At 41.7% G+C, this 62,512-nt stretch overlaps 2 protein-coding genes and 2 pseudogenes across 2 annotated transcripts; 2 read left to right on the top strand and 2 right to left on the bottom strand.

Annotated features, from left to right (window-relative positions):
- The first annotated feature begins 12,745 nt into the window (after positions 1-12,745).
- On the top strand, positions 12,746-13,693 carry LOC144219599 (putative olfactory receptor 3A4). The gene has a single exon (XM_077749621.1). It carries the CDS (start codon positions 12,746-12,748, stop codon positions 13,691-13,693), a length of 948 nt encoding a protein of 315 aa, XP_077605747.1.
- Positions 13,694-22,393: 8,700 nt separating this feature from the next.
- LOC144219732 (protein SET-like) lies at positions 22,394-23,271 on the bottom strand (annotated as a pseudogene).
- A 15,126-nt stretch (positions 23,272-38,397) lies between these two features.
- LOC144219600 (olfactory receptor 3A10) lies at positions 38,398-39,354 on the top strand. Its single transcript, XM_077749622.1, has one exon. The coding sequence runs from the start codon at positions 38,407-38,409 to the stop codon at positions 39,352-39,354; it is 948 nt and encodes a 315-aa protein (XP_077605748.1). The 5' UTR covers positions 38,398-38,406.
- A 15,345-nt stretch (positions 39,355-54,699) lies between these two features.
- Positions 54,700-57,937, bottom strand: LOC144219731 (olfactory receptor 1P1-like; annotated as a pseudogene).
- Positions 57,938-62,512: the final 4,575 nt, after the last annotated feature.

The raw sequence follows: 62,512 nt of genomic DNA, 5'->3' as shown, positions 1-62,512 counted from the left end.
TTTTTAAAAATGTGCCTATTGCTGGTGCACCAGGGTGGCAAAGTCAGGTGAGTGTCTGACTTCGGATCAGGTCAGGATCTCACGGTTTGTGAACTCAAGCCCCACACCAGGCTCAGTGCTGTCAACTCAGAGCCTGCCTCAGATCCTGTGTCCCTCTCTCTCTCTGCCTCTCCCTCACTTCTGCTCCCTTAAAAACACACAAAACATTAAAAAAATGTTTAATGTACCTATTGCTGGGCCAGCCCATTGCATACTTGCCACCCCAAATTACTCTGAGGATATCAGAGAAAGGATATGTATGAGGACACCAGAAATTTGTCCACTGATTTGAGCAACCCAAATTGGCTGCTTCCAGCCAAGCCCCAAGGGGCATTTTCTGTCACTTCACTGAGGGTTGAAAGATCCTATGTCCTCTGCAATTCTCTTTAGGCCTGCTCTGGGCATACTCTTCTGAGAAACCTATTCGCTAGATGAGGGGGGCATGCATCGCGGACCTCATGCTTTTAAGCTCACACACCTGTGGTAGATAGCTTGCCAACAAGCAGGCTCTTGGTCATGGTGACAGTCGGCATCTGCCTCACTTCGTTCTGCTTTCTACCAACCACAGAGTTCATTCTGGAGCTTTCTTCCCTCACTTATCCTGAGAGAACCTTTTCTCTGATATGTCTGCCTGATTCAGGTTTTCTAAATCTGTCACCAACTGTAGCAGAACCTCAGGTCTCTCATGAGCACAGGTCTGTGAGGACAGTTCTCAGGCACTGACAGTCTGCCTCCCAGTCCTCAGCTTTTTATTTACCCAAAGATATCCCATGTTGCCAAAGGGAACCAGCCTGCTTTCCACGCCTCTTCAATGCTGTATCTCATGGTCTTCCTCTGGCTGACGGCAGGCTACAGTGCCCCCCAATGACAAACTCCCCTCCACCATCATAATCATTACCCTTTGTTCCCATTCTCTCAAAAATAAGAACTTGATTCCTTCTCATGTTAAGAGTTTATCTGATAATTATAGGGGCGCCTGGGTGGCTTAGTCGGTTAAGCGTCCGACTTTCACTTCGGTCATGATCTCGCGGTTCGTGGGTCTGAGCCTCGCGTCAGGCTCTGTGCTGACTGCCAGCTCAGAGCCTGGAGCCTATTTCAGTGTCTGTGACTCCCTCTCTCTGACCCTCCCCTGCTCATGCTGTCTCTCTCTCTCTCCTAGAAATAAATAAAATATTAAAAAAAAAGTTTATCTGATAATTATAGATAGTGCATAAAAACAATAACAAATATAGGAAAATTACAGAAGTTTAGAACATCTTGCAACATCCTTGTCTCTGAACAGTCTGTGGAAACCACCCTAATGGTGTCTTGCTCTCTTTTTCCATTGCACGTTCCCTTGGCCAGAAACTGAATCCTTTAGACTCTGTAGACATCTTGTTTTCTATACACGTGTTGTTTTATATGTGCAATTAAGGCAGACCAGCAGCTACAGACATGCAAGGATAGTTGGTGAAAACCTCAATGCCAGACTCCAAATTAAGCCCTTATATTGTGGTGGCTGTCAGTTTCAGAGGGTGCTGCTTAGAAGATTCCATGAGGGTGAGAAGTTTGATGCAGTGTCTCCCAAGGTCTTTTGTTAGTCAGAAATCCATGGCTCCTGTGGAGTCACCCTATTGGTCTAATTATAGACCTATGCTCGCTCAGTCACTAGATACTGTGTGATTTGATATCAATTAAGAGCAAAACAGCTCTCCACACATATTACATAATTAAAGAATAATTAAACTGCCTCCCAAATACCCTCTTGAATCTACCTGAACTTCTGTTATAAGAGTTCATGCTCTTTGATTTCACACTTCCCTATCTTTGCTCAAGCTGTTTACTTTATCTGAAATGTCATCTCGATAACTCCAAGTATTCAAATCCTTGAAGACTCAACTAAATTGTTTCTCTTCTGTAAAAGTGTTCCTGCTCCTTCCCCATCTCAAGCTCCTCTTGCAAAACTCCTGTAACATCCTAACTGCATACTTCAAGGCAGTTCTTTCTGCTACTCTCTCACATGGTCTTTTTTCTCTAGCGACTCCACTACTCCTCTGCCCACTTTAAGTGGCTTCAGGGTATATGATAATTGACTCAGCTTTGCATTCTCAATGCCTATCATCACGTTTTTCATGCAGTATGTGCTCAATATTTCTGAAATAAATGGATGAATGAACTTGGCAACTCTGAACATAAGATCAAAAAGTTTTTGGTGAGGGCGCCTGGGTGGCTTAGTCGGTTAAGCGTCCGACTTTCGCTTAGGTCATGATCTCGCGGTTCGTGGGTTCGAGCCCCCCGTCGGGCTCTGTGCTGGCTGCCAGCTCAGAGCCTGGAGCCTGTTTCAGTCTGTGACTCCCTCTCTCTCTGACCCTCCCCTGCTCACGCTGTCTCTCTCTCTCTCTCTCCTAGAAATAAATAAAAACATTTTAAAAAATTTAAAAAAAGTTTTTGGTGAAAGGAGGCATCAGATTGGGTTGCAATAAGCTGGGAAAGGCTTTCTGAATGAGATGGAATTTATACAAGACCAGGAACAATTAATAGACTCTGAAGGAAGTGTAAGTTTGAGTAAAAAGCACAGAGCTACTGCTGTAAGAACATCTGCTACCTTTATCCTGATGGGGCATTGGGAACAGTTGAGACAGTAGGTAAAACCATCTCTTCACTGACATAGTGTCTTTTCTTGAAAACAGCTCCAAAGTATTTGGCATTTAGGAGGGGGTAGACCTTATGAATAAATAAGTCTAGGCAGAAGACTACACGTCACAGAGATGCCAGGTAACCCTCACTCTGCAGAGGTGAGATTTACTACCACCAAGACTTTACAAATGTAACAGTACTCTTGCTGGTCTTAAGTGTTAATTTGCTCCCAGAAAACGTACTCCTTACTCTCTGAACAAAGGCCCTTGATCTGTAACAACTAATTTACTTTCTAAGACATTTGCTCATCACTGGCCTTGAGGAGTGAAGGACCAGAAGTTTCCCAGGCCACAGAAGCCAGTAAGTCTGTTTGAAGCCTTCTTAGCTTTCTGATTAGCCTAACACTTTTTTTAAAGTTTATTTATTTTTGAGAGAGTAAGCAGGGGAGGAGTAGAGAGAGGAAGACACAGAATCCGAAGCAGGCTCCAGGCTCCAAGCCATGGGCACAGAGCCTGATGTGGGGCTCGAACTCGTGAGCTGCAAGATCACGACCTGAGCCAAAGTTGGATGCTTAACCAACTGAGCCACCCAGGTGCTCCAGAAGTCCATCTTAAACAGGATCACCATGGTCACCTCGACTAAAGAGGTCGTCCTAGATTATCATTCTTGGGTGAGCTCCAAGCTATCCTTGCTGAGTGTTCACTGCTCCCCACTCTGATATTCCAACTAAAAACTTTATCCACCTGATGATGAAGACACTCAGCCCACCTGATATAGGGGCCTGGCCCATGGTTACTTCCTAAGGAATGGGTCCAGCAGGGTACTAGATTATATAAATGCCCTCATACTCATTCCAGTTAAAAACAGAAGGCAAGCTTTGTCCAAGAATGACAGCTGTTGGCAAAGTGCTTTGGCACAGGAGGGTGGCAACCCTTTCCCTCACTTGATCTGTTACACTGGGCAAGACTCTCTTTACTAAATTCTCTGTGAAATAGGAGGTTTGACTTGCTTTGTAACAACTCAAGCTGTCTTACTTATTATTAGGGAGCAGAAGGAGGACCCTGGAGAACACTCACCTTGCTACAGGTACAGAGCCACACAGGTTTCTGATGAAGAGAATGAAGAGGGTGCGGTATCATGCAGACCCTGGCCCTGGAGAGCCCTGAAGGGGCCATATATAAGAAAGTGAGTGAAAGAGAGATGAGATCATCTCTGTTGTGGGACTCTATCCACTGCAGTGCCATCCCCTGCAGACCTCAAAAATTAGCCCTCCCAGGAAGCAGTGGGGCTTTGGGGAGCCACAGAATGATAAACAACCCAAGGCTTTAATGAATCCAATAATGATGCTTCACAACTTTGTGATGCTTTTGATTTTCTCAAAAAGGCCTCACATTGAACTCCTTACTCCACCTTTCATATTGTTCTGTGGGGGTATTGGTAATCCCATTTATCACCCAAAGACAGTGAAGTTCAGAAAGTTTATCTTTCTTTTCAAAGAAGTTTTAGGGTGCCTGGGTGGCTCAGTTGGTTAAGCGTCCAACTTCGGCTCAGGTCATGATCTCATGGTTTGTGGGTTCTAGCCCCGTGTTGGGCTCTGTGCTGCCAGCTAGCTCAGAGCCTGGAGCCTGCCTCAGATTCTGTGTCTCCCTCTCTCTCTGCCCTTCCCCCACCCACACTCTCCCTTTCTCTCTCAAAAATTAATAAACTTTAAAATATTTTTTAATTTTTATTAAAAAACTTTAAATGCTTTATTTCTGAGAGAGAGAGAGAGAGAGAGAGAGAGACAGTATGAGTAGGGGAGGGTCAGAGAGAGAGGGAGATACAAAATCTGAAACAGGCTCCAGGCCCTGAGTTAGCTGTCAGCACAGAGCCCGAGGTGGGACTCGAACCCACGAACTGTGAAATCATGACCTGAGCTGAAGTCGGACGTGTAACCGACTGAGCCACCCAGGTGCCCCTAAAAAAATTTTAATGTAAAACCTTAACAATAGTCTATGGGATATCTTCATGATCCTCTAAGAGTTCAGTCATTCTTAAAGAAGACCAAAAAGCATTAATTAGATTTAAAAAAGACTCAGAGATTTGCCTATATTAAAATTTAAAACTTCTGCTCATCATCGGACAACAATTTTTAACTGAAAAGACAGCTACAAATTAGAAGAGATTTGCAGCACTTAGAGCTACTCTGGAGAATCCAAGACATATCAAAAACTTCTACAACTAATACAAAAAATAAAAGGGATAAAATAGATGATGGGCAAAAATGTGGGATTTCACAGGAAACAGAAATGGCCAGTGAAATCAGGAGAGGAAGCTCAGCCTTATTTGTAATCTAGCAAATGCAAATGAGAATCATGCTGGAGACACCATTTTTTTCTCTCTCTTTCTTTTTCTTTTTTTCCAGAGGGTGAGAGAGAGAGAGAGAGAGCAAGCATGTGCACGTACAAGCAGGGGAGGGGCAGAGGGAGAGAGAATCCTAAGCAGGCTCCATGCCCAGCAGATAACCCAAAGTGGGGCTTGATCTCATCACTGTGAGATCATGACCTGAGCGGAAATTAAGACTCAGTCGCTTGACCCACTGAACCACCTAGGTGTCCCTGGAGACACCATTTCATACTCACTACATTGGTCCAAATGAAGAAATGAGATAATAGCCAGTTTTGATGACAATATAGAACAACAAAAATTCTTATGCACTGCTGGTAAGACTGTAAAATGGTATAAGCATTTTGGAAAACAAAACCTTTTAAATCCTTTAAACCTGAAGATAAATAATTTCGATTCCTAATTAGACACCAAAGAGACATTCTTGGGTGTGTGCACCAGGAGATGTGTACAAGAGCCTTCACAGAAACAAAACACCTTGACACAGACAACGAATGAATTGTGGTACAGCCGTGCAACGCTATGCTATCCCACCATAGACAGCAAATAAGGAACAGTTGTAGGCACTCATTCTATTGCCTACAAACCACACAAACATTATATTGAGTGTAATAAACAAGTCAAAGAAAGAATAACTACTAAATGATCTCATTTATACACAGGCCAAATATATGCAAAACTGAATATTTTGCTTAGAGAATCACGTATATGTAATGTAAGGATTTTAGAGGGATTTTTTTTTTCAGAATAGTATTACCTGGGTGAAGAGATAGAAGATTAGGATTAAGGAGAGACTCACAGGAGTTTTCAAAGACAATGGAATGTTTTATTTCACAAATTGTATTGTAGGTAGGATATTTGCTTCATTGCTTTATTATTCTTTTTTTATAGTCATTTTTGTTGAGGTATAATTTACAAACAGTAAAACTCACCCTTTATAGATGTCTATGAGTTTTGACCAATGTATACAGTCGTATATACCAGCACCATCAAGAGGCAGAACATTGCTATCACTCCAAAATTCCCCTCAGGTCCCTTTGTAGTCAATCTCATTTGCCCTTTCCATCCCCTAGAAACCACTGATGTGTCTTCATTGCCATGATTGTCTTTTTTAGAATGTCATATAAAGGTAATCGTACAACCTTTTGTGTCTTTTTTGCATAAAAAGGAGCTAAAAACAAACTGAACTCAGGTTAATGCTATGCATACAGAATAACTTAGGGAGAGGTAGGTAGACTGATGGTTACAATTTTATTTGAAATGCATCAAAGAGTAAGATGGAATGATAGATGGATAGAGGGAAGGACAGATGGATAAATATGTGATAAAGCAAGGACAATAAAATTATAATAGTAAAATTGAGATAATGGGTACGTGGGTGCTCACTGTATAACTATCTGAATTTTATGTTTGAAAACTCCTAGGGGAAAACAGTCTAATTGAAGACAGGACTTGACAAAATACCTTACTACCAAACATACCAGTCTTCATCACCTTTGAAACCACTTCTGGGAATCTGTCCTGAATGCAATAGAGCCATGTGCATAATGGGGAATTTTAAATACAATAACCTAAATACCTACCAATAAAGGAAAAATCAAGAAAACTTTATTTTTCCTACCTCTTTATTGGAATTCTCTCTTCCTTGGATCCGGTGTGAGTCTGGAGGTGGGACAAGCCAGGAATGGCATCAGAGGATGACCTTACTTCTGATATCCAACCCCTTGGCCTTGGCCTTGGGCATAGCAACTCTCTCTATCCTCTTCCAGGAGACCCTGCTATCTCCTATGTAAGCTGACCTCAGTGGGCCTCTCACCTTAATTCTTTTTATTTAATTTAAAAAATTTTAATGTTTATTTATTTTTGAGAGGGAAAGGCAGAGTGTGAGCGGGAAGGGGCAGAGAGAGGGAGATGCAAAATCCAAAGCAGGATCCCGGCTCTGAGCTGTCAGAACAGCTGACATGGGGCTCAAACACACGAACCATGAGATCATGATCTGAGCTGAAGTCGGATGCTAAAGTGGACTGAGCCACCCAGGCACCTCATCGTCACCTTAATTCTAAGGTGAAATAACTTTCATTCTCAAGTTGAGAACACCACTGTATATACAATACAAATTGTTGTTTCATTTATGGAACACATTTAAAAGAAAACAAATAGGCAAAGTATTATTGATCAAATAAAAAAATTAAAAAGAGATTTTGTAGACTTTTCCAGCCGCATTGCAAAATGAAGTCTGGATAGTGTAGCAAGGTTATCCTGTTGAGTAAATTCTGTTTCACTATCATCTTAAGTAAAAATCATGGCAGCCATCATCACCAGCTGCTGCAGCCTCCTCATAAGTCCCAACACTAATTAAATGGTCTAAAAACTCAAGCAAATCTGCTTCCTTCCCACTAGGTGATCATTATTACATGAGGGCTCTGAATTGCCACATGTTTACATAATTAATCTTTTTTCTTTTCTTTCATAGTTAACTGAATTGAAAAATCTATGTTAACAAATAAGTCAACAGGCCTTGAAGCCAGTTAAAACTCTCAAAACAAAGATATGGGCAAGAAATATGAACAAGATACATGGGGGATGTGAAGAATACATGTTTCCCCATCCCTTATATAAAATAAAGTAGTTAAGTAATGTATGCTTTTTTCATAAGGTAAGAAGGAATCTAGTCTTGAGAATGTAGACTATCAATGGAAAAGATAAGTTCTTTGCACAAATTAGGGGTTAAACTATTCAGAACATAGGATAAATATCAGAGATGCAGAGACTTGGTTCTATTATTTATAATAGTGAAAAACAGGGAACTAAATATCCAGTGGTAAGGCAAATTTTGGTGAATGCAAATAATAGAATCTTAGAAAGTCATTCATTATACAGATTTAAAGACTGGGTGGCTCAGTCGTTTGAGCATCCGACCTCTGATTTTGGCACAGGTCGCGATCTCATGGTTCGTGGGTTCGAACCCTGCCTCGGGCTCCGTGCTGGTGGCACAGAGCCTGCTTGGGATTCTGTCTCTCTCCCTCTCTCTCTGCCCCTCCTCTCACTCTTGTGTGCTCTCTCTCTCTTTTTCAAAATAAATAAACTTTTAAAAAATTTGAAGAGTAGTACAATAAATGAAGCTCAGAATATAAAGATAATTTTTTTTGTTTTATTTATTTTTGAGACAGAGAGAGACAGAGCACAAGTGGGGTGGGGACAGAGAGAGAGGGAGACACAGAATCTGAAATAGGGTCCAGGTTCTGAGGTGTCAACACAGAACCTGATGTGGGGCTCAAACCCACAAACTGTGAGATCATGACCTGAGCCAAGGTTGGACGCCTAACCGACTGAGCCGCCCAGGCGCCCCATAAAAATAATTTTTTTAAAAGCTGAAAAAATTTCATTCAGTATCATGCCCCTTTTGGTAAACACAATAAATGATACTGTGTGCATGCGGTGGAAGGTGTGGCTGTGTGAATGTATATGCATGGTGAGTAAGAGATAACTATTGGTTAAGGCTTGCGTTTTTCACATGAGCAGGGACCATGTATCTTGCTCACCTCTTGTCTCGCATATTGCCTGGCAATATTCTCCTCCCTTTCAGTAGCTTAGCAAGAAGTAGGCTCAGCAGTTCAGTGGCAAAACCAGAGCTCAGCTCCACCGGAGACATCCCCATCTAACAAACCCACTTCTCCATCTAGGAGGCTCCAGCTGCTGGGAAGCTGCCTGGATGCTTCCTTCTCATTTCCAATTCCCATAAATATATAGAATGTCTGCAGGGACTGGAGTCCCTCTCTACTGAAAAGCTGACCTAGTCTGTCCACTCTAGTGATGTTCACCCTTTACTACCGTCCATGGGGAATCGGGAGAGTTGAGGAGATCATTGTGCTCTGCTACTTCTTTGCGTGTGACCTTTCCACAAAAAGCCATGTGGCTCTAGGGTTCTAGGTTTGTGTGTGTGTGTGTGTGTGTGTGTGTGTGTGCGCGTGCACGCGCGCGTGAGTGTGTGTCTTTTCATGTGTTCCTTTTGTACAATAGGGGTAAACGTGATGCATTTGGTTTTGTATGTGTAGAGTTTGAGGTTCCTGTGGAATGTTCATGTAGAAATATCCAGTACACAGGTAGGTATTAGGATCATCAGCATAGCATCTGGGATGGAAATAAGAATTGAGGATCATCAGCTTGTCTTGCTTTAGACTGCCAGGGAGTATAGAGGAAGGGCACCCAGCCCTAGGGGTGGTGGATGGTTTCCTGGAGGAGAGAAGACCTGTGCCGAGTCTTCAAGGATGGAGTGTCTTTGATTAATAGGGTGTAAGAAAAGACTTTCCAGGGAGAGAACATAACATTTGTCATGTCAGGAGCAGAATGTGCAAAATTGGTTTCCCTTTGGGCTCTGTAACTTGCAGTTCCCTTCCATGGACAACTGTCAACAGAAATCCCAATTTATCCTAATTCCCTTCCAGCTCCTCCATGGCCTACAACAGCTTTGAGCCACTATGACACTCCTCAATTGATCCTGCAAACAAAGAGTTTCTTCCAAACATGCTAATAAATGCAATGGGAAAACTTTCTGATTTAACAAAGAATTGTTAAAAGTTGTACTTGATGCCTAAAGCCACTTTCAGGAGTTAGCAAAAGTAGGGTAGTCGAAGTCTAAAATATACTCCAAATCTTTCTCTTTGTTTATGATGTTGGGGGCCTTGAAGCTTGGAAAACATTTAGGATCAGGATGCTACAGAGTCTTGATAGTAAAAGTGGAAGCAGAAAAATGGCAAAGCATCTGCTTGAAGCTAGAAGAGACGCCAAGTTTGAGGATGGTTAATGTGAGCTGTGTTGGAAGATGTGATGTGACCTTGTGAGATGATGGAAGTCTGGGGATGGTGCTCCAGGACTGAGATGGGACCAAATCCTGCCCAGGCTCCGCCCTCCTCTCGGCCCCAGGCTGCAGGTGAAGGTGGGCAACTTACAAGACACTGCTCTTCCCCACCAAGCCAATGGGCTGAGCTAAACCAGAAACCCAAAGTCCCAACTCCACCTCCGAAACTGTATGACCTTTACCGTACTTTAAGACTTTCTGAAATTCATTTTAATTCTATGAAATGCCAATAACAGTGCAGGTACACAGTGTGAAAGTTAATAAAGGGAAACATCACTAAAATGGAGTGTGGAAGCCAGGAGGGGGAGCTCTCACTCTGTGCCACTGCACCTTGGGTCTCAGAAGAACTGCCAAATTACAGACCCCAATAAAAGAATGCTCAGGGGACAGGAGTCATCGATTTCAGTCCCCAACAGAAAAAGATGTACATTTCCCCTCTGACAAGTAATAGATGACCCCAGCAACTCAGCCAATAAGAAACCATCATCACTCTTAACTCTTGCTTTTCTCAAAAGGACAAGAACTCCTCTCAACTTCCTCCTTCTTAAAAAATAACATTCCTCTCTCTCTCTCTCTCTCTCTCTCTTTTTTTTTTTTTTTTTTGTGGGTCTCACCTATGGTTTTTGCCATAGCTTGCTTGTTACAAATTGTAGTTCTCTAATATTCTGGAACAAACCCATATTTGCTGGTAAAATAACTGATTTTTATTTGTAAGATCGATAATTGTAGGTGGTGAAGAACATTTTTGTTAAATAACTGAATGAATTTTTCCATATCCATGAAGGTCATACTTGGAAACGTGTTGAGAAAGTCCAAAACATTTCAAAGGTTCTAGAGATCATTACGTCTATGGCAAACACACATGTTTACCTGGTTCTGGCTCCCCCTGGAAGGTGCTAATTTCTGGGGCCTCAAGGGGTAACAGTGGAGTGGAGAAAAATCCCAATGTGAAAATGATGTCATATCAGCTATTTGTCTCTCTCTTTCTTTTATAAGCTATTGCCTCTGTGAGGGCCTCTGGGCTAGCATGACTGTCCCTCCACTTCGGTTAAGAAGTGTCCATCCTCTTGTCTGGGTGAGTGCCATCCCAAGACCCCTCACTGGACTCTTGACTTGGTTTACATGCCAAGGGAATGGGCTCTGGAATGGCTCCTCTCTCCTCCTAAAATATAAAGTGGGACTTGGGCGCTTGAATATGAGAGGTCAGAGAGAAGGCAGTGGTGACTAAGGTTGCCTGACGGCAGGGTTGTTACCAAAACAGTTAAGTCAAGAGCAGATTGAGAAAGAAGACTAATGCAGGTCTGGAGGGATTGACTTGGAGGTGATAGTCTGAACATGTCCATGTAGAAGAGGCTAGACCATTAGTTGGCATTTGACCCATTGTGGTCTTGACATTATTCTCAGAAGTAATCATCAGGAAATGTCTTCCTCTGCTTATGCCTTTTTCACTTGGGGAGATCCAGCTCCAGCCTTTTCCTGTTCAAGGAGACTTAAACAGCCATCCTTCAACCAGAAGTTGAGACAGATCACTGTGCATTTTATTAGTGTGACCATTTTGGGGAAAGGCAAGTATTGTCCAACTGATCATATGGGGTCAGTCACGGCACCATCACAGACTCTGTCCCTATCTGGTCATCAGGTCCATGATAGTGTGTGTGCTGGATGATGTGTAACTAGGGCGATGAGACAGAGGAGCAAGAAGCTAAGTGATGGTGGAATTGGAAGCAGAAGGGAATTCAGGCGCTGGGTATCTGCTTGTTTAGCTCTGTGAGAGAGCTTAACTGGGTATCCACGGATCCCACCTGGGAACCTAAGCCTGCAAATTCTCATCCTACTCAAAAACTTTTTTTTTACATTAAAAAAATTTTTTTTAATGTTTTATTCACTTCTAGGAGAGAGAGAGAGAGACAGCGTGAGCAGGGGAGGGTCAGAGAGAGAGGGAGTCACAGACTGAAACAGGCTCCAGGCTCTGAGCTGGCAGTCAGCACAGAGCCCGATGCGGGGCTCGAACCCACGAACTGCGAGATCATGACCCAAGCGAAAGTTGGACGCTTAACCGACTAAGCCATCCAGGCACCCCTACATTTTTCTTAATCAGCAAAAGGTCAGTACTTTGGATTCCAAATTTCCCCAATTCTATATGGAGAAATGCAATATCATCTTGCTGTTTAGAAAATCTACAAGGCTGGCATTCTCCAGCTGTGGAGCTGGTGATGTTCTCAATGCTATCTTCTCATTTCATGTCACTGTTTCCATTTCATTTCATTTCATTTCATTTCATTTCATTTCACTTTTTCTGAAAAGTCCAGACTAGTGCTCAGCTTTGCAAGTTAATCTCTTAATAGTCTGGGCAACAGCAAGCATCTCACTACCACCGTCATATATGATGGCATGTTATGTGGAGAAGGTGAAGACAGGTCGTGGGAACGTGCCTTCCCACCCCGTTTCCCTGAAGCCTCCAGTTCACGCCCTGGGATCCCGTGTACCCAAATTATGGCCATGCCCCCATCTGCAGGCTTGGAGTTTTCTTCTTGGAACTTTGATCTCAGGAAAATCATCTTTCCCTTTAACTTTCAAATATTACATTTGTTCCCATTTTATGTCCATTCACTCAGTTCTGTTTGAGTCTCTCCAATGCTACTGTTCTTACCCATTAAGTGTCAGATTTAGCAAGTCTTTTCTTATTATGTCACAGTCTTTCACTCTGTTACGTTTTATGTGTTCCTGCATTCGGGCCTCTCCGGGACATTGCTACACTTGGTGGCTGCTATCAGGATCTCATTCTTCTTTCACCACCATCGGCGCCTCCTAGCTTTTGCCCAGTTCTGCTGCTGGTGGAAGAAGGCCATGGATCTGGGAGCCTCAGGAAATGGTTCCGTTGTCACTGAGTTTGTCCTGCTGGGTCTGTCAGAGACTCCAGCTCTGCAGCCCATCCTCTTCATCATCTTCCTTCTCGCTTATGTAGCTACTCTCGGGGGCAACCTCAGCATCCTGGCCGCCATCTTCGTGGAGCCCAAACTCCACACCCCCATGTACTTCTTCCTGGGGAACTTGTCCTTGCTGGATGTCGGGTGCATCAGCGTCACTGTCCCTGCCATGCTGAGGCGCTTCGGGTCCAATAACAGAAACGTTCCCTACAGGGCCTGCCTCTCACAGCTCTTCTGTTTCCACCTCCTGGCAGGGGCTGACTGCTTCCTGCTGACAGTCATGGCCTATGACCGCTACCTGGCCATCTGTCAGCCCCTCACCTACAGCACCCGCATGAGCTGGGGAGCTCAGCAAGCTCTAGTGGGCATGTCGTGTGTCTTTTCCTTCACCAACGCATTGACCCAAACTGTTGCCGTATCTACTCTTAACTTCTGTGGCCCCCGTGTGATCAATCACTTCTACTGTGACCTCCCACAGCTCTTCCAGCTCTCCTGCTCCAGTATTCAGCTCAACGAGCTGCTGCTCTTTGTGGCAGCAGCCTTCATGGGTGTGGCCCCCTTGGTCCTCATCACTGTGTCCTATGCACACGTGGCAGCTGCAGTCCTGCGGATCCGCTCCGCTGAGGGCAGGAAGAAAGCCTTCTCCACATGTGGCTCCCACCTCACGGTCGTCAGCATATTCTACGGGACAGGTGTCTTCAGCTACATGAGGCTGGGCTCCGTGGAGGCTTCGGACAAAGACAAAGGGATTGGCATCCTCAACACTGTCATCAGCCCCATGCTGAACCCACTCATCTACAGCCTTCGGAACCCTGATGTGCAGGGCGCCCTGCAGCGGGTGTTCATGGGGAGACGGCCCCCAGAGTGACATCCCTTCCTCTAGTCTTAACGAATGTCAAGCTGCTTACAGCTTCCAAAAGGTATTGTGTTTGTGCAAATGGGAAGGGAGTATGCTGAAATGGGGTTGGAGACTGGCCTAGGAAGGAAAATACAATAAAAATGATAATAGCTATCACGTATTTTTTGATACATGACAGGCCCTCTTCTTGGTGACTGACGTCTACTAACTCATTTAATCCTCATAATAAGGTAGGTATATAGTTTCAATTTAGGAAATTGAATTTTAGAGAGGTTAAGTAACTTGCCCAAAGTCACACAACTAATGAACACCAGAGCTGGGATTTGAAGCCAGGCAGGTACATCTTTAACTACTGCATCTCATTTCAATGAGGAAGGATATCTCTAAGGTGTGCGGGGGGGGGCAACAAAAAACAATGAAAAGAAAAGGAAAATCAATGTTACAGGGAAAATGTTATGAAATAAGAAATTTTTGTTGCTTTGACAAATTGATACTTTGTTCCAGAGCAGCTGGGAGAGGTTAAAGGGATTGCTGGAGGCCAAGTTCAACAAATAAATCAACAAAAAGGAAACAAGTGTTAAAACGAAGCCTGAGGGAATAGGCCCTGATTAGAAATATCACAGAGGTGAGGTAGAGTATTTTCATATTCATTTCAAAAACACAAAAATTATGTGTAATAAGGTTAGTTAGAGAAAGAGGTTTGGCTCATTGTGAAAAATCTTCCTGACAGAATGGAGATCTTCACCATCTCTGATATAAATTTGAAACCACCCCTCTCCTTCTGCATTGCTGTAGGGAGAAAGCACTTTACTTATTCAACTTATAAACTTTAAACAGCTTTTTCTACAATGTAGTAAAAATGCATGAGTACTAAATTAGAAAGTTCAAAAAGAATAGGGGCTCCTGGGTGGCTCAGTCAGTGGGTGCGGGCTCTTAATTTCAGCGTGAGTAATGATCTCATGGTCGTGGGATGGAGTCCTGCGTTGGGCTTTGAGCTGAGCATGGAGCCTGCTCGGGATTCTCTCTCTCCCTCTCCCTGCCCCTTCCTTGCTCGTGTTCTCTGTCTTACTCTCCAAATAAATAAACATTTTTTTAAAAAAAACAAAGTTCAAAAATAATAATTAAATTGACTTGTAAGTTTGCCATTCAGGGATAATCATTATGGACATTAAGCATATAATAGTTGGGGGCACCTGGGTGGCTTAGTCGGTTAAGCGTCCGACTTTCGCTTAGGTCATGATCTCGCGGTTCGTGGGTTCGAGCCCCGCGTCGGGCTCTGTGCTGACTGCCAGCTCAGAGCCTGGAGCCTGTTTCAGTCTGTGACTCCCTCTCTCTCTGACCCTTCCCTGCCCACTCTCTCTCTCTCTCTCCTAGAAATAAATAAAACATTTTAAAAAAAGCATATAATAGTTAAAAAATTTTCATACTTCATATTTATTTGCCAAAATAAACTAATTCTATACCTAAATCTCTACAATCTGCTTTTTTTCAGTTAATAATGTAAGGGACATCTATCCATGATAATAAATATAGATCTTCCTCATTTTTTTCTATGGTTACGTAGTATTCTTTGAATGGATGGAACAAAGTGAATTTCACAACTACCTATTAGTGAACTTGTGTTGGTTCAAGTAATATTGTATGACATGGTGCAGTGGGCGTCTTCTACGTTCACCTGTGCACATTTTTCTAAATATTTGCTGAGGGTAAATTCCTACTAGTGGAATTCCTGGGTCAAAGGGTATGTAAATTTTCAAGGCACTTGAAAACAAATTGCCAAATTGCCATTCAAGAATGACTGGATACATTGATACTTCCATATCACCCGTAGCTTGTATCTCTGCTGATGTACCAGGCCACATGTTATAACTCAGTGCTCTTCTAATTATAAATTCATCACTAGTAAAGTTAACTATATGTGTGTGTGTGTTTCTAAGATCTTTTTCTTATAAATTTGGAAGTACTCTTAGTTGGTTAATGATATTAATTCTTCATCTCATAAATATAGCAAATATGATACTTTCTTTGGTCATACAGAGGTTTTAAATTTATACATGATAAAAAGACTCAACCTTCTCAGTTACAGAGTTGTAGCATCTGGTTTTGACATGCTGTCTAGAGAAACCTTTTTTATTTTTGATACTTTTGCCATTTTCTAAATATCCTTACAGTTTAGGGTTTGTTGTAGGACTCCTTTTCTAGCTGTACACTTGTTAATTACCGTGGTATTACAGTACACACTACTATGTAGTTCTTAAGATCTTTCTTGTTACTCTTCTTTCCCTACCATGGGTGTTCCAACCTTGCCAATTCCTGCAGCTGCCTAGTCCCATCTATCATCCTTCTAGATTAATTTTTATAATATGCTTTTAAAATTCTAACACAAACTGTATCAACGAAAGATTTAGGAAGAATGGACAACATTGAGTTGTTAATTTTCCCATTTTGGAACAAGGTATATCTCTTCAGTTCATCAAGTCATCTTTTAGAGTGTAAGAGATTTTTTAAAGTTTTTATTTTAATTCCAGTTAGTGCACAGACAGTGTTGTATTAGTTTCAGGTGTACAATATAGTGATTCAGCAACTCCATACAATACCTGGTGCTCATCACCACAAGTGTGCTCCTTAATGCCCATAACTATTTAAGCCATTCCTCCACCCATCTCTCCTCTGGTAACCATTAATTTGTTCTCTATAGTTAAGCCTGTTTCTTGGCTTGCCTCTCTCACTCTCTTTTTTCATTTTGGTCATTTGTGTTGTTTCTTAAATTCCACATACGAGTGAAATCATATGGTATTTGCCTTTCTCTGACTTATTTCACTTAGCACTATGCTTTCTAGCTCCATCCATGTCATTGCAATTGGCAAGACTTCATTCTTTTTATGGCTGAATAATATTCCAGTGTGTGTGTGTGTGTGTGTGTGTGTGTGTGTGTGTGTGTGTGTAATTGCTGGATTGTAGGATGGTTCTATTCTATCTTTTTGAGGAGTCTCCATGATATTTTCCAGAATGGCTGCCCCAGTTTGCATTCCCAACAACAGTGCAAAAGGGTTCCCCTTTCTCCATATTCTCACCAGCATCTGTTATTTCTTGTGTTGTTGATTTTAGCCATTCTGACGGGGTGAGGCAATACCCATGTGGTTTTGATTTGTATTTCACTGATGGTAAGTGAAGATAAACATTTTTCATGTGATTGCTGGTCATCTGAATGTTTTCTTTGGAGAAATATCTGTTCGTGTCTTCTACATATTTTTACATTGAGTTATTTATTTTGAGGGGTGTTGAGTTTTATACATTCTTTATATATTTTGGATATTAACCCTTTACCAGATATGTCATTTGCAATCATCTTCTCCCATTCCATAGTTTGCTTTTAGTTTTGTTGGTGGTTTCCTTCTATGTGCAGAAGCTTTTTATTTTGATGTAGTCCCAATAGGTTATTTTTTATTTTGCTTTCTTTGCCTCAAGAGACATATCTAGTTAAAAATCGGTACAGCCAGTGTCAGAGAGGTTACTGCTTATTTTCTCTTCTAGTATTTTTATGCTTTCAGGTCTCAAATTTAGGTCTTTCATCCATTTTGAATTTATTTTTGTGTATTGTAAGAAAGTGGTCTAGTTTCATTCTTTTACAGGTTTCTGTCCAATTTTCCCAACACCATTTGTTAAGGAGACTGACTTTTTTCCATTGGATACTCTTTCCTGCTTTGCCAAAGATTAGTTGATCATATAGTTGTGCGTTTATTTATGAGTTTTCTATTCTGTTCCATTGGTCTATGTGTCTCTTTTTGTGCCAGCACATACTTTCTTGATTACTACAGCTGTGTAATATAACTCTAAAACTCTAAGTCTGGAATTGTGATGCCTTCAGCTTTGTTTTTTTGTTTGTTTGTTTGTTTTCAGGGTTGCTTTTGCTCTTTGGGGTCTTTTGTGGTTCCATGTAAATTTTAGAATTGTTTGTTCTAGCTCTTTGTTCTTCCAACCCATAAGCATGGAATGTCTTTCCATTTCTTTGTGTATTCTTCAACTTCTTTCATCAGTGTCTTATAGTTTTCAGAGTACAAGGTTTTCACTCCTTTGGTTAGGTTTATTACTAGGTATTTTATTATTTGTACAATTATGATTGGGATTGCTTTCCTTTTTAATATATATATGTATAAATATATATATTTTAATTTGAGAGAGAGCACTAGTGGGGGAGAGGGGCAGAGGGAGAAAGCAAGAGAGAGAGAGAGAGAGAGAGACAGAGAGACAGAGAGAGCATCTTAAACAGGTTCACACTCATTGTAGAGCACAACGTGGGGCTCAATCCCACAACCCTGGGATCATGACCTAAGCCTAAATCAAGAGTTGGGCACTCAACTGACTGAGCCACTCAGGCACCCCTGTAATTGGGATTATTTTTAAATTGCTCTTTCTTCTGCTTCATTATTGGTGTATAGAACTTACACACACTTCTGTATGTTGATTTCGTATCCTGCAACTTTACTGAATTTGGATCAGTTCTAGCAATTTTTGGTGGAGTCTTTTGAGTTCTCTATACAGAGTATCATGGATCTGTGAATAGTGAAGGTTTTACCTCTTCCTTACTGATGTGGATTCCTTTTCTTTTTGTTGTTTGGTTGCTGTGACTATGACTTCCAGTATCATGTGGGATAAAAGTCTTGAGAGTGGACCTCCTTGTCTTGTTCCTGACCTTAAGGGAAAAGCTTTCAGTTTTTACCCATTGAAGATGATGGGTAGACCTTTGGGTTTCTCATACATGGCCTTTATTATGTTGAGGTGTGTTCCCTGTAAACCTACTCTGTTGGGAGTTTTCACCATAAATGGATGTTGTGCTTTGTTAAATCTTTTTCTGTGTCTATTGACATGATCATATGCCTCTTATCCTTTCTCTTATTGATGTGATGGCTCATGTTGACTGATTGCAAATATTGAGCCACCCTTGCTACCCAGGAATAAATCTGACTTTACAATTGTGAATCATTTTTAAAAATGTATTGTTGGATTCTGTTTGCTGGTATTTTATTGAAGATTTTTGCATCTATGTTCATCAGGGATATTGGCCTGTAGTTTTCTTTTTTAGTGGTACCTGCTTTTGATATCAGAGTAATGCTGGCCTCATTGAATGAATTTGGAAGTTTTCCATTGTCTATTTTTTTGAATGGCTTGAGAAGAATAGGAATTATCTCTTCTTTAAATGTTTGGTAGAATTTGCCTGTGAAGCCGTCTGGTCCTGGACTTCTGTTTGTTGGGAGTTTTGTGATTACTGGCTCAGTTTCTTTGCTGGTTAATGGTCTGTTCAAATTTTCTATTTTTTTCCATCTCAGTTTTGGTAGCTTTTATGTTTCTAGGAATTTATCCATTTTTTCTAGGGTTTCCAATTTTTGGCATATAGTTTTCATAATATTCTCTTGTAATTGTATTTCTGTGGTGTGGGTTATTTCTCCCCTTTCCTTTGTGATTTTATTTATTTGAGTCTTTTCTCTTTTTTATTAATAAAACTGACTAGAGGTTTATCAATTTTATTGATTTTTTTTTCAAAGAACCAGCTCCTGGTTTCACTGATCTGTTCTACTGCTTTTTTAGTTTCAATATAATGTATTCCTGCTCTAATCTTTATTATTTCTTTCTTTCTGCTGATTTTAGGATTTTTTGTTGTTGTTGTTCTTTTTCTAATTCCTTTAGGTGTAAAGTTAGGTTATTTATTTGAGATTTTTCTTGCCTCTTGAGGTAGACCTGTATTGCTGTAAACTTCCCTCTTAGAATGGCATTTCCTGCACCCTTTGTGTGTTTTCATTTTCATTGTTTCCATGTACTTTTTAATTTCTTTTTTAATTTCTTGGTTGCCTCAGTCATTGTTTGGGGAATGTTACTCAATCTCCATATATTCGTGGTCTTTCAAAACTTTTTTCTTGTCGTTCACTTCAAGTTTCATAGTGCTGTGGTCAAAAAAGATACATCGCATGACTTCAATCTTTTTTTACTTTGTTGAGGCTGGTTTTGTGGGTCAATATGTGATCTATTCTAGAGAATGTTCTATGTGCACTTGAAGAAATGTGTGTTCTGCTGTTTTAGGATGAGATGCTCTAAATATATCTAGTAAGTCCACCCATCTGGTCCAGTGTGTCATTCAAAGCCATTGATCCCTTGTTTATTATCAGTTTAGATGATTTGTCCATTAATATAAGTGGGATGTTAAAGTCCCCTACTATTACTGTATTATTATTGATTAGTTCCTTTGTGTATGTTATTAACTGCTTTATGTATTTGGGTGTTTCTATATTGGGTGCAGAAATATTTACAATTGCTGTATCTTCTTGTTGGATTGTCCTCTTTATTATTATATAGTGTCACCCTTTATTATTATATAGTGTCACTTCCTGCCCATTGCCGGGTGGCTCAGTCGGTTATGCGTCCGACTTAGGCTCAGGTCATGATCTCACGGTTCATGGCTTCGAGCCCCGCGTCAGGCTCTGTGCTGACAGCTAGCTCAGAGCCTGGAGCCTGTTTCAGATTCTGTGTCTCCTTCTCTCTCTGACCCTCCCCTGCTCATGCTGTCTCTCTCTCAGAAATAAATAAAACATTAAAAAATTTTTGTTTTTCAAAGTCTACTTTGTCCGAAGCATGTATAGCTACTCTGGCTTTCTTTTGACATCCATTTGCATGATAGGTGTTTCTGCATCTCCTCACTTTCAATCTGCAGGTGCCTTTAGATCTAAAATGAGTCTTTTGCAGGAAGCATACAGATAAGTCTTGTTTGTTTCTTACCCATTCTGACACCCTATATCTTTCAACTAGAGCATTAGTCCCTTTACATTCAGTAATTATTGATAGATATGTGTTTACTGCCATTTTATTATTTGTCTTTTATTACTTTCTGAAGATTTTCTCTGATTGTTTCTTTATTGTGTCTTTTGCTGATTTTCTTTAGTGATATATTTGGGTTTTTTTCTCTTTATTCTTTGCATGTTTACTAGTGGTTTTTACTATATGATTAGCATCAGGTTTGTATATAACGTCATCTGCATATAGCAGTCTATATTAAGGTGATGGCCATTTAAGCTTGAACCCATTCTTTTCTCCTCTCCTCTCCATGTTTAAGCATATGTTATTTTATATCCCTTTTCTATTATTTCCTTGACTGATTTTTTTAACAGAAATGCTCATTTCCACTGCTTTTGTGTTTCCTACTTTTATACTATCACTTTTGGTGCTCGCTTCGACAGCACATACACTATACTATCACTTTTGTTCTCTTCTTTCCACTCAAAGAGTTCCCTTTGATATTTCTTGCAGGGCTGGTTTAGTCCTCATAAACGCCTCTAATTTTTGTTTTTCTGGGATACTCTATCTCTCCTTCTATTCTAATGATAGTCTTATTGGATAGAGTATTCTTGGCTTTAAATTTTTCCCATTTATCACTGCTGTGTGTGTGTATGTGTGCACGCATATGTGTGTACACATTTAGTTTTCTTGTAACAAAGCAACTTGTACACTTTTAAAATTTTTAAAGTTTAAATTTTTAAAGTTTAAAACTGAGTACCATCTTTCCTTTTCAGTGAAATAAAAAGAAAACTTAAAAATAAACAGGAACAAAATTACAATGGACAATGTCAATCCCAAATGAGATCCTATAGGTTCTTCTGATTCTCCCATTGAATGGCAGGGCTCAAGTCATCATTAGGAGGGAATTTTATTTTTATTTTTATTTTTTATTATTTTTTANGGCGCCCCAGGGAATTTTATTTTTAAAGTGTCATCTTAAACTGCAAGGATGTCCATTAAACATCATGATTAAACTTGCCAAAGGAAAAGCCATGTTGTCAAAATGCCCACTTAACCCACTGAAACATCTCAAACCCACCCCTTGCTGATCTACTATAAACCCACTTTTTTTTTTTTATTTCTAGGAGAGAGAGAGAGACAGCGTGAGTAGGGGAGGGTCAGAGAGAGAGGGAGTCACAGACTCTGAAACAGGCTCCAAGCTCTGGGCCGGCAGTCAGCACAGAGACAGACGCGGGGCTCGAACCCACGAACCGCGAGATCATGACCTAAGCGAAAGTCGGACGCTTAACCGACTAAGCCACCCAGGCGCCCCTATAGACCCACTTTTAAGGTCCCCCCCCTTTTTTTTTTAAAACAAGAGAATGTGAACAGATATATATTGGTAAATACTAACTGTCTGTATTCACATACAGGCACAGTGTTAACTCTGAGCCCAATAGTCAGAGAAACAAGGGAAAAAGCGAGATTCCATGCACCGCTACATAGAGGGTAGCGCCCTCCAGTTTCCAGCATAGCTATCGGAGCAGCTTTTTTTTTTTTTTCTGACAAAACATGGTGGTGTTGATTCCACAAAGGTTTTGTTGGGACAGGAAGGGATAAAAATGAATTTGGAACAGAAAGAGGTAGAGTTTCTTTCCCTACTCCATTCTGTTCATGGTATTCCCTCCCCACCAAATAAGTTGAGAACCATGGTATAAAGGGAGAGAAAAGAGGCTTTAAGAAACAGGGCAAATGAGCACAAGAGGTNTACTCCATTCTGTTCATGGTATTCCCTCCCCACCAAATAAGTTGAGAACCATGGTATAAAGGGAGAGAAGAGGCTTTAAGAAACAGGGCAAATGAGCACAAGAGGCGGGAGAAAATGATTACAACTTGCTCCAAGGGACTGGAGAAAATTAAAAATGGAACTTTGGAATCCATCAGTTAGTCATCTTTTCCTTCTTGTTCCTCTCCTTCCTCCCCCTCAACATCATCTTCATCTTCGTCACTTTCATCCTCATCTCTTTCCTCATCAATATCTTCCATTCCTCCTTCTCCTCTTTTCCCCTTCCCCTTTCCCCTCCCCTCCTCCTTCTCCTCCCCATCCTCCTCCATCATCCACATCAGGAGCCAAGTTGTACTGTAATGGAGTTGGCCAAATATCCTCTTTGATGACCTCTCCTAACTCATCTGCACCTGCATCAGAATGGGTAGCAAACCGGGTGAAGAAACTTTCTGGTTCCTCAGGCTGTCTCTTCCTGATGGCTTTGTTCTGCATTTGACTTGAACATTTCATCAAATCCTTTCCAGATTTCCGTTTGATTTTAGTGGACTTTGAAGATGGATCACCACTCTCATTCAGATGAAATTCTTTGGAGAGAACTTTCTTCTCAAAGTAAGGGTTTTCATAAAAATAAAAATCTATTCTGTAACCTGATTTCATATCCTCAAGTTTTGTCACTTCAACCCTTGTCTAATAATGCAGTGCCTCTTCATCCTTCTCCCCAGGTAGTGTAGACACCTGTGGATGGTTCACAAATGTTGTTACCCTCAAATTTGGGATTTATGGTGATCAGTTCTGACCTATCCTGAAAAAATGGTTGGTGGAGTTTGTTATATTTCTCTTCCACTTTCAAAATCTTCTCCACTTTTTCATTAAGTCTGTCCATTTCATTTTATACTTCATCAATATGTTCGATTGCTTATTGCTGCTCTTTATCTCCCTTTGGCAAGTGCTGAGAGGTCAATGTCTCCTTTGACTTGAGGGCAGGAGGCAGTTTCTTCATTTGAGGTGGGAGTGAATACTGGCATTTAGGGACATGTTGTGAGGAAAGTCAACAAAACAAGGGCAGATGCGTGTCTGGAGGAAACTCCAATTACTCTTCCATTCAGCACTTTGAATATATTATGCCACTCCTTTCTGTCTTGCAAAGTTTCTCTTGAAAAATATCCTGGTAGCCTTATGAGTTTTCCCTTCTAAAGTACTGACTTCTTTTGTCTTGCCACTTTTACAAGTTTTCCTTTATTACTCTATTTTGCAAATTTAATTACAATATGTCTTCGCGTGGGTCTGCTTTTGCTGATTTTGATGGGAGTTCCCTGTGCCTCCTAGATCTGGATATCTATTTCCTTCCACATATTAGGGAAGTTTTCAGCTATTTTTTCTTCAAATAATTTTTTCTGCCCCTCTTTCTCTCTCTTCTTCTGGGTATCCTATAATATGAGTGTTATTATATCGCTGATGAGATCACTGAGTTCTCTACATCCATTCTAGTTTTATGTAATTCCTGTCTCTCTTTTGTTTAGCTTGATTACTTTCCATTCCTCTTTTAAGTCATTAATTCATTCCTCTGTTTCATACTGCTTATTCATTCCATCAAGTGTGTTTCTCATTTCATTTATTGAGCCCTTTATCACCACTATGTTATTCCTTATTTGTGTTAAGGGCCAAACTCATGTTTTCCACTCTTTTTGCAAGTCCAGAGAGTATACATATGATCATTGTTTTAAATTCTCTATCAAGCATATTACTTGTATCTGCTTCACTTAGATCTCTAGTCGTGGCCTTGTCCTGTTCTTTCATTTGGGATAAATTTCTCTGTATCCTCATTTTGTCTGCTTCTTTGTGTCTGTTTCTGTGTAAGAAAGTCAGATATGGGGCGCCTGGGTGNTAAAAAAAAGAAAAAAAAAGAAAGTCAGATATATCTTCTGCTCTTGAAAGTTAGTGACCTTATGAAAAAGAGGTCCTGGAGTCCCCTGCAGTGCAGTGTCCTCTGTTCACCAGAACCTGACCTGACACTTGTCAACACAAAATGAACAAACCGTGTAAAATTTCTAAGAAAAGAAAAAAAAAAAGGAAGAGAGTTTTATTCAAGCCCAAGTGAGGACAGCTGCCTGGGCTATACAATCTTCACAAAGAAGAGAGTGCTTTGGAGAAGGAATTTTTTTTTTTAAATGTTTTACTCATTTCTAGGAGAGAGAGAGAGAGAGAGAGACAACGTGAGCAGGGGAGGGTCAGAGAGAGAGGGAGTCACAGACTGAAACAGGCTCCAGGCTCTGAGCTGGCAGTCAGCACAGAGCCCGCCGCGGGGCTTGAATCCACCAACCATGAGATCATGACCTAAGCGAAAGTCGGAGCTTAACCGACTAAGCCACCCAGGCGCCCCTGGAGAAGGAATTTTAATACAGGGTTATATATGGTTTGTTGTTGTTGTTGTTGCTGTTATATCAAGAGTTGCAAGTCATCATAATGAAGGACATTTCAAAAAATTACATTTATTTTATGCTTTTATTTTTTTATTTTTTTTTTTACATTTTTTTTTAATGTTTTATTTATTTCTAGGAGAGAGAGACAGAGACAGCATGAGCAGGGGAGGGTCAGAGAGAGAGGGAGTCACAGACTGAAACAGGCTCCAGGCTCTGAGCTGGCAGTCAGCACAGAGCCCGACGCGGGGCTCGAACCCACGAACCGCGAGATCATGACCTAAGCGAAAGTTGGACACTTAACCAACTAAGCCACCCAGGCGCCCCTTATTTTATGCTTTTAGTATGTGCAAGCTCGCAGGCTTCAGAGGTACAGGAACAGAACTTAGGGAGAATTTTCCTCTTATCTTTAGTTTGGAATGTTTCTTTTAGGTTATTTGCTACTGAAGCCGAAGTACAATGTATGCTTAGGGCAGAAAAGACTGCCCATGCTTTGAAGTTTCATGAAGCCATTGTGACCTTGCTAAATGTATAGCTTCCCTGGGAGCAGGGCCCACAAACTTTAAAGTTGAAAATGTCCTTTATCACATTTTAGAAGAGTACCCTTTGTGTGTTGCTTATGCCCCGCTGTGTCTGGGTCACTTTTCCTTTTGGTGCAGCCCTCTGCACGGACTCCTTGCGTGTTGTGCTTGGGTCATTGCCTCTGCCTGTTGTGCGCTGTGCTTGGTCTCTGTGGTGTCGGTGGGACCCAGGCAGGCCAGCTCAGCGGGGACGTGCCCCTTGGGAACTTGAAAAGGGGGCAAAGGTGTTAGCGACATTTATGCGGGGCCTCTGGCCCCACGCCCCATCCCTGAAGCTCCAAGGCAGCTTTAAGAGCATTTGCCCTGAGCCCTGGGTGAGGCTAGCGGGCGTGGGTGGTGTGGCTTGTCCTCCGGAGAATTTGTGGGCCTGGCACAGTGCAGCCCCGCCTCCCGCAGAAAGGCCGGTGTTTATGCCCGGAGGCGGGGGAGGACATTAGCACCTGCCAGCTCCTTCATTTTTTGGAGAAGTGCCCCCAACACGCTCTGAAATCAGTATGAACAGATCTGTCTCCCGTTTGCCCCCGTGTTGTGTAAACGCCGTTTTGGCGTTGCTTCTAGGGGCAGACTGCAACGCCTTAAGGGCCAGGGACCCAGCCATCGCTCACCCTCCGGGCTGCCCAGTGTCAGCTGACTTCAAGCTGCGGCCTCCACGGGGGAGACTCAGTTGGTTGACTTCAGCTCAAGTCATGATCTCACCGTCTCTGCTGACAGCTTAGAGCCCGGAGCCTGCTTTGGATACTGTGTCTCCCTCTCTCTCTGCTCCTGCCCCGCTAGTGCTCTGTCTCTGTCTCAAAAAATAAAATCAAAAATTAAAAAAATTAAAGCTGTGGGCTCCAAGTCCCATTGCCCATACAAACTCAGGGTATTCAGCACTTTGGGTTTTAAACGCCAAGTGCTTTGAGGATTCGTTTTCCCCATGTGAGCTCCCCAGTGTGCATGATGTGAAAATGTTGGGGTTCAGAGCCCACCACCAAGAAAGAATTCCTGAGACATCTTCAGCGCAGAAATTGGCTTTATGAAAGTGCACGGGGACAGGGCCCGTGGGCAGAGAGAGCTGCACTGGGGTTGTGAAGGGTAACTGATTATATACCTTCAAGTTTGGGGGTGGGGTTAGGGATAGAGTCTCTAAGGAATTTTGGAAGCAAGGTTTCCAGGCCGTTGAGGGAGAGAGCTGTTGATAGGAAACGATTTAGTACTAACAAAACCTCAGTCATGAGACCCTTCTGGTCAGTGGGTGGGCCGTATGCTTGGAAGATGATTGCTAACATATTTGGGGGGGGGGGGTAGAGATAAAGGAAGTTCCCAAAGGGGTTTTTATATGTTAAAGGAGATTTACAGGACCCTGCAGGGTCAGGATAATTTTAAGCTAAGATTGCCTTTTGGCCTTAGCAGGGTTAGCATCGAGGCTGCTGAGTTTCTAGAGGGAGGTCACTCTGCCCATCTCAGGGACTTGTCAAAGGCAGTTCCTCTGCCTTCTCCCTGCATGTAGCTCCCTCCCTCCCCACTTCTGACCTTTCAGGTGCAGCTTCTTCTCTTCAGGTTGGCTTGCTCTCTGGTATATTGGCTTCGATGCGGGTGATAATCCACAGTAAAGCCTGGAATTGCCAGTAACTGGTCCTGCGAGTTGTTGACATCCTAGGTCAGCGGCATTTGACAATATGGAAAAGGCTTTATCTGTAATGTATGTTTGTTTCCCAGGATTTTCTGGTTCTATCTGAACCTTAAACTTACAACACAGGTTACTTCTACCAGCACACAAGATGTACTCAAGTAATAGCAATGGGATGAATCTGTCTTGCTTTAAAGAAGACTGTCGCAATAATTAGGCATTATGTAGGGAGAGAGGCACAAGACCTGTCAAATAATTAGACTTGACACTAAACTGAACCCCACATATTTCCATAAAAGCATAAGTTTATTAAATTATTAATTGACTCTAAAAGCATTCATTGAGCACCTAAACTGTAACAGGAATAATAGTAAATATTGAGATGCAGAGACAGCAAAACAAAAGCTCTGGTCTCAAGATGACTCCTTGATAGTGAAGGGACCGACAGAGGCCAAAGTTATGGAAACACGAAGGGTGGCAGGTGCTGCGGGGCAGACGGCTGACATGCACAGTGAAGATCAAGAGACAGATCCGTTGTGGCGGGACTGTCGGGAAGGGCATCCTGGAAGAGATGCCGATGAGCCGCCAGCATTCGCCAGGCTGACCAGGGAGGAGCTCCCTCCAGGCATAAAGTGACCTCTTTCAGGACCCTTTGAGAGGAGTCCAAGTAGGAGATTGTCGCAGCAGGAAGTTAGGAAATGGGATCACAGATTTGCAGCTGTAATTGGAAAAAGGGAAGCGAGAAACAGAAGATTAAAGGAGATTTGGGTTTTGTTTTAGTTTTGTTTGAAAGTGGGAAGAGCTGCATGTTTAAAAAATTTTTTTAATGTTTATTTATTTTTGAGAAAGAGAGAGCACAAGCAGAGGAGGGGCAGAGAGAGAGGGAGACACAGAATCTGAGGCAGGCCCCAGGCTCTGAGCTGTCAGCACAGAGCCCGATGTGGGGCTCGGACCCACGAACCACGAGATCACGACCGGAACCACAGTTGGAGGCTTAACCAACAGAGCCCCCAGGGGCCCCGAGCTGCGTGTTTTGCATGTCGGGATGCAAACACCAACCAAAAGGAAGAAGGTTAACAGGCCCACAGAAAGGAGATGGAGGGAGATACAAAGGAATGAGAAAGTGTAGCAGTGATAGCAGAAAAGATTGATTTTCTATATAATGACATATTTATTGATTAAGAGAAAGTACTTATTTAAGTACTTATTGAAATAAATAGAATATAATAATTACTGTTAATAATTTAATTTCACCTCCCAGTGAAATTTCTTTTGCTACTAAGTTATTTCATTAATAATTGGTTAAATTGTTAACAGTGTCTACTCACTGTGCTGCTTCAACACCTGCCCTCAAAGAACTTATAATACAGGGGAAAGTATAATAACATGTATTCATTACAATAATAGAGTTATGCCCAGCTTATTATGAAGCCCAGAGATTTAACACTCACTGATCCACAGAACTTTCAAACACTGAAAATCAGGCCTGATTATCATGTGGTTCTCATATATGGTTTAAATTAATAACATATATAAAAGTTTTTTTTCATTTATTCATGTTTACTGATTGCTTACTGAAGTCCTACTAAACAGCCTACTAAGTGTCTGTGCTGGACAGTAGGGTCCAGAGAGAAAGAAGAACCCAGTGTGTTGTGGCAAAGTGCTGTAATAATGTTAGTTATTGATATACGACCATTATTTTCATTTGAGATTCCAGGCATACATTTCTCTCTTGAAAGCTAGCACGAGAAGTGCAAGCATGCTGTGGGCTTAAGCATATACAAATGTCACTAAATATAAGAATAATTCCTTATGTGCAAGTATTACTTCCCAATTCACACAAACACTTCCATGCCCAGCGTCGTATTTGATTTTCAAAACATCCTTGTCTGGCCTGTATTTTATTCTTCATCATACAGGCGAAAAACCTGAAGTACAGCAGGACACCACTGCTCATTCAAGATCACAGTGTCAGAAAAAAAATCCTAGAACCTGACACACTTGAAATCTGGAAGATGGTTCCAAGAATGAGTGGACTATTTTAAATAACTTTGAGTGAAGCTGCATAGAGACATGACAGCTGTTTATAACACATTCTAAGGAAAATAATATCATATTCTTCTTTAAAAACATAAGAAGCATCCATTTCAAACTTAGAACCAAACAGTATACTTACTATATACAGTATACAAAACTGGAGAAGTATGTCCTCTGAACTCAAGGCCAAAGTGCCTATGTCCATTATAGTCATAGAAATTGACATAACTAAATTGTGAATTCAGTAGTTTGGAAAATTTTGCTACTTTAGTGAGGCACCCTGAATTACCTTATCCGTTTGAATTATTTTCTCTGCTCTGATGACCCTTGTTTCCAAGCTTCAAACGCACATATCCATCAGTCTGAGGGGCGTTTCCACATGCACTGCACACCCAACATGTAAGTGGTTAAGCTCATCTTCTTGCCATGCTTGCTATTCTTTTAATAGCGGTTCATTTGTATACCATCATCTACTTTCCTAAGAAATAAAACCAGAGGTCATCAATTCCTTCCTTGACCCTGTTAGCATCCTTGACCTCTCCATTCAGCATGCATCTGTGAGCCAGCAACTATGGCCTGGAACGCATTCACAGGTAGTTGGAGTTCTGACACCTATTCTTTTTCATTCCCTCTGTTATCTCTGAGATCACATTTTTACATGGCTTTCAACTTGCTTCCTTTGAAATTGGCCTTTCTCCTGCCTCTGGTACCTGAAACTAGCACTTAGCCTTGGTTTCTAGTGTTAGAACCTCAGTTTTCCTCCATAACTTTCGATACCCTGACCCCTCTCCGCTCTAAGCCAGGCCTTGAGATGCCCAACCTTGGCCTCTTACTTCATCTTGCTGTCCGGGCCATTTACCAGGAGGACCACACAGAATTTTTGGTTGTTCTGTAGGATATGTTTTACAGTCCTTATACTGGGCTGTGGAACTACAGGGAGATCCTGGCTCTGTGTGAGTCAGGGATTTCAAGTCATTGACCACAAATGCCTACTGCATTGGAACCAGTCCTGAGAAGGCCTCAGGGAGAAGGAGGTTTGGACCAGACCTAGGTTTAGCATGTCCTGTTATGAATCTGTCCTGTTATGAATCTGCAAGACAGCACTGTGTGCATGAGAAATACATCTAGCCACTGTCTCCCCCTGACGAGTCCATCGGAAACTTCATCACATGACCAGTGTGCTCCCCAGGAGTCCCTGATACCCTCCCACTGGAACCTGTTAGTATATCACTTCCGTGTAGGCAAACCCTACATATCACTTATTCATGTAGTCACCATTTCTATTAATAAACCCCCACAGCTTTTATTTTATCTGCCGCTTTTGCGTATGTTTATCCTGCTTAAGACCCATATCCAGGCTAATCGCCTTTGGAAATGTCCAAATAGGAGGCAGAAGAGTTTCTTGCACTGTAAGAGTATCACTTAAGGCCTGTGATCCTGATATAACTTTAACTATCACCCCAAACAAGATGAATGTAAAGAAAAACACATACATTGTGATCAAACTGCTGAACACCAAAGGTAGTCTTGAAAGCAGCCAGAGAAGACAGGCACATCACATATAGAAGAACAAAAGTAGGGGTGAGGGCAGACTTCTTCTCAGGGGATGTGTGGGCTGGAAGAAAATGGAGCAAGTGCTTTAAAACACTTGAAGGAAAAAGGCTGCCAACTCAGAGACTTTATCCAGCAAAAAATATCTTTCGAAAGCGAAGGTGAAAAAAGTATTTTCCCAGAGGAATAAAAAAGCTAAAAAGAATGTATCACCAGCAGATTTACTCCGTAGAAATGTTAAAGTTCTTGGCAGCACCTGGGTGGCTCAGCCGTTTAAGCATCCAACTCTTGATTTCAGCTCAGGTCAGGATCTAGCAGTTTGTGGGATCGAGCCCTGCATCCACCAAACATGGAGCCTGCTTGGGATTCTCTCTCACTCCTTCTCTCTGCCCCTCCCTCCAATCCCTCTCTCTCTCAAAATAAATAAATAAAATTCTTAAAAACTTAAAAAAAATAAATGTTACAGTTCTTGAGGCCAGAGTATGATACCAGATTCGGGTAGTCAGGAATGTAAATTGGCCCATCCTTCTAAAATGAATCAATTTTATTTACCATGTCAGCTGACTAAACATGACATTCAGAAAAATCACGTGACAAACCTCAACATTCATTTATGGTAAAAACTCACATGAAGCTAGAGATGGAACATGAGTTTATCAGCTTGATAAAGGATATCTGCAAACAACTTAGAGATATATCATAATTAATAAAGAAAGGCTGAATGTGTTCCCCCTGAGGGGACACAGGGAAGGAATCTGGCACTCACAACTGCTATTTACATTATTTTGGAACCTCTAGCTAGCACAAGGCAAGACAAAAATAAAAATCCTACAGATTGGCAAGAGGACAAGTAAAACTGACCATATTCAAGACGACATGGTCTTCTGTATTAAAAATCCTAATATACCAAAAGCTACTAGAACTAATAAGTGAGTATGGTGAGGTCACGGTATACAAGGTCAATACAGAATATACAATATGGACTATGCAAATATTAGTTATATTTCATATATAGTAGCAAAAAATTGAAAATTCATATTAAAACAATACCACTTACAGTACCATTAAAAAACATGAAATAGGACAAAATAAACAAAATATGTGCAAGACCTATACACTGAAAACTTCAAAACATTGCTGAAAGAAGCATAGAAAGACCTGAATGAATGGAAAGATATGTCATGTTCGTGGACCAGAAAACTCAGTATTGTTAATATGTCAATTCTTCACAAATTGATCTATAGATCTTGGCATGTGTTTTATAGAAATTGGCAAGCTGATTCTACATTTTATATGAGAACAAAGGACCTAGAATGGTCAAAATAACTTAGAAAAAGAATAACAAATTTGGGGTATGTAAACCACTGATTTCAAGTAGTTTAAACTATTAAACAATTTTAACTATTAAACTACAGTAACTGAGACAGTGTATATTGGTGTAAGGATAAACACATTGAACAGTGGAATAAAATAGAGAATCCAGAGGTACACCCATGCATATATGGACAACTGATCTTTGTCAAAATTGTCAAAAAATAGTCTTTTCAACACATGTCACTGAAACAACTGCACACCCATAAAAAAAAAAAAATCCTCAACTCACCTCTCTCCTGGTGCCATATTACAAAAAACAAAACCAAAAATAAAAAACTTTAAAAATGGATCCAAGATCTAAGTGTAAGCATTAAGACTATAAAATGTCTAGAAAAAAAGAAAAAAAAATAGGGGCGCCTGGGTGGCTTAGTCGGTTAAGCCGACTTTCGCTTGGGTCATGATCTCGCAGTTCGTGGGTTCGAGCCCCGCGTCGGGCTCTGTGCTGACTGCCAGCTCAGAGCCTGGAGCCTGTTTCAGCCTGTGACTCCCTCTCTCTCTGACCCTCCCCTGCTCACGCTGTCTCTCTCTCTCTCTCTCCTAAAAATAAATAAAACATTAAAAAAAAATTTTTTTTAAATGTCTAGAAAAAAAAATAGAAGAAACATCTTTGTGATTTGGGTTAGACAAAGATCTCAGATAAGAAGCAAAAAGCATGATTCAGAAAAAAATGATAAATTATACATTATTGAAAATTTAAATATCGGTGATTCAAAGAAAACTATTAGGAAAATTAAAAATATAAGACTGGGAAAATATTTGCAAAACACTCATCTGATAAAAGGCTAGTATCCAGAATATATAAAAAACTTTTACAACTCCACAAGAAGTAGAAGAGCCACCCATTTGGGATGGAGGACAATATTTAAATAGACACTTTACCCAAGACAACTGATAGTGAATAAACACTTGAAAAGATGCTCAATATCCCTGAGGAAATACAAAGTGAAACCACAATGAGATACTACTACACCTTTAATAAATAGTTAATGGTAAAAATTCTGATGATATCAATGTTGATGAGCAACTGGGAATCTCACACTTTGCTGGTAAGAATGCAAATGGTATAGCCACTTTGGAAAACAGTTTGAGTGTTCCTTATAAAAATAAATATTCACCCACATAGAGTCCGGAGTTTATACTCTTGGTATTTTCCAGGGAGAAATGAAGACATACATCCACACAAAGAACTGTATGCACATATTTATTGTAGCTTTATCTGTAAGGGCTAAAATCTGGAAACAACCCAGATGTGCATTAACTAGTGATTAGCTAAGAAAAATGGCTATATGTCCATACAGTGGCATATTACTCAGGTTAAAAAGGGCTGGGCTACTGGTATAGCCAACATACATGACTCTCAAAAGGATTATGCTAATTGAATGACTCCAGTTATAAAAAGTCTACTTACTGTATGATTTACGACAGTCTGAAAAAGGCAAAAACATGAGGACAGAAATCAGATCAGAGGTTGCCATGGGCTATGGTGTGTAAGGGAGATTGTCTGCAAGGGGGCAGAAGGGAAGATTCTAGAATGGTTGAAATGTTTTACATACTGATGGACCTGGTAGGTAACATGACTGCATAATTTTATTAAAATTCATCAAGATTTACAATTGAAATTACACCTTAGTTAACCCAACTTTTAAAGTTATACCTTAAAAACCCAATGTGAAAAATAAATGAGAGGAAACGTGCCAGAATCAGCTTAACTGGGGCCCTGCCTGAGCTCCACCACAACCCCCCGCCTCTGGATTTGGCAAATCATCTAAGCCCTCTGGATCTTGTTTCCAACTATAACATTGTGATTATTTATCACCTTTCTTGCTTTCTCAGAGACATGAGGAGCTTGGAGTGATGTCATAAATCTAGTGTTTCTTTAACAGAGCCCAAAATACTAGGCAGATGAGAGAAACCCTTAAGGACTGAGGTTGTTTGTCTGCCTCTGGCTTCTTGTGCGATCCCTGAGAGAGTTCATTTTTAAGGCCTCTAAGTGCTTGTTAGCTGCCAAACAGAGCCCCAGGACAGACCCCTGGGCCGCTGCCTCACACCTTTTAAAAGCCTTTGGAGACAGGCCACCTTGGGTCAGCTTGGCACTCACCCCCATCTCTACAAGACCCCAGGCAGGAGTAGTAGCCAGAGCGCTCCCAGGAAGGTAAGGCCCACCACGACTTCCCACTGCTCCAGAGCCCCTAGTTTCCTCCCATCTTGAGTAAGGGTGAATGGACATCATTCAAGGTCTTCACATGGCTTTATCCTTGTTGATAAAACAAAGAACTGAGTGATGCTTGGATTCAGGGAGGGTAGGGAGACTGGAAGAATGACTGGAAGATTGAAGGACAGAGCTGGCAACCAGAAGGACATCAGAGGGAACTGACTGGGCTAAAGAGAAGGGGGAATGAAGAGTCTGGGAGAGCCAAGGAGGCTATTTAGGTTGATTGGGGCAGAACAGCCTGTATTTACCTTTAAGTAAACCTAGAGATAACGCAGTACAGCCTTTCATATTACAGAAGAAGAAGGGATGGATGGATAGATGGATAAACAGATAGATAGATAGCCTTGGAAAATAGCAAGGGCTGGCAGAAAATGAACAAGTTCTCCATTTGGAACAAACTCTTGCATATGTGAAGTTCAACGAGTTAACTTTTTTTGAGCCTCCTTTTTCTCATGTGTAAAATGATTACCTACCTTTAAGAATGTTTGCTAAGTTCAAACGTAACCTATAATGTAGTAACATATAATAGAGGTAAATGGAGTAACATACCTGAAAAAAGTTTGTATGTAAGTAAACACTAGCTTTCTGTTTTATTTTCTTTTCCTTCCTTCTTTCCTCTCTCCATCTCTCCCTTCTTTTTTTCCTTTCTGCAAGGTCCCAATGCTACCAGAAACTTGTTTATAACACAAATAACGTAAGTGCCTGGACTCCAATTCCACAGCTCTTTCCACTGTGCTGAGTTGTCATCCTTATAAACCAGAAGAATGAGAGAGGGACAGAGAGAGAGAAGAAAAAGGAGCGGGGAGAGAGAGAGAGAGAGATTGTGCACGACCTTGTGGACAGAAAGAACTATGCAGGGCAAACTGGGACCGAGAACTGAGATGAACTGGGTCTCGTGCGAACAGGCAGGGTGGGGGATGAGTGGGGAGTGGACAGATGTTTCCAGGATGGGGAGATGCTGCCACTGCTCAGAGCAAGAATGAACTCTTGTCACTGCGCTCTGTGACACTGGACGGTGTCACTGCTATGATTTCCAACCCAGATTGGGCTTGCCTTAATGTTAAGCTAGGAAAATCCATCTGTGAGGACATTTCATACAGTGACCAGGGATCCCTACAAACGTCCTCTCTCTTCTCACCAAATAACCTGCGTGTCCCAGAAGTGGCAGGTGTTCGAGTGTTCTTGGTGAGTCTCCCTGCCACCTTTATTAGACCCCCAGCTCTGCCCCTCACTGTCTGCCTAAATGTGGACAAGTTACCTTACCTCCTTGTGCCTCCGTTTCCTGTCTGCAAAATGGGAATTATAATAGGATCTACTTCAGAGGATTATTTGACATTAAATGAGGTAATACCTGTAAAGTATTCAGAACATTGCTTAACACAATAGTAAGATCTAATTAAGTCTCGGTTATTATTAATTACCTCCCTTATAGGCTTTTTGTGTGGACTGAGTGAGGGAAAACATAAAAGTAACTCGGCTACAAAGTACTTGATAAATGTTACCTGTCACTGGCTCTGACTCCAATCCCAGCACCCCCAGGAAACCCTCTCTTGTTGGTTGCAATCTGACTTCGAATGCTACACTTGGCTGGGCCTTCCCAGCAACAGGGAAGGGATTATATGCATGGGACAAACCCACAATGGAAGAAATTCGTCTTCTCCTCCAATCATGGAACAGGAAGAGATGAACAATGAGGAAAGGATTATTGCCCATTTGCTTTTATAGAATGAAGGCGAGAAGGATTGGGAGAAACCCTTAGGCTCCTTCATCCAGCAGCAATTGTTGCCTTCAAATCTGCACAGCAGACCTCCTGTGGCTAAACAAAATGATCCCAGCCTGAAGAGAACCCACACCCGACCTCAGAGGGGAAGAGATGGGGGGTATCTGTTGGAAAGAACCCTGCTATACTCACAGGTCTTTTTCCTATGCTTTTCCAACATAAAGCAGTAATTTTTTTCTCTATTGTATTTCAGTAAAAGGAGAAAATCCCTCTCTATTAAGGAAATTTAACTTGCCCCTTCTTAACTGCTGATATTGGTGAAATCTGAGTCATGTTATCTACATGTCCAGTCTCCTTCATCAGACAGATTGCTGTCAGGTCCTCTGTTTCCTAAAGCCCAGGGAGCTCAGTCTTCCAAGTGTCCCTGTCTTCTCCCACTAGTTCAGCTGAAAGCTCTTTTATTTACAGTCTTTCTGATCTGGGTAGGCAGCCCATGAGCCTCTCTTAGAACTCCACATTCCAAACTCTTCCTACCCAATGACACTGTGATTTCCTTGAAGGCAAGAGCACCTTTTCCCCCTTACATGTTGCTTTGACAACAATCTGACCAGGAAAGCTATATCTGATGGACACGCCATGATCCCGGCCCTACCTCCAGCATTCTGGAGAGCTGTATCTCCTGTTTAGGGCAAGGAAGGCATTGCCACTCTACTCTGTGTCTGAGTGTAGCCCTCAGCAGAGCTGAAGTATCCCCAAGCCTGACATTGCGATAGAAAATAGAACCCAAATGTACAGTGTCAGTGGCTGGCTTCCCACTAAGGGGACCAGTGGCCATCCCAGGTGGGAGGTAGATTCTAGAAAGGAACGTATAACCTGTGAGAGACTAGCAGTCTTCTTTCTCCCACTGAGGGTCAGCATTGGCCCGACAGAGTTTGAGCTCAACAGATTGCCAGCAGTTTTCACAGAAAAGGACAGAATGATGGTGCCAGGAGACGTGTAGTCTCCTGTGGTGGCCTGTTAGCATAATCTACATTCTTTGTCTTGCGCTGTTGGTTTTGAGTGGTCATAGGTATGACTTCGGGTAACCTACTCCTCCCAATGGTTCGGTTCCCTACCCCTTTCTCCACATGCAAGTGCTAGAATGATCCAGGCTATTGATTCTCTCATCAGAGGAGGGAAAGATCAGTTAAAAACTAGGGTGCATAAAGAAGATTTCTTTGAGATGATGGGGCAATGACCCGGGAAGGAACCTTGGAAAGATGGAGTTTTGATGTGTGGAAGAGGGAGAGTGTTCTAGGTAGAAGGGAGCACTAGTACAGTCCTGGACAAAGGGTGGCCTAGCAGAGGCAAGAGTCCAGCAGCAGGGGCCCCAAAGTTTCCTTTCCAGAGCCACTGACGCAGTCACATCAAAGAACTTTGGACTTCATGGGTTCACTCCTCAGTTGTCCAAGCATTTGTTAGTAAACCAAACTGCCACTATGTGCAATTGAGTAGAAGCTGGCTAAATGTTCCCTGGGACTTCAGCTCCCCTGTTTTCCCTTGGAAAATCTCCTGATGTCCCATCCCACCCCCTACAAAATCCTCGTTCTTCCCCGTATCACTTAATAGCAACTCCAGTTGCTCAGACCAAGAATCTTGGAATCATCCCTGTACTTCTCTTTCTCTCACACCTCATGCCCAGTCTGTTAGTTCCACCATCAAAGTATATGCAGAACCTTACTACATTCAACACATAGGCAACTACTGAATAAAAGGATGGATGGATGGGATCCTGCTTCTTTCAATAGCTGTAATGGCACCAAGACCTGAAGACGTAGGAAAACCTTTCTTCTCCGTAGCTCACAGTGTCACTTACAAAGCCGCAGCAACAACACATCCAAGTTCTGTAAGAGGCCGTACAGTGTTAAGGTGTAGATTTGGGGAATAAGATAGTCCTGGGTTTGAGACCCCAGTTTACAACCCTGGACTACTTATTTAACCTTTAAAAATCTCAGTGTCCTGATTACATATATAAAATAGCAGTCACCCCACAGAGCTCTGTGAAAATTAAATAAGAAAACAAATTTGAAGTTCGTAGCACAATTCTGAGTTTACACTTTAAAAATGTTGTCAGTGCTTTCTTAAATCACCTTAAATCACATGAAATCACCTTCATGTCCTTCCCTATTGAGCGTCTGAGTACTTCTGTACCTTGGTCAGCTCCTTGCTCCTCTCTTTGCTCACTCTCTCTTGCATCTCTTTCTGATTTCATGATCTCTTGTCCTCCTACCTTGTTTAGATTGTTGCTACTCTCCTATGTTGTGCTTTCTAGAACCTCATACATTCATCTATTCACTGAGCTAGTCAGACTGCTATTCAGCCACTACACACTGATACAACCTTAAGAGCTGTTAAAATGTTGATAAATAGTCAGTGTCCTGGGCCCCAGAGTAGTTTCCTCTGCCCCGGCCCCTTCCTTGTGATCCTCTGGATCTCAGCCTGAAACAGCAAGTAAAGGGTTCATGTCTGGCATCATGGGGGTTTGCAGGAGATGCTCAGACTCTAAGCTGGTAGGTGCCCATGCCACATTACCCTGCATCCAGTAGACACAGGTGCCTACTACGTGCCTCTTTCCTTTTCTGGCAGGTTCAGGTCTGCTCCTCCCACTACAGAGCTCAGCAGCTGCTGCCTATGGAGCCAGGTGCCTGGGGGAACAGGACAACTGTCACTGAGTTCATCCTTCTTGGCCTGACAGAAAACCTAAGACTGAAACCCATCCTTTTTGTCGTCTTCCTCTTTGCCTATGTGGTCACAGTTGGGGGCAACCTCAGCATCCTGGCCGCCATCTTTGTGGAGCCTAAGCTCCACACGCCCATGTACTACTTCCTGGGGAATCTATCTCTGCTGGACATCGGATGCATCACTGTCACTGTCCCTCCAATGCTAGCATGTCTCCTGTCCCCCCAGTGCAGAGTCCCTTATGCTGCCTGCATTTCACAGCTCTTCTTCTTCCACCTCCTGGCTGGTGTGGACTGCCACCTTCTGACGGCCATGGCCTATGACCGCTACCTGGCCATCTGCCAGCCCCTCACCTATAGCACCCGCATGTGCCGCGAAGTCCAGGGTGCCCTGGTGGGCATTTGCTGCACCATCTCCTTTATCAATGCTCTCACTCACACAGTGGCTGTGTCTGTGCTTGACTTCTGTGGCCCTAATGTGGTCAACCACTTCTACTGCGACCTCCCACCCCTTTTCCAGCTCTCCTGCTCCAGTATCCACCTCAATGGGCAGCTGCTTTTTGTGGGGGCCACTTTCATGGGGGTGTTCCCCATGATCCTCATCTCAGTGTCTTATGCCCACGTCACAGCTGCAGTGCTACGAATCCGTTCGGCAGAGGGGAGGAAGAAGGCCTTCTCCACGTGTGGCTCCCACCTCACCGTGGTCTGTATCTTTTATGGAACTGGTTTCTTCAGTTACATGCGTCTGGGCTCAGTGTCAGCCTCAGACAAAGACAAAGGGATTGGCATCCTCAATACTATCCTCAGCCCCATGTTGAACCCACTCATCTATAGCCTCCGGAACCCTGATGTGCAGGGCGCCCTGAAAAGGGTGCTGATGGGGAAGCGGCCTCCTGAATGAGAAGACAGAGTATCAAAATACCCCCCCTCTAGAGCACCCCCTGACTTTCCCCTGCTGAAGGCATGGATGTCAGCTACAGGGATCTTCAGGGCTGGGTTGAGAGATAGGAAAAAAGTAGATAATATGGACCAGAGTAGAAAATGGTTTATCTTGGGTTGGGGAGAAAAGCTAAAGCTGGGAGAAGGCAGATTAAAGTCAGGTGGGAGAAAGCTATAATGTGGGTCAGGAAATGGGACACAAATCAACTATTTTTTTTTTCATTTAATGAGTGTTCTGCTGAAATATATTTAAAATGCTAACAAAAGCAAACTGTTTGCACCCTCCACTTGTCTTTCAAGATAAAATATATTTGTACCAGTGTATGGGCTGTGGTTTTTAGAGGATTCTTCCTCAGGAAATAAACCTGGGACAGTGAAATTACACTGGGGTTTGACAGAGCCTCGGAGCAGGATGTCAGGACCTGTTGGAACGCCCGGCCAGCATCTTGTTCAGAGCAACATTACCGCCTACTGGCTCCTCAGACCAGTGTCAGTGTCCTCAGTAATCACTGGTGGGAGCACGACATTCTCACCTCCAGGTGTGAACTGACTCTCACAACTCCTGCACCAACAACATGACGATGGATCCTAACATGTTTCAGGAGAAGGGGCACTCGAAACAGTGAGATGCCCCTCTCAAAAACTAACAAACTTATCCTGACGATGAAATTTTAGGACACAGCGGGGGCAACTTTTACTGAAATGAAAGTACTATGGATTTTCTAGGCCAAAAAAAAAAAGATGGAGGGAAGGTAATATTAGGAAGACACTGGATATAAAAGGAAAAGAAAAAACCACTTTTGTCTGATGAAATAAAGGCAATCACTGAGTTTCCGTAAAAGAGCAACACTTTGCTGACTGTGTGAACTGATATCATTTCTCCTCAAAACTAAGAGAAACCTGCCTGAAGCTACAGCCAAAGGAGTGTCTCCTTCCTGCAGAGAATCAGAAAGAGAGCATTTAGTTAGCAAAGCTGAACACAGGGCACCAGAGTGTGAAAGAAATCCTATAACACCTAGAAACCGGGATCCACTTCACTTGGAGTGCATGACAGGGGACGGCTAATAGTAAACAAGTGAGCATGTGCTATGACAAAGTGTTTGTCTTTAATTCATGTTCTGAAGTGCATAGTGTTTTTAGGACGTCCTTTGCGTATTGCGAATATTGTTATTTACCCAAACTAGGTGTTACCATGTTTCAGAAAGCTACTTCTTCTCCAGGGAAATCCAAACTATATAGTTTTTAACTCTGCTATGCAAATATGAGCAATTCATGTTTCATCTAAGTCATTTTAATAAAAAGCATATTTTTGTTTAAAAAGAAGTGTGAATGTATTGATATGAAAAGATGTATAGCATCTATTGCTAAATTTGGAAGATGACGATAATGTGATGTGGGGGGGGTTGGGGGGCGAGTAGGCAAAAAAATCATGGACAACCCCCAAGTTTAGTCGGTGCTTCCCTCTGTGGAGGAGGGTAGGGCTGTGGGAGCACTTCAGTTTTCCTTCTGTGTACTTTTATTTGAAGCTTTTCACTGGATTCTGTAATTTGAAAAACAGCAACAACAAATAAATTGTAAAAAGTGCTAATGGTGACAGTGTGGAGTTGGGAGGGTAGGGTGAATTGACTGTGATGTTTTCTGTCTGGCTTTCAAAGTGTCTCTGTCATCCTCATCTTTGAGAAAAATAGTAAGGTGGCCTGTCCATCCAACAGAAGGCCATTGAGTTCACCTGATCATGATTTGGACGCCCTGGGAGAGGCATGAGGCGGCCATCGGCCATCTTGTCCATCCCCTCCTCCAAACGACCCCTATGCTAAGAGAATACTCTCAGTGGGCCCTTCCTCCCCATTTCCTGGCCCTGAACGCTCGAGCTCTACCCCCCATCCCACACCAACCCTCATCCTGCACCACCACCACCACTTTCCCGCACCACACTTTTGCACTGCTGCCTAATTGTGAATCGTTTTAATGAAATTCTACTCAAAAGTAGTGACTGATCTTTGCGGGGACCCATGTTGACCTTTCCTAGTTCCCTGTGCTGCAAAGGTTCACGGCCATCCTTCCGGCACTGAAAGACAACCTGTAGCCACATGTTGGTCCAGCCACCGGGACTTCAGAGAGCTCATAAACAAAGGAATATGTTACAGATGCCACCAGGTACTTTGTGAACTTTTGAGGACATCCAGGACCCATGTGTCAGGCTCAGCAGATGTCATTTTATACATATTGGGCATCTTCATGCGAGTAGTTGAAGCTGCTGTCAGATGCATCCCAATCATGCCTCCTTCCCCATCACCAGGCTTCACCACTTGTCAGCACAGAGAAAGACACTCTTAACACTCAAGGAAATTATAACAGTAGTGGGTTTTCTCTTTTATTCTATTGGCACATAACAGTATTTATGAAACACTTTGAAATCTGTTCATTTGAATATTGCAACTGCATAGTCGAGTGTCACCACAACCAGGGCCAGGATTGCAGAGTGAGAAGGCCAGCTTCTATTATCCTCACTCTGCAGATGAAAAACAAAAGCAAAGGTACCGACAGACTAAATGATTTTCCAGAGGCCACAGGCAGACTTGGTAGGTAGGGCGGCCTCCAACCGCCAACTCGTGGGCCTGGATCTTTGCCTCCCTCCCAACCTGCTTCTAATAAAACTAAGGGGCGATAATGACTCTAGGTGCAGTCTCAGAAATGGGAAGGACAGCATAGTTGAGTGAAGAGAGCTTTAGACAAGACATGTGGAGACCTGGGTTCTAATCCAGCCTCTTTTACTGTAAGCTACATGAACTTGCCAACCATCAATTCCCTGTATCAGTAATTAGTCCCTTCCAAATATCTTGGGCGTTTTTCACTCACCTACCATATGATAAATATTCATACGATGCCAAAGGCTGAGAGAAAATAAGGGACCATGGGCAATTAAATGGACAAGGGATAAGGCTGAAAACAGGTGTTCAAGCCCAGGAACAATTAATTCATGTGCAGTGGACCTGTGATGTGTAAAAGTCAGTTCCTGGTCTTCAGCAACTGCAGAGATGCCCAGATTGGAGGTAGTAGCAGTGGGCCGGAGAGCTAACACTACTTGAAACAGAAAGAAGAGAGCTTGGGAAGGAACCTCGGAACACCAGTCAGATAATATTTCACCTGTTTTCAGAATTTATGCTTGTAGGATCTGGGTAGATGGTGATAACGGGGCCTAAAAGAATTCAGACCTTACTTTGCCATTGACAGGTAGCTGTCCAGGACAAGATCTGGGAAAGACAAATATGAAGCAAGCATCTTCTATGTGCCAGGCAGCAATCTGAGAAGGCCATGCTACCAGTTAAATTGAAGACGCTGTGGTCAAGTGAAGACAGAAGTTAGGAGACCCAGCTTCCGGGCTAATACTTCTCCTAGCAGTGTAACGCTGGGCAGGCCATTTCCTCTTTGTGGGCCCCACTTTTCTCATCTATGCAAAGGGGATCATAACATACACTTCAAATGATTATTCTGAGGATCGAATGGATTGAAATACAGAATTATTGAGTTGACAAGTGCAGTGGGATTTCCCCCACTAAAATGCTGGCTTTCCCAGCCAGTGCTATGCCCTTTTTACTGCACTGCCTTCACCTCCCTTGAATGAGCTGGTGAGAGACTCAGTCCTGTAAAAGCTGCTGTCCTGCACCGCCTCGCCCTGCACCACCTCGTCCTGTGCCATGGGCGGAAGCATGATTAGTCTCTTGGGCCCCCGAACAGCTCAGTATCTTTTGGTCTATTCACAAGAGGCAGCTAATTGATAAACTTTGCTAACTTCCCCAGCTCCGCAGGACCTTGGGAGTCCCACCCACCCAGGAACGGCTGTAATGAAGGTTCCCACCGAGACAGCCAGGGTCAGGATTGGGGAATGGAGTCCTTCCAAGATCCACAAACAGAATCTTCTAATCAGCTCCCAAATGAGAGTTCAAAATAATGCAGCCTAGGGGCTAAGGGAAGGTGGGATTTGCTGACTGCCTTCTGCATCTCTAATAAGGCCGGAGGGAAGGTGTGCCCAGAGAAGACTTCCTTTCTTTTTGGTCCTTAAGTCAGAAAGAAATGAGACCTTAGGGAGGACAGTGTAGGGGACCAATTAGCGATAGATGGTTGCAGTAACGTCATTAGTAACATTCATTAGCAAAGTTGTGAGTAGAGGGAGGAGGTGTTCAGACAGAGAATGTCTGGCCAGGAGTCTCAGCCTCCCTGCAAACCCTGGCCTCCCATTTCTTCACTTCCTGTCTGATTTTAAGCATTTTGTTCTCACAACCTTCTCATATCCAGAACTCTGTGTCTCCCGCTCCTCCAGGACAGCCTCGTTGTTTTCAATCCCATATGAATAAGTGCACCTGCTTCGTTGTATCACTTTATAACTGCACCAGGATTTCCTTGATCAAAGTCCTGCCTTGACTTGTTAGGTTGTTTCCAGTTTTTCACTCTAAAAGGCAGGGCTTTGATATGTCTTTGCACAGCTGTTTCCTTGAACGGATTATAAGCGTGTATCTATATTCAACACTTTTATGAATATTGAAAAATTATCAATAGGCAGATTGTACCATTTGGTTTTTCTACCAATTCAACGCAACAGGGCTACGTTCCCAGTTTTGACCAACCCCAGGTATTACCATTTTAAAATATCTTTACGATGTGATAAGTGAATCACTATCTCCCATTACTCTTTTAGTTGTGTTTCTTTGTGAGGGAGGCCGAGATTTTCTTCTTATATTAATACAAGTGTTACCTCTTTTTCATAAATGCCGCAAATATTTTCCTTATTTAATCTTTGCTACATTAATGCTACTGGTGTTTTTGACACACAGACTTTTAACATTTTCTGTAGCCAAGCATATATTTTACTTTATTATTTGTCTTAGCTGTCACGTTAAAATTATTTTCCCCACCTCAAGTTTATGTAAATATGTATCTATACTTTCTACTATTTATGATTTTATTCTTTACATTTTATGTTTTATACTTTTACATCTCAAATTCATTTCCATCCATGATGTGATATACTGATACAGCTTTATTTTTTTTTCTATAGCTTAGGTCCTAAGACTGTTCCCAATAATTTGAAGTACTTCCCGTTGTGAAGCATTAAGTGCTTTTGTACACCCTGTCTGCTACTGGACTTTGCACTGATTTACACCATTCTGTCTGTGCCACAATGTTGCAACCATGGTAGCTTTAGAATATATATTCACATCACTTTTCTGATGGGAACCTCGTACCTTTGGAATTTGCATTAGAATGTGTAAAATTTATCGATGGTTTTGGGAAAATTGACAGCTCTACAATTTACCTTTCTAGATAGGGGCATGGTGTGGTCTATTGATTTATTCAAGTATTACTTCTAAAGAAGAGCTCTGAAGGCTTTTAAAAATGAGAACCTCCACCTTTCTATTATTTCTTTTTTTTTTTTAATTTATTTCTGTATTTTAAGAAAGAGAGAACACAAACAGGGGTGGGGCAGAGAGAGAGGGAGAGAAGGAGAATCCCTAGCAGGCTCCATGTAGTTGGTGCAGAGCCCCATGTAGGGCCCGAACTCATGAACCACAAGATTATGACCTGAGCCGAAACCAAGAATCGGCCACTTAACAGACTGAGCCACCCAGGTGCCCCTCTGTTAAGTTTATTTATCAATAAATAATGGTTTTGTTACTATTATGAAGTAAATGTTTTAGTATAAGATATGAATACTTTAGGACTCTTAATACATATTGTTAAACTATTTACCAAGAGGAAAGTGGCAGGGTATCCATTTGGAAATGATCCGTGTCTATTTATTTCATCATACCATCACTAGTATTTTTTTTTATCATTTCTAATTTTAGAGCCAAAAATATATAATAACTTTGCTTTTTCTGCTTACTAGTAAAACAGTATTGTCTGCTAACCATGTTTGCATTTTTCTCTTTTGTGAATTGCCTTTCTTGGCCTATTTATGTAACGAGATCTCAGCGTTTTCACTTCATTTTTCTTTGTCGTTTTCTTTCTTTCTTTTTTTAAGTTTGTTTGGTAGGAATCTCTAATAGATCTTTACCAAGATTAAATACATTAACCATTTCACATTCTCTGCAAATATTTTTCCAAGTATTATTTGCCTAATTTTAACTTGAGTAACTTTTTACATTAATTTTCTTAAACGTTCAAGTAGCCAAATCTTTCCTTTGAGCCTTGTTGCATCCTGTGTGTTCTGAGAATGTCTGCCATTGTTGACAGTGATGATAAACATTTACCTATATGCTCCCGTGTACGTTTTCAATTTTGAGTTTTGTATTTAACTCCTAAGCCTCTCTTACATTTGTTTGGCCACATTGTATAATATATGCATCCAAGAGGTCTTTGTTTTTCAGGTGAACAGTCAATGCCTCAACACAGTGTTAAATATTTTATTGAATATTCTATTCCCTGCCTACCTGTTTGTACAGCTTCACGTAGGTACACATTGAATTATTATAAATCCAAAAATGTATTTATGGCCTGTGTCTTCCATTCTATCAGTTGTCTATTTCTAAATAAGTATCAGTGTGTTTTGTCTCAAGACAATTATTATGACCAACTCACCAGATCCTAAAATAAAATTTTTATAGTAGAAATGTCACTTCTTTAATGTACGCACATTTCCATATTGATTATTTTTTAATAGTTTGGAGGCCTAAAAATGATGACTGATTTTAATGTCATAATATCTATTAAAATGCTCTTTTATTTTTTTTCAGTATGTTTTTATTACTGCTAATAATGATCCCTATTTATTTCCATTTAACAACTACCCAGAGACTAGGCCTACACATACATTACCTTGTTTAATCCTTACAATAAATTTGTCCCATAAGACAAATGTTAGAATTTTCATTTTACAGATGAAAACAACGGCAAAGGGAAAATTCTGACAAACAATACTCTGTAACATTTTCTTTCTTCTTTTTTTTTTTTTTCAGTTTATTTAAGGATATATCATCTGACTTCTTTCAATCCCCAGCTGATCTCACTGAGTTCCCTCAAGTGTGCACTGCCTTTCTGGCCACACTTCTTAAGTTAGATCAGGGACCAGATAACTGCCCAGAGCTCCTCATGCGACTTCTTTTGCAACTGGCAAAAAAAAAAAGCAAACTCACTGTCTATCCTGCTGAAATATGCAAAGCCCTCTGGTGTATTTCCAGTGGAAATTATTAAATGTTTTTAAAGTTTACTTATTTTTGAGAGAGAGAGAGAGAGAGAGAGAGAGTGCACGAGCACAAGCCAGGGAGGGGCAGAGAGAGAGGGAGACACAGAATCCGAAGCAGGCTCCAGGCTCTGAGCTGTCAAAACAGAGCCTGATGTGGGGCTTGAACTCATGAACCATGAGATCATGACCTGAGCTAAAGCTGGAGGCTTAAACCAACTGAGCCACCCAGGTGCCCTGTCCAGTGGAAAAATTTAAAACTCTCCTTGCCAGTGCTGATCAAGCTTTGATCAGTATTTTGTGTCATGCATATGGAAATAAACACGTGTGACCAGCCTTGACATCAACCAGGTACTAGTCAACTGAATATAGCAGGTGAATGGGGACTAAAATTCTAAAACTGAATAATTCACAGCATAGTGGTTTCTAGTGAAAATAAGTGTCTTTTTTCTTTTTTTTGAATATCTAAATTTTTAAAACTTCAGAAAGGATGTGCAAGCCAGGAAAACAATAACATTTAAAGCAGATTAAAATAACTAGTATTATTTCACACTGCTTCAGAGGGCCAAGTATCTGGAAGTATGTTAACTGGGTGGTTCTGGCCCAGGATCTTTCATGAGGTTGTAGTCAACCCCTGTTGGCATGGCAAGACTCTGAAGACTTGACTGGGACTGGAAGTTTCCATTCATCACCATGTGAGCCTCCCTCCGTAAGGATGCTCTTGCCTTGGCTTCTGTCAGAGAGAGTGCTGAGAGAAGGAGAGTGAGGGAGACACAGAGGGAATACTGAAGATCAAAGCCACAGAACCAAATCTTGGGCGGGGCACTCCCATTACTTCTGCAATATTCTATTTGTTAGAAGTGAGTCGTCAAGTCCCGCCCGCTCTCAAGGGGTCGGAAATTATGTTCTACTTCTTGAGGGGGGGGACATCAAAGAATTCATGGAAATATCAGAAAAGAATAATTTTCATACACATTTTGACAAAACTTAAAAACCACATCCACATAAACTTCCTGNGGTAAATTCCTAGCAGATAAAGGGTTAATATCCAGAATCTATAAGGAACTCACCAAACTACACACCCGAAAAACAAACAACCCAGTGAAGAAAACTTCCTCTGTTTTTAAGGAATGTAATTAGTGGTGTTCAGCTATAGTGGAAGAAACACGAAACAAAAGAGAACTTTATTATCTGACTGGTAGCATCTTGAATGACCTTTATTCTTTCTTTATCCATTTCTACATTTTCTATTAATCTTATGATAAGCATTGGTCAGCATAATTTAAAAAAACCAAAATGCTAAAAAGAAGAGAGAGAATTTTATTTTAAGGAGTCAAGGTATGTTCAGTGCAAGTACTAACTCCATTAATGTACCCAAGGGAGAGAGACATGTAATTTTTATTCATTAAAAATCCATTCTATACTCTACAATATATAAAATTATTTAAAAATGCATAAAGACTATGCATTTGAAAATGTATCCAAGTATCAGACTCTCTGGGAGCCCAGACTGTGCTCACACTGGAAACGCCCTCCTAACTCTCACCTCTTCTAGCCTGGACGGCGTTCTCCACAAGACCAAGAATGCGTGTATTCTTTCTTGAAACTCCCCCAGAACTGGCTACACATGGTCATCAGTAAGTATTCTCTGAATGAACCAATACTGCATCTCTTCCCACTCCTACCCTAACCGCCAACTCACCTTCTCCTAGAAGAGTGGTTACTTCTCCCCTTTGATTGCTTTCTGTATCTTGTGAAGATAATTACTTGAACAAGTAGAGACTGACCCTGGGTTACGCTGCAAACGTGGGTTCTGATATCCTTGTCTAATTTCATTCCTTTTTCTTATCTCCAAATCCCAACTGGACATTTAGGTTCCAGAAAGACAAGCACACACTTCCTCAGATGAAAATCTAATGCAAAAACAGTTAAGAATTTGACTTATTGACCAAATAGGCTCAGTATACCCTACCCAATGATTCACTTTGGAGATTGCTAAGGTTTTAGTATGTTTCTTCTTACTTTCATTTACTGTGGCCACTGTCACAGGGGTGACAGTGGCTGTGGCAAGAGCTGCTTAGTCAAGGACCGTTCTCAGTTACATGCCAGGGTATTTGAGAGCTACTTGGCCCACTTGGAGGCGGAGGTGGAGCTGGCCTGTGGGACTTGGCTGGGCAGGAAGGCTATGGACGCCTGAGACCTCTCTCCTACCCAGATGTCAATGGGGTACTGAGCTGCTTCTCTGTGGTTTGCCATAGTACTTTTCCAAACACCAGTAAAATGGACCCCAGAGACCAATCATTTCTACCCCGATGCGCCCATCATTCTGGTTGGGAATAAGAAGGATCTTTACAATGAAGAAAGAAGAAGCAGGATCCAGTAAAACCACAGATTTTAAAAGAGGGTCCAAAGTTTCAATACCTGAATAGCAAAAGTTCCCTAGAGAGAGAACAAAGGAAATGGGGTGAGGGTGGGGGAAGTAATAGTTGTTGTTTTTGTTTTTAATTTCAAGATCTCAAGAAAATGCCCAGATACAAAGCACAATGGATGAAAACAGATCTACCCAAAGGCAATCATTGTGAAATTTCAAGTCACTGGAATTTAAGACAATAGTCCCCAAGCTTCGCTGTGGGTGGGAGAGAAGGGAGCTGTCAGCTCACCTGTGAAAAATAAAGAATTAGATGCACCTTCCACTTGTAATGGCAGGTGAGGTAGCTTGAACGAAGCCTCCTTTTTGGGACAACTGAAAAAGCTGGACAAAATATATTCAAATGTATTCTTGAAGGTATCAGAGCTAATAAAAACAGTGAAGAACTGCCAGGACAGAGCCCAGAGAAAGATGAAATCACACAGAAACGAGCCCATTCAGGCTTTTCCCCTGGAGCCCTTTGCTGATTTCAGAGGGTGCAGCCAAGCGACTAAGGAGCTTCAAGTTCAGGATCATCCCAACACAACTCAGGGAACTGAGATAACATGGGGCTGTGCTAGTGTCTCTGCAGAGGTCCTTTTATTTCTAGTTCACTGTTTGCTATTAAAGTATCGCCTTTCCAGGGGCGCCTGGGTGGCTCAGTCTGTTAACTGTCCGGCTTTGGCTCAGATCATGATCTCTGAGATTTGTGGGTTTGAGCCCCACATCAGGCTCTGTGCTGCCAGCTCAGAGCCTGGAGCCTGCTTTTGATTCTGTGTCTCCCTCTCTCTCTGCCTCTCCCCTGCTCATGCTCTGTCTGTATCTCTCTCAAAAATTCATAGACATTTAAAAATTCAAAAAAATAAATGAATAAATAAATAAAATATAGCCTTTCTGGATCCCAGCCCAAAAAAGTCTGTTTCATTACACCCTGAACTCTAATCCTTTTTCTCTAGGACCTTGAAGATTGTCAAAAGCACTTACCTGCATATTAGGAAAGAAGAAAAGCTTCCAAAAGCAATGAGCTAAACACCCACCTTAAGAAGTTTAAAATGAGGGGCACCTGGGTGGCTCAGTTGGTTGGGCGGCCGACTTCAGCTGAGGTCAAGATCTCATGGTTCTTGGGTTCAAGCCCCACGTCGGGCTCTGTGCTGACAGCCAGCTCAAGGCCTGGAGACTGTTTCGGATTCTGTGTCTCCCTCTCTCTCTGACCCTCCCCTGCTCACGCTGTCTCTCTCTCTCTCAGAAATAATTTTTTTTTAATTTTTAAAAAGAATGTATGAAAAACTTTATTCCAAAAAAATTTAAAAATAAAAAAAAAGAAATGTGAAATCTGAACAGTTTTATAATTATTAAAGAAATTAAACCTTCACTAAAAACCTTTAACACACACAAAAAAGCATCAGGTGAATTTCCACCCGATATTTAAGGAATAAATAATGTCAATTTTACACAATCTCTACTAGAGTACAGAAAAGCAGAATTCATTCCCCAACTGTTTTATAAATTTTTAAAAATGTTTCATTTATTTCTGAGAGAGAGAGAGAGAGACAGCGTTAGCAGAGGAGGGTCAGAGAGAGGGAGATACTGAATCTGAAATAGGCTCCAGGCTCTGAGATGGCAGTCAGCACAGAGACTGACACGGGGCTCGAACCCATGAACCGTGAGATCATGACCTGAGCCGAAGTCGGATGCTTAACCGACTGAGCCACCCAGGCGTCCCCCAACTGTTTTATAAAAGTAGGATAGCTTTGATAACAAAACCTATCAAGGACATTAAAAGAAATTATGATTTCTTCTATCTTTTTATCTTTTTCTATTCTTATTCATTCTTTTATTTCTATTTATCTTTTATCGGTTGAGCATCTGACTCTTGATTTTGGCTCAGGTCAAGATCCTAGATTGTGGGATTGAGCCCCACATCCAGCTCTGCACTGAGCATGGAGACTGCTTAAGATTCTCCCTCTTTCTCTCCCTGTCTCTCCCTCTGCCCCATCCCCTACTGTGTTTTCCTCACTCTCTCTAAAATAAAATAGCAACAAAAGAAAAAGAAATAAAGCTTCAGGCAATGTCATCATAAGCATTATGGAAAAACCATAAATAAAATAAGTCAGTCATATATACCATAGAAGCTTCAATACAAAATGCTGGGTTTGTTCCAGACATGCAGAATTGATGTGTCATTCAAAGGACAGGACCATTCACCAAATTAACAGAATAAAAAAAGAGAAAAAAATCAACTAATCTTGTCATTAGATGCAGAAAAACATTTGGTAATATAAATATCCATTTGTGACAATAACATGGATACAACTATGAATAGAAGAAAACGTCTTTAATGAAGATCATCTACCAAAACCTACAGCAAACATCATGCTTGCTGTCGACTGAATGTTTGTGCCCCTGCAAAATTCATACGTTGAAACGTAGTCTCTGATGTGATGGTATTTGGAAGGGGTACCTTTGGGAGGTGACTGGGTCATGAGGATGGACCCTCCTGAAAGGGATTAGTGCTTTTGTAAAAGAGACCCCAGAGAGCTCTCCCATACCCTCTACCATGTAAGGACACTGTGAGAAAATGGCCACACGAGCCAGGAAGCAGGTTCCCACCAGACACGAATTCTGCCAGTGCTTTATTCTTATACTTCCCAGAGTCCACAACTATGAGAAATAAATTTCTGTTGTTTATAAGCCACCCAATCTATGGTATTCTGTTATAGCAGCCCAAACTAAGACAGAACGTTGCAAGCTTTCCTCCTGATTTGGCCTCCTTTGATAAGGCAAAACAGCAATATTAATTTAAATAATGAGAATTGGAGAGGAAGAACTGTAATGATCACTTTTCATAGATTACATATTTGTGTGTTTAGAAAATCTAAAAGTTATATGATAAACCATTAAGATTGATAATTGAGATTAGTGGGATTGCTGGATACCAACTCAGTTGGACTTCTGTATACCAGTAGCTTGCAGTTAAAATATAAGAATTAAAAGATAGCACTTACAATAGCATCAAAAATACCAGATGCCCCGAAATACAGTTGATAAAAGATGCGCAAAAACTTGAGCTGGAAATTCTACAACATAATAGGGAGACATTTTTAAAGACCAAAATAAATGAAGGGCTCTGTGTTCATCACTGAAAAATATAACATATGAAGAAGTAAATTCTCCCCAGATTTATCTATATGTTTAATTCTGTCCCAACCAAAACCCCAACAGGTGTGTGTTGTGAGGAAGAGGAGAGCAGGGAGACTGGAGAAGCTGATTCTAAAATTTTTGTGGATAATGCAAAGGCCCAAAGATAGTTTGAAGAACAAGTTGGTGAACTTTCTCTACTGGATATTGAGATTTATTTGTGATACCAACTAAGATGTGTGGTATTGATACAAAGATAGGCAAATTAACTAATCTAAAATAAAACAGAGTCCAGAAGCATCTTCACACACACACACACACACACACACACACACACTTGGTTTACAACAAAAGGTGACACTTCAAATCACTGGGGAAAGGATGGTCTTGTCAACAAATTATATGGCACAACTAGTTATCTAAACAGGATGCTATGAGATTTGACCCGTATCTCAGACTACACACACACGTCGGCTCCAGGTAGATTGTAGATCTAGATGGTAGAGGCAGAAATAATAAAGCTTCAAGTGAATAATAAAACAGAATATCTTTAGGACTCAGGATAGAGAAAATTGTCTTAAATAAGACAAAAACATCAATTATAAAGGGAAAACACTGAGCAACTTGATTGCATTAAAATGAAGAACTTCTGTTCATTAGAAGATACGGATGAGAGAATAAAAAGAAAGCTACAGACTGTGCTATATATATATATATACAACTAACTAAGTAACTAAGGAATTTCTACAAATTAACTCAACAAAAAAGTGGACAAGGACTTGGAAATCGCACAAGACATCCAATGGTCAATGAACTTGTGAACGCGCAGCTTCGATAATCAGGGAATTGCACAACTCAGGAGGGCATTCTTCAAAGCGTCACACGCAGCAGGCCAACTCCAGGCTCTAGAGTGAGGACATCAAGTCAGAGATCACCGCCATCACCTGGAGCCCATCCCCTTCTCTCCGAACCCGTCTGGGTAAGGCACCGCCTGCGCCCCTGCCGCCAGATGGCAGCCTCAGCGCGGGGAACACTGGGAGACTTCTCCCAGGCATCCAAGGCGCAGTCCGAAATCAGGTCAACAGGCCAGGTGTCCCTCAGCGTGGGAGGGCGCGGGCCACCATCCACAGGAAGCTCGTGGCCATGGACGACGGCAGACCTTTTAACAAAATTTGCCCTGATCCCTGGGCCGAGGCTAGAAGTGCCTGGGCATCACCACCTCCTGCAGGTGGTTCTGTGTTTATGTTGGGGGGGGGGGNGCCTGACTGCTCTCTCATTTCCAAAGAAATCCCCCCCCACGCTCCGAAATCCGAAGTCCGTATGAACAGATCTGGCTCCCGTTTGCCCCAGCATTGTGTAAACTGCCCTTTTTCTGTTGCGTCTCCGAGCAGGCTGCTGTCTCTGTGACGGTGGTGACACCGCTGTCGTTTACCCTCCCGGCTCCCCCAGTGCGAGTCACCTGACTTACAGTTCCAGGCTCCAAGTTCCACTAGTTCTACAAACGCATGGAATTCAGCGCCTCTGGTTTTTAAAGCCAAATGGTATGGGGATTAGTCCTCCTCGTGGGAGCTCCCTGGTGTGAGGGCCTGTTTCTCTGCCCTCTCCCTGCACGAATCTCCCTCCCTCCCGCCAGCAGCCTCCCTCTGCCTTCTGACGACGTTCCTAATCTTTCAGATGCAGCTTCTTCCCTATATTTAGTTGCGGAGTTTGTCCTGCCGGTCTGGGCTGCTCTCTGGCTTACTGCTTGGATGTGGAGGATACCCAGGTGTAAGCCTGGCACGGTGTGAGCGCATGGTCCTCCTACCCCGCCATCTTCCTAAGCTCCTCTCTTTTCAGAATCAACCATGTTTAGAAGCTATGGCCCTAAAATAATTGGAACAGAAGCAGATAACCTGAAATGCTTCAAAGACCTCTTAATCAATATGCAGAACATGTCACTGTTAAGGTAAAATAAATAAGTCAGTGAACAATTAAAATAACTATTCTGTTGAAATTCCATTATTGTGCCTAGAGAATACACTCTTTTAAATTAGCAGCAAAAATGCCCACTAAGAAAGCATCTAGCCAAGCCCAGACCAAACCCTAAGATGGTAAGACTCTCTCCCATAATCCATGTCATGGAAACCAGTGCTACTTAGACCACAACAAACTCCAGATAGTATCACTACAGTTCATCAGATCCTGAAAAACAGCGTCATAACTCCCTGAGAAATCTGGGAAACTGTATTCATTCTATAAACATTCATTGTTCCATGCTCTACGTGAAGTACGCTGTGATACTACAGAAAATATGATGGATGCACCTTACTGCACAGAGCTTACCACAAAAGCAAACATAAAACTCAGAAGTAAACTGAAAAAATATAATATTGGATCTGATGATATAGACCTTTCCAGTGGAAGTGATAACTTTTTCTGGAGAACTGGAAGAAACTGAGACAAAGACAAATGTTCTTTTGTGAATGTGTGTCAGAAGCCACAGCAATGAATTTGTCACATTTTGTTCCTACCAATTTGTGTTCTTTTTAGTAAGGATAAGGTCGGCTATGCTGAGGTAACAAGTATCTTCAAAACCTCAGGGATTAGCGCAAGAAAGGTAATTTCTCAATCATGGCGTAGGTACATATGTGGAGCTCTGCTGAAGGACCCAAGTTGACAGAGGCTTTATTGTCTTGAACTGAGAACCCAACACCTCTGAGGTCACTGCAGCAGGGAAGAGGGGAATCGAGGAGGTACATAGGCTTTTAACTTAGACCAGAAGTGACACCACACTTCTGCTCACAACCTGAACCTGAGTGTAGGGGACACTGGGAACACATGGTGGGCTCGACTGTCCCCGACACAGGTTCTTTAGCTGCAAGCAACATAAGCTTACTTATTCAGAGGAAAAAAATTATTGGAAAGATATGGGGGAGAACACAGTACCAAAGAGATGATGAAAGAGCCATCTTTGCAGAGATAGGACTCAGGGAGCCTAAGGGGTTCTTGATAACATGAAGCCCTTGAGTATCTCTTCTGGGCCCCACCACTAGAATGACTGGAGCCTTTCTTCAGTTCTCTTCTATTCTTGTATAAGAGTCAAAATCCCAGGGACTAAGTGGGAAAAGAAAAGGCCACATGGAAGTATCTTCCAGTTATCCCTTCAATTTAATATGTTGCAAAGTCAGGACATCTGGGTTTACTGCCCTAAACCAAGATCACATACATGGGGTAAAGGAATTTCCCCAAAGGTAAATCCTAGCCCTGTTATAAATGCAGAATAGACATAGGGTGAACACTAAGTTGATATTCTCACTTTCATCTTTATCCTGATGTTTCCACCTACTTCTCCCACCCTAGCTAAGTCCAGAATCTCAGGGACCCTGCTCTGAGGACTGGTCAGTTTATTTAAAGCAAGAAAGCTGAACTGGAGAAGGCCTTCTCTGGGAATTGTTTTAGCTTAGGTGGAACTGGTGAGATTTCCATTGGTCAGGTGAAGAAACCCACTTCATATGCGGGATATTAGTGGGTCATGTATTTCTCTCACTAGCCGGATAACCAGTGGGAGCTCTAGGAAATTTGAATGCTAATTCTCAGAAGAAAGTCTCTGGGAAACAAGGGTGAGAGGGCTACACCCTGAGAGTCAAAAGACCTGGTACAAATCCTGGATCTTCAACTTACAAGCTGTGTGACATATGGCAATTTATGTCTCAGCCCCAGTTTTGTCATCTATGAAGCAAACATAACAATGCCCAAATTTATGGAACTATTGGGATTATTAAATGACAATACATTTAAGCAGAAGTGTGATGGCCAGTATGTATTCTAAAAGGAGTAGCTGCTATTATTATTATTATTATTATTTACTCATTTTATTAGTTTTATTTTTTCTCTTCCTTCCTGACCTTGCATTCTCTGTTCACTTCAATTAACCCATGAAAAGGAGATCTTGGCCTTGAGAGTTTTCCCCAGAGAGTCCTTTGCACCTTTGTTACTGGGGCTTTAAACTTTTTTTAATGTTTATTTGTTTTTGAGAGACCGAGGACAGGGTGTGAGCAGGGGAGGGACAGAGAGAGAGGGAGACATAGAATCTGAAGCAGGCTCCAGGTTCTGAGCTGTCAGCACAGAGTCTGACATGGGACTCAAGCTCATGAACCATGAGTTAACCAACTGGGCCACCCAGGAGCCCTGTTCCTAGGGCTTTAGATGAAAATGTATAGCGTGGACATTTTCACTGTGTACAAAACAGTGGCTACTTGATCTCCTCTACTGAGCTGTCCCATAGACCAGGGAGCCGACAGCAAGATGGGAACCACTGGTATTTCTCTTAGGGGAAAAAAAAAGATTCTGAAGATAGCTGAGACAATACAGACAAACAAAAAGATGTCAAGCTATAAGAGGGCTGGTAGAATGGCTAAAAGTAGAAGACTGACAATGTCAAGTGTTGATGAGGATGTGGAGCATCTGGAACTCTCAAATATTACCAATGGTAGCATAAACTGATAGAACCATTTTGGAAAACCAAAACCATATTGGAAAACTATAAGAAGGTTACACATACTTCTACCTTTTGGCCCAGCACTTCTCCTCTTCCATATACATCAAGGAGGAATGAAAACATATCTGCAAGAGTCCTTGCATAAGAACATGCATAGCAGTGAAAGAGAGAGAAAAAGAAAGATAAAAAGAAGAGAGAGAGAGAGAAAAGGAAAGAAGAATGTGCATAGCAGCTTTATTTACAGTTGCTGAAAACTGGACATAAGCTAAATATTAATCAATAGAAGAATGAGTAAGAAGAGTTTATCACTATAAATCCATACAACTGAACACTACTCAGCAGTAAAAAAAGGCACAAGCTACTGACACATCTATCATTGTAGATAAAGTTAAAAACATTATCCTGAGCAAAAGGAACCAAACCGCAGAGAGTACATCCTATGTACATACTGTATGATTCCATTTCTGTGGAGTTCATGAACAAGTAAATCTAACCTATGGTGATAGAAATCATATCAGTAGTTGCCTCAAGGTGGGGGATGACTAGAAAAGAGCATGAGGTGCTTTCTAGGATAATGAAACTATTCAGTATCTTCACTAGAATGATCACAATATGATAATAAGTAATATGTTAATACATTTTGTCTAAGTTTACTGAACTTACTGACTTGTGCAGTTTACTGTATATAAATTATATTTCAATAAAGGAAAATAATAAGTATCAGGACTAAAACAATTACTCCACCAAGAGCAAGGAAGAGACTTATCAAATGCATGTCAGAGAAAAAAATATTTTCCTCATGGTCCCAGATCACAAACCAGTCAGGGGTGATGTAGAGCAGAAGGAAAAGCAGAATATGAGGAAGGTGTAGGCCATGGCAACAAGGCTGGTCAGGGGCAGACTGTCCCCATGAAGGTGCAGCACTGGAGGGCAGGGGTGACCATCGTGTAGTGGAGAGGGTGGCAGATCGCCACATAGCGGTCATAGGCCATTGTGGCCAGGAGAAAGATGTCCATGTCCCCAAAAGTCAAGAAGAAGTAGAGCTGACCCAGGCATCCTGCGTAGGAAATGGACCTGGTCTGGGTCTGGATATTCACCAGGGCCTTGGGCACGGTGGTGGAGGTGAAAAGGATGTCAGCACAGGACAGGCTGGCGAGGAAGAAGTACATGGGCGTGTGAAGACGTGCGTCAGTGCCGATGGCCAGAACAATGAGCAGGTTCCCAGCCACGGTGACCACATACATGCACAGGAATAGCAGGAAGAGGATGCGCTGCTGCTCCGGCCGCTCTGAGAGTCCCCAGAGGAGGAACTCAAAGATGCTGGTCTGGTTCCCTCCTGCCATGAGCCCAGAAGCCAGAGAAAGAGACCTCCAGTGAGTCCCACTAACACTGTAAGCATATTTCTGTATATATTAGAATTATGCCCACAATTCAGGTTAAAGGAAAATAAATAATTTTTTAAACTTTTTACTTAAATTACAGTTAGTTAGTTCTTAGAAACACATAAAATACCAAACTGTAACAGAAAGAAACAGATAACTTGAACAGACTGATGACCAGCAAAGAAATTGAATCAGTAATCAAAAATCTTCCAACAAACAAAAGTCCAGGGCCAGATGACTTCACAGGTGAATTCTACCAAACATTTAAAGAAGAGTTAACAGCTATTCTTCTAAAACTATTTCAAAAAATAGAAAATAAAGGAAATCTTCCAATTTCATTCTATGAGACCAGAATTACCCTGATTCCAAAACCAGATAAAGTCTCACTAAAAAAGAAAACTACAGGCCAATATCCCTGATGAACATGGACGCAAAAATTCTCACTGAAGTACTAGCAAACCCAATCCAACAGTACATTAAAAGAATCATTCACCACAATCAAGTGGGATTTATTCTTAGGTTGCAAGGGTGGTCCAATATTCACAAATCAATCAACCTGATACACCATATTAATAAAAAAGCCATGTGATCATTTCAATGGGTGCAGAAAAAGCATTTGACAAAGCACAGCTTCCATGCATCATAAAAGCCTCCAACAAAGTAAGTTTAATAAAGGCCATACACAAAAAAAACCCACAGCAAATATCATCCTAAGGTTGGGAACAATACAGGAAGGTCCACTATCACCACTGCTATTTAAGGTAGTACTGGAGGGGCCTGGGTGGCTCAGTCAGTTAAGCCTCTGAATTCAGCTCAGGTCACAATCTCACAGTTCACGAGTTTGAGACCCGCACTGGGCTCTGTTCTGACAGCACAGAGCCTGGAGCCCACTTCCAGTTCTGTCTCTCCCTTTCTCTTCCCTTCACTGCTCATGCTCTGCCTCTCTCTCTTTCTCAAAAATAAACATAAAAAAATTAACATAGTACTGGAAGTCCTAGCCATAGCAATCAGACAACAAAAAGAAATAAAAAGCACCAAATTGGCAAGGAAGAAGTCAAACTTTCACTATTTCCAGATAACATAATACTCAATATAGAAAACCCAAAAGACTCTCCCAAAAAAATTTCTAGAACTGATACACAAATTCGGTAAACTCACAGGATACAAAATCAGTGTACAGAAATCTGTTGCATTTCTATGCACAAATAATGAAGCAGCAGAAAAAGAAATTTAAGAGTCAATCCTATTTACAATTGCACCAAAAACCATAAAATACCTAGGAATAAACTTAACCAGAGTGGAAAGACTTGTACTCTGAAAACTTTGAAACATTGATGCAAGAAGTTGAAGAAGACACAAAGAAATGGAAAGACATTTCATGCTCATGGATTGTAAGAACGAATATTGTTAAAGTGTCCTGCCAAATCTACACATTTAATGCAACCCCTAACAAAATACTAACAGCGTTTTTCACAGAGCTAGAAGAAACAATCCCAAACTTTGTATAGAACCACAAAAGACCTCAAATAGCGAAAGCAATCATGAAAAAGAAAAGCAAACCTGGGGGCATCACAATTCCTGACTTCAACTTATATTACAAAGCTGTAGTAATCAAAACACTACGGTACTGGCACATGAATACACACACATTCCAAAAGGAGAAGAACAGAAAGCCAAGAAATGAACCCATTTCAACTATACTTCAACAAAGCAGGAAAGAATATCCAATGGGGGAAAAAACAGTCTCTTCAACAAATAGTGTTAGGAAAACTGGGGAGCCACATGCAGAAGAATGACACTGGACCCCTTTCTTACACTATGCACAAAAGTAAATGCAAAATGGATTAAAGACTAAATGTGAGACATGAAACAATTAAAATCCTAGAAGAGCACACAGACAGTAACGTCTTTGACCTCAACCATAGCAACTTCTTACTAGATATGTCTCCTGAGATAAGGTCAACAAATGAGTTTATTTATTGAGCGTCATCTCTATGCAAGGCACTGTATTGGCACTGCCAGGAATACAGACATAGCCATGTGCCAGAAACTTCTTCCTTCTTTCTAACCTGATGTCTTCTGCTATAGTTTCTTCTCTTTCCCTTATTCACTGAATAGGAAACACTTGGTTGGTTTGGCCAAACTGTTTCAGTGAAGAAGACTGGCAATGAAACAAAAATTAACATAACTGGGAAAATCAACTGGTAAAGAGTACTTCAAAAGGGACATTTTGTTAAGTTCTCAACCCTGTAGACTCAGAAACCTGTGTCAAGGGTGAGTCCACTTTTCAAGAAAGGAGTCCCATTAACTAAGCTTCAGGTAGGGACACATATAAACCAGAAGACCCTCTTTCCCCACCCCTGATAAAAAGAACTTAAAGGTAGAAGAGATATTCTGCTGGCACTAAATCCTCTGCCTCTAGACAAGCTATATCAGAGTGTTGCTTGATGGGCATGATCAGAGCGTACTAAGGTTCATTGGAGCCCTCTGCTTACTATACAGAGAACTTGGTGAAGGAAAGGCGCATGCCAAGCCTGACAAGTTATAATTCCCTCTTCCAGTCAAGGCTTCCAAAGGCACTGCTAGCCCTGCTCTTGGAAGACGCTGTTGCCCCTGGATTTGCCTGGTCGACCTACTCCTTTCTGCTCTGTTTCTCCAAACAGGGTTTACTACAACTAGTGAGCTTTCACTTACTAACTGAAAGCCATTTACAACCCCACCTCTCTGAGATACCCTCAGGTCACTTGAATTTGGTTGGAAGTTTTCCAAAATTCTTCAAAGGCAGTTTTACAACTAATCTCTTTATATTCTTTAACATGTGGCTGATTACATAATTTGTGTGTGGAATTTACTTATTTAACTCTCAAAGGACAAACTTACTTCAAATGAAGTTCATGGAGAGACCTATCAACTCAGCCTATATCTAATATATTGATGATATTCCTTTACTTTTGCCTCTTCATAAAGAAACAAAATAAAATCTCATGGTGATAATAATGTAAGCTCCCTGGGAGAAGAGATTTTGATCTTTTTTCCTGCTCAATCTCCAACACCTATAATAGTTCCTAGCACAAGGTAGCTCAATAAATATGTGTTGGTTGAATGAATGAATGAATACATGATCTATCCTGTCAGATTGGATTGGTTTCCCAAACAATTCCCAGAGACAGAATTTAGCCCAACTTCTTTGTATTAGGGTGTCTTTAATCACTTAGTGAATTGTACTTACCTATTTAAGTCATATGCATTGGAATCTAGTTCTTCATGTCTGTCACATCTCGTCAGCTCCTTTGGGTTGCAATTTCACTGTCTATTACCATCTGTTCCTTATGAAGTAGCATGTTTTCTCTCCATTTTAGACCTGTGGTGTTTGTGATTTCAAACATGCACTTTTTTCTCCAATGCTAAATAAAATGGGATGCAGTAGAGTCCCTGTCCTGTGCATGCTTGTGAGGACCTGACATTGTTCAAAACATGATATCCATTTATTCTAGTTTACATATTTTCCATCTGTTTTAAATTTCTTTTTAAAAATGTTTTATTTATATCTGAGAGAGACAGAGACACACACACACACAGTATGAGTAGGGGAGGGTAAGAGAGAGAGGGAGACACAGAATCCAAAACAGGCTCCAGTCTCTGAGCTGGCTGTCAGCACAGAGCCTGATGTGGGTGGAGCTTGAACCCACGAACTGTGTGATCATGATCTAAGCTGAAGTTGGGCGCTTGACTGAGCCACCCAGGTGCCCCTAAATTTTCAGTTTCTAAGTGGTATGAATTTTTAACACTAAGTTGAATCCTATCTGTTGGATTTTCTTTCTTAGTATGTCTTTTCAAGGTGATTCTCCTCTCATTTTTTTCCCTCCAAGATAGATTATATTCTGAAATATTTTGATTGACAACAAAAACCAACAACCTGTTTCCATGAGGAAGACCCTCATGATTTCTGACCAATTGATATTATTTCTTTGATCTGCTCTCCAAGAAATCTTGATATCTATATTCCTTGTTTTCTAACTCTGATAGTATGCTTTGTGCTATGACTTTCAGAGACACGAATACAGGTTCCTTACTGTACGATTACAGATTACAGCAGTTCAGGAAGCGGATATACATAGTCTAAAATGTTGGACTTATTTAGAATCTTCTGGGCTAGAAGAGATAAAGATTGCCTTAGGAAGAGAGTGTGGGGACTGGGGCGCCTGGATGGCTCAGTTGGTTAGGCATCTGACTTCAGCTCAGGTCATGATCTCATGGTCCGTGAGTTGGAGCCCCACGTCATGCTCTGTGTGGAAAGTTCGGAACCCAGAGCCTGCTTCAGATTCTGTATCTCCCTCTCTCTGCCCCTCCCTCACTCACACACCTCTCTCTCTATCTTTCTCTCTCTCTCTCAATCAAAAAAAAATAAACATCAAAAGAAGAAGAAGAAGAGAGTGCAGGGCACCTGCTCAGTCTCAGTGGGTGGCTCAGTCAGTTAGACATCTGACTTCATTCAGCTCAGGTCATGATCTCATGGTTCGTGGGTACAGAGCCTGA

This window comes from Crocuta crocuta, unplaced genomic scaffold, assembly GCF_008692635.1.
Source record: "Crocuta crocuta isolate KB4526 unplaced genomic scaffold, BGI_CrCroc_1.0 scaffold149, whole genome shotgun sequence".
Lineage (NCBI taxonomy): Eukaryota > Metazoa > Chordata > Mammalia > Carnivora > Hyaenidae > Crocuta > Crocuta crocuta.
This window is presented reverse-complemented; position numbering and strand designations above follow the sequence as displayed.

Coding starts and splice junctions, on each gene's coding strand:
- LOC144219599 (XM_077749621.1), top strand. CDS start 12,746: ATGGATCTGGGAGCCTCAGGAAATGGTTCCGTTGTCACTGAGTTTGTC.
- LOC144219600 (XM_077749622.1), top strand. CDS start 38,407: ATGGAGCCAGGTGCCTGGGGGAACAGGACAACTGTCACTGAGTTCATC.